The 72,089-nt window shown below is 37.2% G+C and overlaps 1 protein-coding gene and 2 pseudogenes across 1 annotated transcript; 2 read left to right on the top strand and 1 right to left on the bottom strand.

Annotated features, from left to right (window-relative positions):
• The first annotated feature begins 13,384 nt into the window (after positions 1-13,384).
• LOC121471552 lies at positions 13,385-14,353 on the top strand (annotated as a pseudogene).
• A 1,381-nt stretch (positions 14,354-15,734) lies between these two features.
• LOC121487782 lies at positions 15,735-17,323 on the top strand (annotated as a pseudogene).
• A 13,315-nt stretch (positions 17,324-30,638) lies between these two features.
• On the bottom strand, positions 30,639-65,741 carry LOC121471541 (complement factor H-like). Its single transcript, XM_041722349.1, has 10 exons — positions 65,584-65,741; positions 53,006-53,182; positions 47,453-47,629; positions 45,659-45,841; positions 45,361-45,540; positions 40,849-41,010; positions 37,228-37,410; positions 36,549-36,758; positions 31,328-31,510; positions 30,639-30,880 (listed from the first exon to the last, which is right to left on the bottom strand). The coding sequence occupies exons 2-10, from the start codon at positions 53,169-53,171 to the stop codon at positions 30,684-30,686; spliced, it is 1,641 nt and encodes a 546-aa protein (XP_041578283.1). The 5' UTR covers positions 53,172-53,182; positions 65,584-65,741; the 3' UTR covers positions 30,639-30,683.
• Positions 65,742-72,089: the final 6,348 nt, after the last annotated feature.

Here is a 72,089-nt window from a genome sequence, read left to right as displayed (position 1 = left end):
TGTGTGAGTAAATTGGGATAGCAGTTTTCACCAAATAAAACATCAATTACTTTATATAACTAAACTACTAGCTAGGACAAATACATATTCTGAACTCTAAACATAGATATTTTTATGTAAGCGATATGTATATACACATATACTTTTAAAAATTAAATACCTGGGAATCCCTGGGTGGCTCAGTGGTTTAGCGTATGCCTTTGGTCCAGGGCATGATCCTGGGGTCCCGGGATTGAGTCTCACATCAGGCTCCCTGCATGGAGCCTGCTTCTCCCTCTGCCTGTGTTTCTGCCTCTCTCTGTGTCTCTCATGAATAAATAAATAAAATCTTTAAAAAAAAGAAGAAGAAAGAATTTTTTAAAAAAGGAAAACACTTAAAAACAAAGAGTTGGTAAAATATTGTAGTTAAGGCAAGAAAATAGAAAAAATATTGGAAATTTTAACTTGAAATATAAACCAATCATAATGAAAAAAAACCCTCTAGTTCTATTTACTATTTTCCCTCAGTCCTGGAGTTTCCCAGTGCCACTTATTCAGTAAACTTGCTCTTCCTTTGTTCTTCCTACAGTTCTTCTGAGGGAGGGGCCTGCTGCACTGATTCTCAGGTGTCTGGGCGGGAGATATCCCGCCCTTGGCCAGGTGGCCAGGCTCAGTGTGAGCTGTTTATCCTCTGAGACCTTTGTTCCCTAGAGGCCCCACCTCTCCTAGGTGAAAAGTGAAAAGAAGAAAAAAAAAATTAAAAGTGGCAGGAGCCAGATCTCCAGCTCCGGAGCCAAGAGCTCCCCACGAGTACCAAACCACAGTCTCCCAGTCCACACTGGCCTAGATGCTCCTGGGGCAGGCATGGGTGCACTGATCTGCACAAATTGAAGGGCACTCAGTGGCAAGAGTTCTTGCTGTCCTATGCCCTCCCAGAGTCTGCCTCATCTGAATGGAATGGAGGATGGCCTCCTCCTTCCATTGCCAGGCTCTAGCATAAAGGGAGCTCCAGTGCTGGCCTGTGAAACTGGCCAGCTTCTCCCAATTGCCCTGAAGGGTTGTGGTGTTCCAGGCCTTTACCAAGATCCCACCAGGGTTTGTGGTAAGCTTTCTCCTGGGCCCCCCTGTTATTATTGTGTCTCCAGGAATATTGAGGCTTAGTTGCCCCTCCTGTGACTCTGCCCTATTCCCCTGCTGAGCACTTCTCAGTCAGGGAAGGCTCAGGCATTGGTTTTTAAAGTTCCCACTTGTCCAGGGCTCAGATTTCATGCCCTGACTTTCCATGGCTTCCACTGCTCAGCTTTTGGGCCAGCTTGTCACAGCTCCACTTTTGCCTGGCTTGTCATAGCTCCCCTTTCCCACCTTTTTTTTCTTTGCCTTCCTACCTTGTCAGAAGTGATCAATTTTCTCTCTGTAGTGTTCCAGCTGTTCTCTCTTTACATCTCAGGTTGAATTTGTAGATGTTCAGGATGTTTTGAAAGTTATCTAGATAAGTTTGTGGAACCAGATGAATTGAGGACCTCTACTCTTCTGCCATCTTGCCTCCTCCCCAAAAATTGATCAGCTCAGATGATGTTGAATTCATTAAGGCTAAAGAAAAAAGGCATGAAAATTGTAAGAAAAAAACCATAATTATGTAATTAAATTTTTTTAAAGTATTCCACAAAAAAGCTATTAGAACTAATGCACAAAAAAGTTTCTTTATATTAGAAACAAAAAATGGAAAATGATTTTTTTTAAAGACACCATCTTTTTTTTTAAGATTTTATTTATTTATTTATTTATTTATTTGAGAGAGAGAGCACAAGCAGGGGAAGACAGAGAGGGAGAAGCAGACTCCCCACTGAGCGGGGAACCTGATGCAACTGGATCCTAGAACCCCAGAATCATGACCTGAGCTAAAGGCAGATGCTTGACCAACTGAGCCACCAGGTGTCCCAAGACACCATCATTTATAAATATTTAAAAACTTAAACTATTAAGGCATAAATTCAAGAAAATATCTGTAAGCTCTCTATACTGAAAATTTCAAAACATTACTGAGAAAAAACTTAAGAGATCAAAAAAGGAAAAATGATGTTTATGGATTAAAAGACTTTACACCATTAAGATGTCTATTCCACCCAGTTAATTTGTGCTTTGGACAGGACCCAAGTAAACTCTCTTACTCGACCAAAAAATAATTGACAATGTGATTCAAAAATAATGTGGAAATGGACAATTAAATATTGAAAAAGAAGAACAAATTTGAATCTTATGATACCAGATTTCTAGATATACAATAAAAATATTGTTTATCACAGTGTATTAGTGTCTACACTGATGAGAGAAAAATTGATCAGTGGAAAAAAGGGAGTCCATAAATACACCCATATACAGATCATTTGTTCTATGCACCAACACAATTCAATGGAGAAAGAAAGTTTTTCCCTAGAAATGGTGGGCTAACAACTGGATTTTAGTATAGTAAACAAAATTTTAAATTGGCCTTTTCTTATACCAACTAAATCAATTAAATTTGGATCATAGAACTAAATATAAACCTCTAAAAGAAAGAATTGTGTTATACCTTCAGTCATTCATGATAGACCCATATTTATTTGCTAGAATTCAAGTTAGTTTTCAGGAATAATTTAAATTTCCAATCCAAACAAAAAATCATCATGAAAAGGAAAAAGAAAGTCATAGATTGAGAGAAGACATTTGCAATACATATATTGGACAAGAGACTCATATGTATTCTATATATAGCAGTTTCATAAACCAAGAGTAAAAATAAGCAACTCAATTTAAAAATTGCAAGTCACCTCACAAACCTAGACACAAGGTGTTCAATATCACTATCGCCAGTGAAACTCAAAAGAGAAATCTCACATTAAATATCACTCCACTCAGAGAATAGCCAGTAATTAAAACAGTATGGTACTGGCCTAAAAATAGTTCAATCAAATAGACTAGAAAACCCAGAAATAAATCCATAATTATATGGTCAATTAATCTTCAACAAAGGAGGAAGACACAATGGGAAAAAAAACCAGTCTTTTCAACAAGTGGTGTTGGGAAAACTGGAGAGCTACATGCAAAAGAATAAAACTGGACCATTCTCTTTCACCATTCATAAAAATAAACTCAAAATGGATTTAAGACCTAAATGTGAGGCCTAAAACCATAGAGTACAGGGAGTAAATCCTCTGACAGCTACAGGAATATTTTTCTAGATGGATCCTGAGGCAAAGATGTAAAAGCAAAAATAAACTATTTGCACTATATCAAAATAAAAAGTTTCTGTACAGCAAAGGAAATAATCAACAAAATTAAAAGGCAACCTACTGAATGGAAGAAGATATTAGCAAATGGGATATTTGATACATGGTTAGTATCCAAAATATATGAAGAATTTATAAAACTCAACACTCAAAAAACAAATAATCCAATTAAAAATGGACAGAAACATGAACAAACATTTCTCCAAAGAAGATGTTTAGGTGGCCAACAGACACATGAAAAGATATTTATCATAACTCATCCTCAGGGAAATGCAAATCAAAGCTACAATGAGATATCACCACACACCTGTCAGAGTGGATAAATCAAAAACACAAGCAACAAGGGCTGGTGAGGATGTGGGAAAAAAAAAGAAACACTCTTGGACTATTGGTGGGAATACAAACTGATATAATCACTCTGAAAAAGAGGATGGAGCTTTCTTTAAAAACTGGAAATAGAACTATCCTACACTCCAGTAATCACACCACTGGGTATTTGCTCTATTATGTTAATAGAGTGAATTCCACTTTTATGCATGAAAGTAAAACATTCTTCAAAGCAAATTGTTTTAGAAGCTTGTATACATTATTTGATATCATTATAGTTTTTTTAATTAATTAAAACAGTTAATTATCCAAAGTGGAAAATTTTTCTTATTTTTATGTTTTTTTAAATAAAGCTTTTTATGGAATAATTTTAGGTTTCAAGAAAAACTGCAAAGATCATTTAGATGAAGTCTTTGAAAAGTTAATGGAAAAATAAATGAAGAAACAATGATTAGATTTATCACATAAACATTGAATAAACATAATTTTTGTAAAGTTAGCATGCTTTCAACACATTTTTAGTTTCTTTGTATTAAACAGATGTGGCTTAAGTAGAAAATAGATGGCTGTTTTTTACAGAGATAGGATTTTTAAGTAGATTGTAATTACCCAGTGTTTCATTCAAACATAAAATATTACACTGAACAATTTATACATTTCAAATTGGATTAAATTGCTCAATCTTGGCAGGATGAGTTGATTGAACAAAAGATCAAATAAAATTTAATTAGTATAATCAAACAATTAATTAAGGACTCATAACCTCTGTTTCTGAGAGAAGCCAAACTCCTCATTAAAGCATTTCTAACTACATTTTTTTCTTGAAAATAGTGTTCAGGAGGAAATTCAGCTATGGCTGTGGTAATAAAGTTGGTCAGAAATCAACAACAAAATAGATTTTATACTAGGCAGAGAACCAAATATTATCCTTAATTAATTCAAATATTGTCCTGATGGAAGCATTTCTCTCTTTGGAACAAAAATTTTCAGACCAACAAAGTATAAGGCCCCAGGTTTAGGAAAAAAAAAATTTTGCCAATGGATCAGAAGGAGTAATGAGTCATGTCATTCCCATTTCCACCCCTTGATTCTTGAACCTGCTAACCCTGGACAAGAGAAAGTCAGAAACAATGCTGTGTGGATTTCCATGATAGTGGATAAATTTACAGATGGTTGTTTTGGCAGAAGCATTGTGTCTAGTGAAGACATATCCACAACCCAGATGATCTATCCCAATAAGAATAAATGGAAGTGTCCAACGTAATCACCCTGCCAGCAGATAGCTGGATAATCACCCCAGAGACTGTGCCACACCAAGAAATCAAATTGGTCTCTGTTGCTAGCAGAATGGGTATTCAACAGTGTCTGTAGCCAGGTAGTCTTGGTGAGTGGAAGTCCGTGTTTCTGACCCATGCATAACTCCATTCCTGTCACCATAGCCCCTTTATACATTAGTCCAGTGGGAAATGATAGGAGGGGCTGGGGAAAGAGTATGACTGGTATCCACCAAACGGATCACACTTTCCACCTGATTTTTTAAATCTAAATATGATGATTCAAATGCGTCCTGAACATTCACAAAGGACATAAATATCCTCACCTTTTTAGCTCATTCAGAAACATCTATTCACATACCTCTTCCCTTGACCTCACAACAAATTTTCCAGTCATGTTCCTTCTAAGTCCTGGCTCATTCAGTGAAACCATTGGGTATAGCCCATGAATCAGTACACAACTGCATGTCTGGTCATTTCTCCTTCCAAGCAAAATTAACACCCACATGCACTGCCCAGAGGACTGCCCTGTGGGAGTGTTTTTCTTCACCACTGTCATTCAGGGATGTCCCAGAACAGAGCAGTATTTTCACATCTCTCCACTTTCAGGCAGTGCCTGCATATCATGGAAAACAAGGCTAAGATTCCCCTTCCTTCTACCAACTGGTCATAGTGTACTCACCACACGGTCATAGATGCAGGCTAGAAAAGGTAATGTAACAGGGGTGGGAATTATGGTTCTTCATATAATTTACTTGTGCCTTCAGGACCTGAACAGGCCCAAGTTCATATATGCCAGTAGTGATGGACTACTACTGTGCATGCCCAATTTTATGACTTGGTGGTTCAGACACACCAGCTCATGATGAGTAGTTCAAGTCACATTGTAAGTTGGTGGTCCATGGTCAAGTGTTCAGATTCTACGAAGATCCAGTGGCAAGCCAAAAAGAGTTTCTCAAAAAAAAAAAAAAAAAGACAGTAGTTATTTACAGAGGATGACAGAACTTTGCCTCAAAATCCAAAAGGTTTGCACTGTGACTCACTATAAAAGCCTGTAAAAGACTCCAAACAGCATCCATATCTACCAGTGATATTTCAAGTGCCAGGGATAGGCCGTGTCATAAGGCCCAAGTGGCAGAGCATCTTGCACAGCAACTTGGACCTGTTGTAGAGCCTTCTCTTGCTTTCTGCCTCACTTAAAACTAGCAGCTTTTGGAGACATTTGATAAATGGGCTAGAGTAGCACACTCAAATGAGGAATATGTTACCTCTACAATCTAGAGGCCCAGTAGGTATTGTACTTAGTGAGGAGTGGGGGTTTGAGAAATGGAGTGCAGGGGTGAAGATGCTGTAATATATGTTTCATCTTAAAAGGGACACCTCAATATGCTTCACACCTTCAAATTCTAGAAACTTCACAGAGGTCCAAGGCCCCTGAATACTTGTTGGATTTATTTCTATCATCTGCTATACAAATGTCTTACCAATAAGTTTAGAGTAGTTGGTACGTCTTCCTCAATAGGTCCAATCAGCATAATATTATCAATGTAATGGACCAGTGTGATTCCTCGCAGAAAGGAAAGGTGATCAATATCCCTGAAAACTAAGTTATGGCAAAGACAACAGTGTGTGTCCAGTGGCCCACTGGAGGCACTGTGAAGACACAATTGAGCAAAAACTCCATTGTTTACCTGACATTCATAAAGCCCTATTCTGACTGGTATGGACCATGCTGATATTTTGTGTCTCTTAGGTTTGGTGCCAGTTCAGAGCCAGTATCCAGTAATCACCTAAATTTCTGATTACTTTTTTTGCTTCATGCACAGTCATCCTGGTAAAATGGCATAGGTCACTCTGGGGAAGGCTAAGAGAAAAATTAATTGTAGAAATCTTTGACAGTGTCCAACTCTTCTGCCTTTACAGATCAAGAAAGAATTTTTAGAACTCCTATTTCACCTTTAGGAACAGCATAATCAACTAAAATGTCTCTGTGAGCCAGATCATTTTGATTGAAATGTCCATCACAGTAACTGTCTCCACTTACTTTGGCCCTTAATTCCAGCCACATGACCTCTGCACACTGGATCGAATTATAGCCATCGCATTTAAGTTTCCCAATTAAGTGTCAGTAATTCCCACCGTAATTTTTCAACCTTCAGAGGTGGGTAGTCACAGAGCTCTTAAAGGATGCTGGGAATTTCACTCACAAATTTGTTTCTCATAGTTGTGGTGAAAATGGTGCCCTCCAGACCTTCCAAAGGCAGGTAAGCAGCTCTTAATTGCTAAAACCATTCTAATATTCCAATCTCTCTAAGCCTTTGGATCTCTTCCTTTAAAATGTATAGAGGCAGTCAGGACTGCCTGGCATATTTAGGCTTGATTTTGGGTAGGCTACCCTGTGATCAATGTTTCAGCCAACCAGCCCCTAAACTGCAACACTAAATCCAGAATCTCTGCTTAGTGGCCCCATATCAATATATTTGGCTGGATTCTACTTTATGTTTATCTCACCTTTATCTTACATTCATTAGTGCTGTTAAAACTATCACAATTGAGAAAGAATGCCAGAAATCTTAGAACAGCAACCCAGAAAACTCATCCTGAAGATCTTCTTCCTTTAGAATCACTCTCATTACCAAAATCTGTATTCATCAGGGTTCTCATGAGGAATAGAACCAATACCCCAAAGTATCACACACACACACACACACACACACACACAAAGAGTGACAGAGATAGGCAGGAGGATAGACAGAGAGAGGTAATTTTAATGAATTAGCTCACATGATTGTGAGGCTGGCAAGTCTGAAATCTGCAGGGCAGGTGGCAGACTGGAAATCCAGGAACGGCATAGGGTACAATCTTGATATTGAAGGCAGTCTGGAGGCAGAGTTCCTTCTTCCTTGAAGGCTTTATCTTTTTTCTTAAGGGCGTCAATGTATTGTATGAAGTACACCCACTTTATTTAAAGTCTGGGCTTCAGAGCACCTGGGTGGCTCAGTGGTTGAAAGTCTGCCTTCGGCTCAGGTCATGATCCCAGGGTCTCCCTCTGCCTATGTCTCTGCCTCTCTCTCTCTCTCTCTCTCTGAATGAATGAATAAATAAATAAATAAATACATAAATAAATAAATACATAAATACATAAATACATAAATTTAAAAAAATAAATGCACATGATGGTTTTTCAATGAATGGGTTTAGAAAAGTTTTGAGAATGAATCTCTGGACTGGTGTAGAAGATTCTACTTGAAAGTCTGAAATTCTGTGGCAAAAATTTATATAAAACAGAATGATTCATATTTTTTCTTTTTTTAACTTTCAGATCATATGTAATGAAGAAATCATGGAAAACATAACATCCAGTTAAGATGGAAGTATGAGAGAAAAATTATTCTAAAACAGAAGATAGTGATGAATTTATGTGTAAAGATGGATATTGTGAAAAGACACCATGTTATACATTTGAAGCAACCCACTAGGAAGAGACACTGATGTATCCCACTTGTGGATAGAACAATGATTAAAATACAGTCATATAATTAAGATATATACATTTGTTCAACATTTTCCATTATTAATCCAGTGCTTCTCAATTTATATTTTCAAGTGTGGGTTAACTCATTTTTATTAATAAATCAGAATTATGTTAAATATTATAAGGGATGATGCAGTTATAATCTGACACTAGTGAAAAGCACTATATTAAAACTTAGTGAATGAAAATACTATGCATCCTACTCATGAAAGATCTATGGCAAGAAGTTTGTGCAATTACTTCAAAGTCTGCTTCCTTCCCCTAACTTTCTCAAAGCTTTCTCCATAACTCCTGAGGCTTCCCGAGACTCTCCATTTCAAAGGAAATGGGAAAAAATGCTTTTTTCCATCTGCAAAATACTATCACTTCACAAACACAAAAAAACCCAATGATATCATACCTATGTTAGTAATGAGATGTAAGTAGTTCTTATTTTGGTATACAAAGATACCAAGATACCAAAGATAAACATACCAAAAAATAATGGAATGCATGATTTTTTTGTCTATCTTGCATGTGTAATAAGAAATCATAAAGGAGAATAGACTCAATTGGGAAAATAACTATCCTAACACTGACATGGAAAGTGGTTAAAAAAAACACCAAAACTCAACATCAGTAACAAAATCACACACACATACACAGATTGGCAGGAGAAATGCCAGCAGTTAGTTTTTAAATTTTGACATTGTTTGGGATTTTGTAGTTATTCTTTAATGAAAATAGATGATCTCTGTAGTTACCTAGTTACTTTAAATTACATAGAAACAATGTGACTAAGAAATATAAGGTCAGTATCTGAAAATCCAAATAGGTATACAATTTATGTGATTTCCTCCCAGGGTGCTTAGAATCCTTACATGGCAACTCACGGCTTCCAATGGCATGGACTGAAACAGAACCGCCAGAAGCCATATTCAAGCGATGAAGTGGGGTAAATTCCTCGCTTAGCAATCTCCAGCCTCTGGTTTAATGCCTTGAGTATTTTCTTCTTCGGACCTTGCCTATCCATATTCAGAAACTTAATGGGTTTGTACAGATTTCTAGAAAAAAATCCCTTAGTATCTAAACTCTAGTGACATGCTATCTGAAGCCCAGGAGATAAAGATGTGATTTCCTCTTACAATCCAAATTTAGGAAGCAAATAGATATGTATAACGAGCAGTGTGTGTTTCAATATTGGTTTGGTATACAGGAACAATTAGCTTTTTCAACCCTTTGTGTCTACATGTTGTTAGGCCTTCAGTCAATTAAAATTTTTTTATTTATTTGTTTATTTATGAGAGACACAGAGAGAGAGGCAGAGACATAGGCAGAGGGAGAAGCAGACTCCCTATGGGGAGCCTGATGTGGGACTTGATCCTAGGATTCCAGGATCATGAACTGAGCTGAAGGCAGATGCTCAACCACTGAGCCACCTAGGTGCTCCAGGCCTTCAGCCAATTTAGATTGAAGACCAAAGACAATGTTCAGCTCAATTTTCAAAGCTATATTCCTCCCCAAACAACATATAAACTGGCCATCTCTAGCCTGAGTTTCTGTCTCCCTTTTGTGTCTTTCATAAATGAAGCAAGAGGGCAGCCCGGGTGGCTCAGCGGTTTAGCGCTGCTTTCAGCCCAGGGTGTGATCCTGGAGACCTGGGATTGAGTCCCACATTGGGCTCCCTGCACGGAGCCTGGTTCTTCCTCTGCCTGTGTCTGTCTCTCTCATGAATAAATAAAATCTTTATAAATAAATAAATAAATGAAACAAGAAGCATCCAGCTCATAACCTCATTCTGCCTTTTTTCCCAATAATTTCCCCGAAAGGATTGACAGCTTTTTTAGTTTCTAAAGTAAGACAGATGGAAGTTTTATCAAATATGATGCTATGGAAGACACAGGCTGATGATGCTATAGTCCTCTTTCAAATATGACTGTCTTTCAGACAAGAGAATGGAGAGGAGCACACAATATTTCTAAATATGAACACATGTTCAACAAAATTCAAACGACTGATGAGCATTGTGTCTTTTAATTTGAGGGCAGGAGACAACAGTAGTTTATTTTTAGTGTCTATGGAATATTTCAAATGACCTTTCCCTGATTATTCCCCAACATTTTACCGTTTAAGATTAGCTCTTTGTTTCTATCTTCCAACTTCTGTTAGTCATTTTTTACTCTTATATATAATATCTTTGTGACTTATTCTTCAATTTCCAATAGTACCAACTCAACATCGATGTACATTTGAGGTCTGCATGAAGTACAAATCTCTTCAAACCAATTTATGATCTGATTCAGGTAGGTTTTTTGTTTTTTTGTTTTTTTTGTTTTTGTTTTGTTTTTTTTTTGCAACATGGTAAAGGTATTGGTATCCATGAAAAAGAATTGTGGTTAGCCCTTTTTCAAAGAGCTATTGGTATTGGAAAGAAGGTGTTTAAGGGTGAATGCTTATGTCTCTCCAAGTGTATATTTTGAAAACCTCCTAATGTGATAAAATTTGGAAGCAGAATCTTTGGAAGATAATTATAATCAGGGGAAGTCATCAGTGTGGAGCCCTAAGGAATGGGATTGGTACCAGAGCTTGCTTCTTTTTGTTTTTCCATTTGTATCATTTACATCATGCTCTGTCTCAGAATCGCTAGACTTGCTTCTTTGTAGCTTCTGGCAGTGGCCATTCATCATTGTATTCCTTGACTTACAGAGGCTTCCTTTTCACCTCTGCCTCTCTTGCCAGGTAATATTCTCCCTGTGTATCTAGGTCTTTATGTGGTATTTTCCTCTTCTTACAAGGGCACCAGTTATATTTGCTTAGAGCCCACCATAATAACATGATCTTAACTTGATTACATCTTTAAATACTCCAATTCCAAATAAGGTAACATTTTTAGGCACTTTTGGGGGACATAGTTCAACTCATAACAGTCCAATTGTGCCCAGTCATGTTCATCTTTCCCATGTGTAAAATACAATTATCCAGTTTTAACATCCTCCTACATTTTTATCCAATCCAGGATTGACTCTGGGTCCCAAATTTCATCTAGTTATCATCTAAATCAGTTATGGGTGAGGCTTGGTTTATGATCCATCCTTGAGCAAAATTCCTGCCCATCTGTGGCCCTGTGAAATCAAAAAACAAGTTATATGCTTCCAAAATAAATGTTAGAAAGGCATAATATAGATATTTCCACTCCAAAGAGGTGAAATAGGAAGGACAAAGAAGGTCCCAGGTCTCAAATCCAAAACCCAACAGGATACATCCCATTAGACTTCAAGAACTAAGGACACTCCTCTGTGACTGGATGCTCTGCCCCTGGCCTGCTGGAGTGGCAGCCCTGTGGTTTTGGCCTCCCAAGGAGGAGGCTCTCCCTGAGGAGGTCCTAGGTACAAGCCTTTGTGTCCACAGCTCTACCATGGATGACATCCTTTCTTCACTTTATATAGTCTCTGTCCCTTTCAGTTAAGGCTGGAAGCATTTCTGCTAGTATAACATTCTCAAAAGCCTTGTTAATAGGGAACAAGATTTCAGACAAGATGCTCCATTACAGATCTTTCCTGGATAATAGCATGTCTATTTCTGGCTTAGGTTGAGATGGTTTCAATTGGATCCATAAGTCACATGCTGAAATTTTTCTTTTCTTTTTTGTAAATAGATTTTATTTACTTATTTGAGAGACAATGCATGAACATGAGAGGGGTAGAGGCAGAGGGAAAAGCAGACTCCCTGCTGAGCAGGGAGCCAGACATGGGACTCAATCTGGGACTCTAGGATCATGACCTGAGCTAAAGACAAATGCTTAACTGAGCCATCCAGGTGCCTGGATGGCTAACCTCCTTAGTAAATGACTGTCTAGCATCACCTTTGGCTTTGTTAGTAAGTACACTCTCTGGATAGGCTGGGAATTTTCTTGTGCTGGTCCCATCTTGCCCAACAGTTCAATCTTCAATTTATCTCTTATCTGTTGCATTTTACTATAAGCAGAAAGAAGAAATCAGGCGAATTTTCCGTTGTTTGGTTGGGAAACTCTTCAATGAAAGATCCAAGTTCAAAATTAACCATTCTGTTTAATTTTGTGTCAACTTGGCTAGGCTACAGTACCTAGGTGTTCAGTCAAATTACCAGTCTAGATGTTTCTGTGAAAATATTTTTAAGATATCATTAGCATTTAAGCCCAGACTCTATTTTTTTAAAAGATGAACCACCTAGGCGTCCCCATCATGTGAAATAATTTTCAACAATTAATGATGTAAAATGAGATAATATGTTTAATGTATGTAATTAAATGTTATGAAAGATTTGTAATATCAATTATCATATGTAACAGATATATTAAACTTAAAACTCTACGGTCAGAAGTTTAATTCCCTTCCCCTAACAGCATGTTCATAATTAGCCTTCTTTTATTAATTATTCCTATCCTACTTGCCATAGCATTTCTTACACTAGTTGAATGAAAAGTTTTAGGTTATCTACAACTCCATAGAACGAAACATCATCAACCCTCATGGCCTGTGACAACCTATCACTGATGCTGTCACACAACTCACTCAAAAAACACTATGACTTCATATCCAGACTTATATTGCACCAATCCTAGCCCTCACGTGAGCCCTAACAATTTGAATTCCATTACTATTGGGAAAGGTCACCAGAAGGTGGACTATTGGTTGACCAGTGAGCTAGACTTCAGCACATGGAGGCTCCTCACCTCTCTGGTCCTTGGAACGTAGGTTCTACTTGCCTTTTTCATCCCCAGAGGCTGCTCCAAAGACAGTATAGCCTTAAGATAATAAGGCCTACATAGTATACATGACTGAACTCACTTTGGGACTCCTTATAAACTTCTAAGATTTGACAGGCAGATGTGGGGATCCATTCATCTTGTTGCCACCCAAGATAAGCCTCAAAGGTAAGTTTCCTTTGCTTATTAAAACTGCCACCTGCCGAGCGAAAGGCTGAGAGAGTGGGAGACGCTATCCGCTTCCATCCATCACGCAGACCCTGCCAGAGCCGCTGCCACTATGGATGATCGGGAGCATCTGGTGTACCAGGCGAAGCTGGCCCAGCAGGCTGAGCGATAGGACGAAATGGTGGAATCAATGATAAAAGTAGCAGGGATGGATGTGGAGTTGACAGTTGAAGAAAGAAACCTCCTATCTGTTGCATATAAAAATGTGATTGGAGCCAGAAGAGCTTCCTGGAGAATAATCAGCAGCGTTGAACAGAAAGAAGAAAACAAGGGAGGAGAAGACAAACTAAAAATGATTCGGGAATATCGGCAAATGGTTGAGACTGAGCTAAAGTTAATCTGTTGTGACATTCTGGATGTACTGGACAAACACCTCATTCCAGCAGCTAACACTGGCGAGTCCAAGGTTTTCTATTATAAGATGAAAGGGGACTACCACAGGTATCTGGCTGAATTTGCCACAGGAAATGACAGGAAGGAGGCTGCAGAGAACAGCCTAGTGGCTTATAAAGCTGCTAGTGATATTGCAATGACAGAACTTCCACCAACGCATCCAATTCGCTTAGGTCTTGCTCTCAAATTTTCTGTATTCTACTATGAAATTCTTTTTTTTTTTGTTTTGTTTTTTGTTTGTTTGTTTGTTTTTGTTTTTTGTTTTGTTTTGTTTTGTTTTGTTTTGTTTTTACTATGAAATTCTTAATTCCCCCCGACCATCCCTGCAGGTTGGCAAAAGCAGCTTTTGATGATACAATTGCAGAACTGGATACACTGAGTGAAGAAAGCTATAAGGACTCTACACTTACCATGCAGGTGTTACGTGATAATCTGACACTATGGACTTCAGACATGCAGGGTGATGGTGAAGAGCAGAATAAAGAAGCGCTGCAGGATGTGGAAGATGAAAATCAGTGAGACATAAAAGCCAACAAGAGAAACCATCTCTGACCACCCCATTCCTTCCCATCCCATTCCCACTGGAATTTCCCCCATTGTCACTGAGAACCACCAAATCTGACTTTTACATTTGGTCTCAGAATTTAGGTTCCTGCCCTATTGGTTTTTTTTTTTTTTTAAGTTTTCAAAAGTTCTTGAAGGCAAGAGTGAATTTCTGTGTATTTTACCCGTCCCAGCTTTTAGGTTCTTTAAGACACTAACAGGACTGTGTAGAGGCTTTTTCAGCATTACTGTATTGTCTCCTGCCAGATGTGGCAAGATCACCATTAGAAATGGAAATTACATTTGAAAGCCATTAGACTTCTAGGTGATGCAAGCATCTAAGAGAGAGGTTAATCACACTATGGAGGCATTGTGGTATCATTTTTCCTTTTTCTAATTGTTTAAATTGAATTTTATACCAATGTTAAAAGTTAATTGGATGTTAGTTTGAAGTGGTTAAAGATTGTTTGGAGAGTTGTTATAATGGTTTTGCTGTAAAAAGTGTTGCGGAAATGTTGCTGAAAAGCATGGTGCTGGTAACAGTTCAACAATCCATGGCTGCTCATTCTTGCCTACTTTTACTCTCCCTCTAAAGCAGGTTAGCATTGAAGGTGGTATGGAAAAGCCTGCATGAGTGTTCAGTTCTTTGTTTCTTCTCCTTCCCTTTCCCCTTAGGCCCCCCCTTCCCTCCTTCGCTAGCTCAACCTCTTTTGTTCTGTATGTGTAACTTGAAGCTAATTTGTACTACTGGATATCTGACTGGAGCCACAGATACAGAATCTGTATTGTTCTTACTGAAACACAGCATGGAATTAACATTAAACTTAAATAAAAGAAACCTAAATTAAAAATGCCAAAAAAAAAAAAAAAACCTGCCACCTGCCAAGCTGCAGTGACCTCTTTCTTCAGTCTCTTCCTGCCCCACCTCCCAAACTACCGGGGCCAGTTTCAGATTATACCAGGGAAGTTGATGAGGAGCCTGTCAATCAGCAATCGGTGAATCAGCCAGGACACTGAAGAAATGGGCCTTGGGAATTAGACACCCATGGGAGGAAAACGAGTTGGCCATCAACCTCTCTGTGGGGAGGGGTGACCCATCTGTTAGATGCCTGTGGATCACTGTGTAAGTAGGAGGATGCCTGAAAACTCAGCCAGTCTAATGCATTGTTGGAGGAACTGCAGAGAGCATACTGTAGCAGAGAAGGGAAGTGCATGAGAGCTGCAGTCAGCTGGCCTCTCCTGTAGGCACTTTGGCTGGAGGCTGAAGCTCAAGTTAGAAAGTGAGAGGAAGAACTGAGATTAGAGAAGCAGGTGGGATGTCCACTACTCTGCTAGCTTCAGTGCTGGCAGACAAGATGAAGGGGCAGGATCATAAGTTGAGGCCTCAGTGCACAGTTCTGCAAAGGTAGGAGGGTCCCAAATGCCTCAGATTAAGATCCAGGCACTTGCAAAAAAGCCTGATTAGAATGGCAAGAGGTAACAATCTCTGAGAAAAATGATGAGAATGAGAAAGTGACTAGATGTTGTGTTGCTTGAAATGTTCCAAGCCTTCCGATCCCTAATACAAAGGAAAATTCAATAGTTATTGTCCCAAAGCTCCTAGGAAAAAACTTGAATTCTTTCTCTGTCCTCTGAAGTTGCAAATTTTATCATGTCCTTGAAACATAAATACCCCAGGGGATAACCCAAATATTGGCCACAGAGACTGAAGAAAAGGGTATGGGTGGAGTTTTTAAAAATGCAGACTACTGGAGGATTTCCCTTGTCCCAAACCCAAACTGCAGGCTCCATAAGATCACAAATATTGGTCAAAAGCCAAGTGAATGGATAGCTGACTCATAGCTAGAGTCTGGGAATAAAAGCTGGATGGGCATAGAAAGTTGCAGAAGGTTTGTGAAAAAGGAATATTGAGAAGGGAATTTTATGTGTAATCAAGTTAAAACTGAAATGAATTTATGTAAACAGAAAAAAATTAAACAGATATTTTAATTTAATATCAAAAGTACACTGCTGTAAAATTGGAATTTGGTTTTCTTTCTTTTAAAAGAACTAAGTTTTCAGCTGGGGCGGTGCCCCACCACATCTTCCAGGACGGTATGTCAGACATCGCACAAAGCCATCAACAGACGAACGTCCAAGAAGTTCAAATGGGACAAAAGTCACCTGGTGAAATCAGAATTACAGAAACTAGCCCCTCAGAGTGACCGTGGTGCTGTGCCCAGAATACCACCCGAGAGCCCTGGTAACAGTGAGCTTCTGGGGTTTGCCAAAGAGCACCTGCCCCCAGGAAAGGGGGCTGGAGCTCCTGCACAGCTGGAGGCCACGGGGCGCCCCTCTGGCATGCTACAGCTGTGGGCGACACTTGCCCAGCAGAGACGGAGGACAGCCTGGCCCTGCCAGCACACACCTCTGGCTGGAGGGCAGCCTCATAGCAGCTGCTCAGCACAGGGCCGGTCCACACTGCACACCGAGCAGGCCGCAAGGCCTCCACTGCAGACGGAGGACAGCATCTTTCTGGACGAGGACAGCAACCAGCCCATGCCCGTGGGCTGGTTCTTCGGGAATGTGGAGCTCCACCAGCTTCCTTGTCTTGTCCTTCAATGAGCAAACAGGAATTCAGGAAAATGCATTTCAGAGCCAAAGATGATGAAGATGATGATGATGGTGCAGAAATGTAGAGAATAAAGTATACACAGTGATTTCCTTGCATATTTAATACAGTTAATAGTTCGACAGTTTAGCGAGTGATGAGATGTGTATCAAGTTTATCTCCCAAGAAAACATATTCTTTTTTTTTTGTTTTTTATTTATTTATTTTTTTTAAGAAAACATATTCTTAACCAAATGTTGAAGCTGACCCATAAAAGTCCTCATAGAGCATACCAAGTACCTGGAGTGTTTACACTCATCATCCAGAACCATCTCTGAGACTGCACAGCCGCTGCTCCCACACCCATGCATTTTCTTGTGTCTGTGTGTAAATGACACAGTTTGGGTCCCCCGGGGGGCTCAGGACTCAGTGGGAGAGATCTTTCTAAAGAAACTCCTCACTAAACTCTTTAGTTTTGATAATACAGGAGTTTATTTTCCATTATCTCAATTTGATCATTCTTGTGATTGAGTCAATGCCAGTTCTTAAAGAACTCTCCTTTATTTCTGTATATGAAGCTAATGTTTACCCTGGAAATTCTGCAAAATGCATATGAGAAAGAAATAAAATATATTTTGAAAATTTAAAAAAAAACTAAGTTTTCTTAGATTATTGGCCTGCTCTTCATAAACAATCGTATTCAAAGATTTTTTTTTCTTTACCTTTAATGTACTCTGCCTAGAAAACAAGGAGTCTGTGTTTTGTCTTTATCAGGTCTTGCTTACTTAAGAAAACCAAAAATCTTACTTAATATTTTTACAAACATGAAACTTTTTGTATGTGTTAAATTTCGCAGGATGCATTACCAAACACTAAATATTTTTTAGACTATATTCCTAGGAAATGCTTCAAATCTGTGTCCTAGAATAATGGCATCAATCAAATTAAATTTTAATTTAATCAAATTAAATTTAAAATCTGTCACGGAAACAATAAAATTCTCTTGTCTATTGCATTATAATAAACTCATATCTTTAATAATAACTATTTTAAGTCTTTTGTCACTTGCAGTTACTGTCCTACTGTTCTTGCTTTGGCAAAAATGTTTCTGCCTCTTCATGGAAAAGACTTTGACAAGTTTCTGATAACTTAGATCAATCTGCCTTCATGTGGGAGGAACAATAATAAACCTTTCAAGTGCTTCCCCAAGTCTACCTCCCTAGCCCCACCATCTATCATAGGATGGTAGCTGGAAACGTGTCCCTGTTTCCCTTTCCCTCATTAGTGGGGTAGGCCTATTACATTGGTGATATGTTAACAGGTGAAAATTTGCCTCAGCTGCTAGATGCTCTGCAGACTTTGCTGGATAAACACCTACAAGGGGAAGGTGGGCAATAAATCTGCAGAAAAATTCAAGACCCAGGTACCACCATCTGGTTTGAGGAGTCATCTGGCCAGGTAAGATGCATATTGTCCCCAAAGCTGTGATTGATAAAGTACAAGGTCATCCAACCCTTAAGAATGTGAAAAAGATGCAAGCCTTTGTAGGGATTTGGGGGCTTGAGAAGACTTTTATTCCCCAACCAGCATGGTGCCTTCATCTTTTATATGGCCTGGTAAAGAAAGGGCATATCTGGGACTGGAGATCAGAGCATTAAACCACCTTTGAGAAAGCAAAAATACTAGTGAGGCAGATTAAAGCTCTTGATATCTCCTAAGTAGGGCTAGATATGTTTAAGTTAGATGTGTCTAGAAACTCTGGAAGGTATGGGTCAGGCACTGTGGCAGAGACAACAGAAGGGAAGAGTGCCCCTAGGATTTTGGTCCTAATTCTGGAAAGGGGCAGAAACCCAATATACCCCCATAGAGCAACAGCTCCAAGCAGTGTACACAGCCCTCCTCAAGGTAGGGCCTCTCACACAGCAGCCAACACAGTGGCAAGCAGGCTGAGCTTAGAACAGTTTGGCTGGTGTTACTCATGAACCTTGACCATTAATCTGTTGCACAAACAATTGGGCTGTTCTAAAGAGATTAATCCTATGCCTTGGACAATGAGAAATTGAGGGATGGATAATCATAAATTAGTCTATGTGGGGTCAGGATATGTGGAAAGACGTTTGGGTACATCTGCAAGAACCTGAAGAAGTAACCCTCCTTGTTTTCTATGTCCCAGCTCTTGAGGCATTGACATTTCCAATCAGTAAGCTGATGTCCTATGCATGTACGAGCCTTAGCTACCAACACTTCAGTAGTTACAGCAGACTGAGTGCCTAGAAAGAATGGCCACCACAGTGCCTCAGTAAAATGACACATTGCTAAGGATGTCAGATTGCCCTTAAACTACTTGGTTAATACAGTAAAAGCACAGCACCCAAGGCAATTGCCAAAGGAATGTGGAGCCGTCCACTAGAGTTCCCAGCCAGTGAAGGATTCCCAAATTGATTATATGGGCCTCTCCCTCTGAGTGAGAGTTCTAAATTTTTTAATGATAAACACTTCCATCAATATCAATTTTATATCAAATTTCACCATCCATTCATCTAATTAAATTATTAACCATAACCACTTTATCATTCTAGGAGGATGAGGAGGAATTAATCAAACTCAATTATGAAATATTATAATTTGTTCATCAATTGCTTACATGGGATGAATAATAGCTATTATAATTTATAACCCAACTATAATAATCCTAAATTTATTAGATTACATTATAAAACACATACATTTATATTATTTATATATAACTTACCTACCACAATACTATTGCTCTCATGATATGAAATAAAATTCTCTTGATTACCATACTCATTCTTCTTATTATATTATCATTAGGAGGCCTCCCACTACTTTCAATATTCTTACTCAAGTGAATAATTATTCAAGTAAAAGCAAAAAATAATAACATTATTTTGCAAACATTAATAGTTATCATAGCATTACTTAACCTATATTTTATATACAATTAGTTTACTCTACATCACTAACTACATTTCCATCAATAAACAACATAAAAATAAAATGACAATTAGAAAACATGAAACAACTTTTTTATCACCACTAATTGTGGTTTCAATATTATTTCTTCCTTCAACACCAATATTATCAGTGCTAAACTAGGAATTAAATTAGTATAGACCAAGAGCCTTCAAAATGATAAGCAAATATAATTTAATTCCTGGGGCAAACACTTTTATTTTTGTTTAATTTTTTAAGGGTCTTATTTATTTATTCATGAAAGACAGAGAGAGAGGCGAGAGACACGCAGAGACACACAGAGACACAGGCAGAGGGAGAAGCAGGCCCCATGCAGAGAGCCTGATGTGGGACTCAATTCCGGGTCTCCAGGATCAGGCCCTGGGCTGAAGGCAGTGCTAAGCCGCTGAGCCACCGGGGCTGCCCCAGATCAAACACTTTTATTAAGCTAAGTCCTTGCTACCCTGGCAGACTTTCACCCCACAAATTTTTAGTTAATAGCTAAATACCCTAGTCAGCTGGCTTCAATCTACTCTTTCTGTTTAGAGGAGAAAGCAAGAAGACCAGCAGAATTAAAGCTGCAACTCTCCATGGAAGTAATATTATATGACACCTGCCATATTATGAGCCTTGGGTTTTGTTTTCTTAGTTACAATAGGAGGTCTAATAGGGATTGTTCTAGCTAATTAATCCTTAGATATTGTTCTCCACAATACATACTGTGAAGTAGCACATTTTTGTGATGTCTTACTGTTAGTAGTATTTGCCCCTTATAGGAGGATTTGTTCACTGATTCCCATTATTCTCAGGTTATACACTCAAGTCAACCTGAGCAAAAATCCACTTCACAATTATATTTGTAGGTGTTAACATAACTTCGCATAACATTTTCTTGGCTTTTCAGGAATACCAAGATGTTACTCTGATTACTCCAATGTATATATACAAGAAACACTATCTCATCTATAGGTCCATTTATCTCATTAACAGCAGTAAATGAATGAATTTCAGTAAATGAATGAATTTCATAATGATGAATGAATGATTTTCATAATTTGAGAAGCATTTGCCTCTAAAGGAGAAGTATCAATAGAATGAACTACTTAATCTTGCATAACGACATGGAATCCCCCCACCATGTCATCATTTAAAGAAACTAAGAACATACTTACATAAACTTAAATACGAAAAGAATCCTCCAACTGGTTTCAAGCCAATATTATAACCACTATGTCCTTGTCAAATGGGAAATTAATAAAAATTACATAACTTTGTCAAAGTTAAATTATATGTTCAAACCCTTTATATCTCTATGGCATATCTTTTCCAGCTGAGTTTTCAAGATGCAACGTGACCTGACATAGAGGAACTTTTACACCTTCATGATGATACATTAATAATTGTTTTCCTAATTAGCTCTTTAGTCCTTTATATCATTTCAGTAATATTAACAACTAAATTAATTCACACAAGCACAACAGATGCACAAGAAGTAAAAACAGTCTGAATTATCCTACCAGACATTATCTTAATCCTAATTGCCCCACCATTACTACAAATTCTTTACATCATAAATACAATCAATAACCCTTCCCTGACTATATATCGAAGCTATAAAGATTCAAATTATGAAGACTTGTACTTCAATTGCTATATAATTCTTATATCAGACCTAAAACCAGGAGAATTTTGACTACTAGAAGTTGGCAATTGAGTAGTTTTATCTACAGAAAAAAAGTAAGTATTAATTTCATCCAAAGACGTCCTACATTCATGGGCAATTCCCTCTTTAGGACCAAAAATAGATGACATCCCCAGAGAGTAAATTGAACAGCCAGCATATCTATGTGACTGGGCTTATACTATGGACAACATTCAGAATTTGTAGGTCAAACCAGAGTTTTGTACCTATTGTTCCAAAATATTTCCAAAGATGGCTGCATCTCTACTATAAAGTCCTTAAGAAGATAAATACATTAACCTTTTAAAGACATTGTTTAAACCTCTCCTTTATGATATGACACAGCTAGATACAACACAATTTATTACCATTATATCAATAATTATAGTTTTATTATATTTCAACAAAAAATTTTAAAACATTCCTATCCTTCAAACCCAAAAGTAACAAACAAAACATCAAAACATTTCACCCCTTGAAAAACAAAATGAATGCAAATGTATTCCTCTTTTTCACTACTCCAACAGACTACCATTATTCTAATTATTATATTTCCAAGCATTGTTTCCCACACCTAATCAATCAATTTCTAATTCCTATTCAACTATGATTAATTCAACTGATATTTAAACAAATAACTATATGAAATCAGAAAGGACATTTTTAAAAAGATTTCATTTATTTATTCATGAGAGACACACAGAGAGACAAGAACAGACGTAGGCAGAGGGAAAGCAGGCTCCCCATGGGGAGCCTGATGCAGGACTCCATCCCAGGACCCCAGGATTACAAACTGAGCCAAAGGCAGATGCTCAACTGCTGAGTCACCCAGGTGCCCCAGAAAGGGCAAATTTGAACCCTAGTACTTACATCATTTATTTATCAGCTTAACAAAGTTATCAGACCTTGTACCACACTCACTTACACCTACCACTCACTCTCAGTACATTTAGGAATGGCTATCTCTCCATGAACAGGAACAGTAAATACCAGCCTCTACCATAAAACAAAAGCATCTTTGGTTCATTGCCTATCCAAGGGACACCTATTGACTTATTCCTATACTAGGTATTGAAATCATTAGCCTATTTAGTCAACCAATAGTCTGGCCATATGATTAAGAGCTAACATTACTGCCAGATATCTAATTCACCTTACTGGGGAAGCAATGCTAGCATTTTTATCATATTTTTTATTCTTATCCTACCTACTGTCTTTGAATTCACAGTGGCCTTACTTCAAGCTTATGTATTAATCTACTCTACTTACACGATAATACTTAAAGGTCTATAAATACATGCATATCACATGGTAAATCCCAGTCCTGTCTGTCCTTCTCAAAAATTCTGGTTTGATAATTTTGACTCAATATTCCTATCACCCTTTGCCAATGTACTAACCATATACCAATAATGATGGGTCATCATTGGAGAAAGTACATTTCAAGGCCATCACAAACCAACTGTCCAAAAAGAACTAGGATAAGCCATAATCCTCTTTATTATTTCAGAAGTCTTCTTTTTTACTGATTTCTTTTGAGTTTTTTATCTTTCAAGGCTACCCCAAAACCTGAATTAGGTGGTTGTTGACCACTCACTTCTAAATCTCCTAGGAGTACTACTTCTTAATACTTCAGTTCTATTAGTTTCTAGAGTCTCCATTACTTGAGCTCATCACAGGCTAAAAAGAAGGAAATTGAAAATGTATATTCTAAGCCCTATTTGTTATAATTTTTCTAGGCATTTATTTTACATTACTGCAAGCCTCAGAATATGATGAAACATCATTTACAATATGAAATAGAGATTATGGCTCACCATTTTTTATAGCTACAGGCTTAGACAGATTGTACATAATTATCAGCTCCACTTGTGTCATTGTCTGCTTTATACATAAACTAAAATTCCATTTTACATCTAATTACTATTTCAGAAAAAAAATAATTACCATTTCAGATTTGAAACAGCTGCCTGGTACTACATTTCACAGACACATATGTCTCCACCTATTGATGAAGATCTTATTTTCTCAGTATTAAATATTAAAATTGACTTCCAATCAATTAGTTTCTATATAACCTGAAAAGATTAACAAATCTTATACTATTTGCCAATATACTATTAACTTCATTACTTGTATTTACTGCATTCTGATTTCCTCACCTAAATGACTATTCACTATACAGAAAAATCAAGCCTATACAAATGTAGATTTCACACCATAGGGTCAACACACCATCCTTCTCCATCAGCTTTTCTTAGTAGTCATTACATTTCTATTATTTGATCTAGAAATTGCCTTCTTCCTACCCCTACACTGAGCATCCCAAACAAGCTAAAAATTATACTTATATTAGTTCTAATTTTATTACTAGCCATAAACTTAGCTATGACTTCAAAAAGGATTAGAATGAATATGATAATTAAAGTATGTAATTTTCATTCATTAAATTATGATTAACTTCATAATTATCAAATGTTCTTAGTCTCTATTAATATTATTTTAGCATTTACAGTATCTCTTAAAAGGCTGCTAATATGTTGATCTTATTTAATATTCTCATTATTATGCATGGAAGGTATAATATTATCATTATTCATTACAGTAACTTGTAATAATGCTAAACACTCTCTCTAGCATTTACATTACACTCACTTTACATTAGCTAGCATAATGCCTATTTTCTTCTTAGCATTCACAGCCGATAAGACTGCACCACGACTGTCCTTATCAGTTACAATATCCAATATCGATGGTGCTGACTTAGCACAAAATCTTAACCTCCTCAATGCTAAATATTATTATTTAAACCATAATACTAATGCCATTAACATGACTATCAAAAAATCTGAATACTGCAATTTATAGCCTATTAATCCATTTTATCAACTTATTCTCCTGGATCAACAAAATGATAATAGCCTTAACTTTTCACTAATCTTTTCTGACTCTCCATCAGAACCTCTGCTAACATTAACAACATGACTTCTCCCATTACTACGTACAGCCAGTCAATTTCATCTATCCAAAGAATCACTAACCTGACAAAAACTGTATATCACAATACTTATTATATTACAAACATTACAAACATTCTTAACTACAGAAGTGAAAGTCCTATTTTACATTTTATTCAAAGCAACATTAGTCCCAATCCTAACATTATTACCCACTGAAGAAATCAGACAGAATGATTAAATGAAGAACTTTATTTCTTACTTTATATGCTGGTAGGGTCACCTCTACTTCTCATCGTGCTAATTTTAATCCAAAATCAAATAGGTTCATTACATTTTCCAGTACTTCAATACTGAAAACCAAATACTGAGTTCTTGATTCAATATTTTCCTATGACTAGCATACCTTTCAGCATTTATAGTAAAAATATCTCTTTATGGCCTGCACCTCTTATTACCAAGAGCACATGTAAAAGCCCCAATTTGGATGCAAAAATTCTCAACAAGATACTAGCCAATAGGATCCAACAACACATTAAGAAAATTATTCACCATGACCAAGTAGGATTTATCCCTGGGACACAAGGCTGGTTCAACACTCGTAAAACCATCAATGTGATTCATCATATCAGCAAGAGAAAAACCAAGAACCATATGATACTCTCATTAGATGCAGAGAAAGCATTTGACAAAATACAGCATCCATTCCTGATCAAAACCCTTCAGAGTGTTGGGATAGAGGGAACTTTCCTCGACATCTTAAAAGCCATTTACGAAAAGCCCACAGCAAATATCATTCTCAATGGGGAAGCACTGGGAGCCTTTCCCCTAAGATCAGGAACAAGACAGGGATGTCCACTCTCACCACTGCTGTTCAACATCGTTCTGGAAGTCCTCGCCTCAGCAATCAGACAACAAAAAGACATTAAAGGCATTCAAATTGGCAAAGAAGAAGTCAAACTCTCCCTCTTCGCCGATGACATGATACTCTACATAGAAAACCCAAAAGCCTTCACCCCAAGATTGCTAGAACTCATACAGCAATTTGGTAGCGTGGCAGGATACAAAATCAATGCCCAGAAATCAATGGCATTTCTATACACTAACAATGAGACTGAAGAAAGAGAAATTAAGGAGTCAATCCCATTTACAATTGCACCCAAAAGCATAAGATACCTAGGAATAAACCTAACCAAAGAGGTAAAAGATCTATACCCTAAAAACTATAGAACACTTCTGAAAGAAATTGAGGAAGACACAAAGAGATGGAAAAATATTCCATGCTCATGGATTGGCAGAATTAATATTGTAAAAATGTCAATGTTACCCAGGGTAATTTATACGTTTAATGCAATCCCTATCAAAATACCATGGACTTTCTTCAGAGAGTTAGAACAAATTATTTTAAGATTTGTGTGGAATCAGAAAAGACCCCGAATAGCCAGGGGAATTTTAAAAAAGAAAACCATAGCTGGGGGCATCACAATGCCAGATATCAGGTTGTACTACAAAGCTGTGGTCATCAACACAGTGTGGTACTGGCACAAAAACAGACACATAGATCAATGGAACAGAATAGAGAACCCAGAAGTGGACCCTCAACTTTATGGTCAACTAATATTCGATAAAGGAGGAAAGACTATCCACTGGAAGAAAGACAGTCTCTTCAATAAATGGTGCTGGGAAAATTGGACATCCACATGCAGAAGAATGAAACTGGACCACTCTCTTTCACCATACACAAAGATAAACTCAAAATGGATGAGAGATCTAAATGTGAGACAAGATTCCATCAAAATCCTAGAGGAGAACACAGGCAACACCCTTTTTGAACTTGGCCACAGTAACTTCTTGCAAGATACATCCACAAAGGCAAAAGAAACAAAAGCAAAATGAACTATTGGGACTTCATCAAGATAAGAAGCTTTTGCACAGCAAAGGATACAGTCAACAAAACTAAAAGACAACCTACAGAATGGGAGAAGATATTTGCAAATGACATATCAGATAAAGGGCTAGTATCCAAAATCTATAAAGAACTTATTAAACTCAACACCAAAGAAACAAACAATCCAATCATGAAATGGGCAAAAGACATGAAGAGAAATCTCACAGAGGAAGACATGGACATGGCCAACAAGCACATGAGAAAATGCTCTGCATCACTTGCCATCAGGGAAATACAAATCAAAACCACAATGAGATACCACCTCACACCAGTGAGAATGGGGAAAATTAACAAGGCAGGAAACAACAAATGTTGGAGAGGATGTGGAGAAAAGGGAACCCTCTTACACTGTTGGTGGGAATGTGAACTGGTGCAGCCACTCTGGAAAACTGTGTGGAGGTTCCTCAAAGAGTTAAAAATAGACCTGCCCTACGACCCAGCAATTGCACTGTTGGGGATTTACCCCAAAGATTCAGATGCAATGAAACGTCGGGACACCTGCACCCCGATGTTTCTATCAGCAATGGCCACAATAGCCAAACTGTGGAAGGAGCCTCGGTGTCCATCGAAAGATGAATGGATAAAGAAGATGTGGTTTATGTATACAATGGAATATTACTCAGCAATTAGAAACGACAAATACCCACCATTTGCTTCAACGTGGATGGAACTGGAGGGTATTATGCTGAGTGAAATAAGTCAATCGGAGAAGGACAAACAGTGTATGTTCTCATTCATTTGGGGAATATGAATAATAGTGAAAGGGAATATAAAGGAAGGGAAAAGAAATGTTGGGAAATATCAGGAAGGGAGACAGAACATAAAGACTCCTAACTCGGGGAAACGAACTAGGGGTGGTGGAAGGGGAGGAGGGCGGGTGTTGGAGGGGAATGGGTGACGGGCACTGAGATGGACACTTGACAGGATGAGCACTGGTTGTTTTTCTGTATGTTGGTAAATTGAACACCAATAAAAATTAATTAAAAATAAATAAATAAATAAATAAATAAATAAATAAATAAATAAAAATAAAAAATAAAAGCCCCAATTGCTGGATCCGTAGTATTTGCAGCTCTACTACTCAAACTAGGTGGCCATGGCACACTACAAATTACAACAGTACTAAACCCCTTAACAAATTACATGCCTTTCCCTTTCCTTATATTTTCCTGATGAGGAATAATTACAACCAGCTTCATCTATTTATATCAGACAGACTTAAAATTACTTATCGCATCTTCTTCTGTCAGCCATATAGCACCAGTGATTATAGCCATTCTCACCCAAACACCATGAGGTTACATAGGAGCTACAGTCCTGATAACTGCTCATGGCCTTATATCATCAATAGCCATACTATGTAAAACCTGTCATTTCATATGCCTTCATCACCAGCTTAATTCCCACAATATTCATTTACTCATGTCTAATTATTTGGAATAATTATTCCAATTGATATACATCTCCATAATATGGGTGCTACTAACGTAATGTCTTGTTCAATATACCCCTCATTCTTGTCTTGCTCATCATAAGGAGCAAAATAGGCATAAAAGAAAATTTTATCTCATGTCTACATAGGAACTCAAAGTTCTTGTCTGTGTTCATTTCACAGAAGCAGTGAAAGAATGCCGATTGATTTGTGTACCTAGATTGTAATTCACTGTTTCAAGATAAAGTGGAATATAAGAAAGTCTTCCCCTTGTTCAATTACAGAAAGCACATGGAAGTGTTAACTTCATTTGAAAGGACATCATAAAGCAGGTTATGCACTACTAACCAACAAAGCATGGTATTGACTGCCATCTTCCATCTTTGATTATGGGTGTTGGGTAGGGGAAGTATACTGTGTGCCTGGAAAATTGTATTGTTCTATAAAGAAAAGAAATGCTCAAAGATTAATAGGGATATAACAAAGCAATCAAAGCTGGTTGCAAGAAGCACTTGCTAGCCAAATTTGGGATAATTTAAGCCTCAAAGAATAATACTATAATAAACTGTAAGAAATTGAATAAAATTCATGAACCCATACTGATATATTTTTCAAAAAGAAAGAAAGGAATCTTCAATGCCATCACAAAAGGTCACCATCCTATAAAGTCCTCACTCCAAACATTGGAAGTTAGAGAGCTATTAGAGAGGGTGACAAAACATGAGAGACTCCTAACTCTAGGAAATGAACAGGGGTAGTGGAAGGGGAGGCAGACTGGAGAATGGGGTTACTGGATGATGGGCACTGAGGAGGACACTTGATGGGATGAGTACTGGGTGTTATGTTGGCAAATCCAACTTCAATAAAAAATATATTTAAATTTTTTAAAATAAAAACTATATCACAAAAAATAACAAAAATAAAGCTCTACTAAATCTTGTTAGGTGAAAGTTTTTAATAGAATTGGTAAATTAACAATCATCCTTACACAAGAATAACAATGAGTAAGGGGATCCCTGGGTGGCGCAGCCGTTTGGCGCCTGCCTTTGGCCCAGGGCGCGATCCTGGAGACGTGGGATCGAATCCCACGTCGGGCTCCCGGTGCATGGAGCCTGCTTCTCCCTCTGCCTGTCTCTCTCTCTCTCTCTCTCGCTCTCTCTCTCTCTGACTATCATAAATAAATAAAAATTAAAAAATAAAAAAAACAATGAGTAAGTGCAGAGAAATTATAAAATTGATCTTTAAAAATCACTATTTTACAACCAACAATGGAAAACTGGTTATAAGCTATACTAATTGTAGGTTAAGTGTTATAGATTCTGCAAGCATTAGGTGAAAGGTTTTGGACAAAAATATATACACCAATGTTAATATTAATAGCAAAGATAATTTGTCATTTAAACATGAGAAAATGCTGTCATTTGTGATTCAAATTTAGATAGGTTGGTTCCATTGGTGACAGACAAGTTTATCATTTTTTTTACAAATTTTAATTTAAATTTTAGTTAACGTGCTTAGAATGCCATTTGATTTTATGCAATACAAAGTAACAAGATATCACCTTAAAATATTTTGACCATGATTATATATATTCCTTTTTTCATCTTAAATTTTTGTGCTTTTGTAGAAACTTAAAATGTTTACAGTCAACTGATTTTTTTCATTTTTTATTTACAGTTTTAAATTTAAATTGAATTTGCCAACATATAGTATAACACCCAGTGCTCAACCCATCATGTCCCATCCTCAGTGCCCATCACCCAGTTACCCCATTCCCCACCCACCTTCCCTTCTGCAACCTTTTTTTCTCCAGAGTTAGGAGTCTTCCATGGTTTGTCTCGCTTTCTAATTTTTCCCACTCAGTTCCCCTCCTTTCCCTTATAGTCCGTTTCAACTAATTTTAACTAATTATGTAGTGTGAAACATATGAACATAAAAATCATATTTCAGTCTGTCATTAAATGTTTCCAAAACCCTCTATACCAGCAAAATCATGAAAATATTTTTGGATCTGCAGATCATCACCAAAGAGGTCTTCATAAGTTCTCAACACATATTATCTTAGTTTTTAATATATCTTTATTCTAAAATAATATAATCATGTGATCCAAAGGTGTTACATGCTAATGATAGAAAAAAATGGAGAATACTGTTCAGTATTAAGGAGTTAAATACCAGCTCTGACCACTAATATTTCTAATTATACTATTTTAAATACTCTATAGTACGCCTGTTGACCCTTGTTCAGTAAACATTTATTCAGTGTTCAAAGCATGGTGTGTGTGTGTGTGCATTTACATTTGATATTGAATGTTTTGCCACTTTTCATGTCATGACAGTTATGCAAGCAATTAGATTCTACTTTCTCTTTATGATTTGTTTTAATTTTTATGTGTGCTAGATAGTCATCTTGCAGGAATTCATGCATTTCATCATTTTTTGGTAAGTATATCTATTGTAGATAAGCAAAAGTAAGTGATAACTACTTATAACTCTTTTTTATTTATTCATAAGGGACATACTGAGAGAGACAGAGACATAGGCAGAGGGAAAGGAGGCTTACTGCGGGGAGCCTGATGCAGGACTGGATCCCAGGACCCCAAAATCATGACCTGAGCCAAAGGCATATGCTCAACCAACTGAGCCACTCAGGTGCCCCTAATGTGACACTTTTAAGAAGTGATTCATTTGTCTCTTATAATTATACCTTCCATATAATATTAATACATATTCTAACATGAATAAAAAATAAACTGAGAATTGGATTAATAATGAAAACTTCTGAATAAATGCACATATTTTAATTTTAGGACTGCATTTTAACCACTGTTTTATCCACAAACAGGATACACCAGGTTCCCTTCCTGACAGCTTGCTCGGAATGTATACGCTGGTGTCTTTCTATTATATCCATACATACACAGAAATTCAACAATGTCCCCTATTTTTAAATAAAGTCGTTTTTTGTCAGTCCACCGTAACTGTATTTTATGTGTTCTCATGATTTCTTCTGATGTCACACAGGGGCCTGAAAGTACAAAAATAAACATAAAACATTAAGTAGTAAATAAATGTTTTCCCCAGAATTTTGGACTTTCAAGTGGAATCTTCCACACTGGTTGAGGGCTTCATTCTCAAAATCTTTTCTATGCCAACTGATTGAAAAATCCATCATGAGATTTAAATCATTTTAAACAATTAAGAATGTAAAGATGAGGTATGTGTTTAGTCTCTGATAATTAAATGTTATAATCAAAGATCCATAATGTCAATTATCACATAAAGAGCTTTCATTAAAGACTATTTTGCTTCTTGAACAAGAATTTTTCAAATTTTATTTCCTCACATATTAATATTTGGTAGTCAAGCATTCAACAGAATGTATGTTAACCCATGAAAATTCTATTATAAATAGCAAAACCTCATATTCATTACACTTATTTTCCCAGGATCCATAAGAACATTAAATATTTACCTAAGCATTTCGGTGCTTCCGACCACTGTCCGTTACTACATATTATATTCCTGTTTCCCCGAAGTGTATACAAGTCCTGGCATTTATACTCAACTGATGATCCTGGAGCATATACTGGTAATGGCCATGAAATGATTTCTCCATTGGCAATAGGTGGAGGGGGCCCACATTTTCTTTCAGACTCTAAAAGACATGATTAGATTTATTGAAAAGTCAAAGAAAAACAGGTTAAAATGAAACAATAAAAGCATAGTACAATACTTAATATCAACAATTGTAATTTCTGCTGACATAAATGACTAATGAAATTTTAATCACTTAATCAGAATCACACTTTTAAGCCCTTTTTATCCTACATGAAAGCACACAGAAAGCATTAACAAATATATCTGCTTCGCAGCACTGTGATATTAAAAATGTTTTTCTTAGTAAATAAATGCTGGATAGATGGATAGTTATTTCAAACAAAGAAACTTTCTTGTTATATACAACATACTGCAGTGTCTATTGGATCCCTAGTCGTTGTTTATTGATTTTCATTTTTATTATAAAATAAACATCAACTTCTTTAATAAAAGTCAAAAAATTACACATCTGTATAATGTGAAAGGGAACTGCTGGCTTCCTGTTCTGGACAACTTGAGGTACAAACATTTCTGCTTATTCCTTCTGCTAAGTATAACTAAAAATCCTAAACATATTGTAAAATCCAACATAAGAGACTATGAAAGATATAGATAAGTCAATCTTTCAAGGACCTCAGAATTCAAGGAATCACACTGCAGTGAGTTATCTGGGTTTTCATTTTGCCTTCTATGGATCCTGGACTAGGCACTGAAGAAAACTGCAATCCAAAAATAATACCAAATTCAGACAAAAAAAATATATATATATATATGTCCCAAGAATTCCCTTTGTCTCTATTTCTTTTTAAGATTTTATTTATTTGAGAGAAAGAGAGCACAAGCAGGGTGAGGAGGAGGGGAGAAGCAGACTCCCTGCTGAGCAGAGAGCCTGACATGGGGCTCAATCCCAGGACTCAAAGATCATGATCTGAGCCAAAGGCAGCCACTTAACAGACTGAGTCACCTAGGCGCCCCTCCTTTTTATCTCTTTAGACAAAGACTTGGGAAAGGAGTAACCTAGGAAAACAAACATTTTTTTACAATACTTCAGTTACTTCAGAAAAACATCATAGGAGAAACCTAAAACAACTTCTCTCCCCACCTTGATCCACAGGGGCCAGATGATGAACATGGACTTGTACCCTGCATGGCAGTAATGGGGGACTGATAAATAAAAGACTTCAGTAAAATCCAAAGTCTTAAAACACAATACCCAAAATGTCCAGAATATAACTGAAAATCATTCATCATACCAAGGACCAGAAATATCTAAAAAGGGAAAGAAAATCAACAGAAGACCACACACTGAGATGACATAGATCTTGGAATTATTTGACAATGGTTTTTTAAAATCCTGTAGGAAATACAGAATTGAGAAATATAACAATAAAAAAAATTTTTAGGGGACACCTGGGTAACTCAGCCATTGATCATCTGCCTTTGGCTCAGGTGTGATCCTGGGATCCAGGATTGCGTCCCACATCAGGATCCCTGCATGGAGCCTGCTTCTCCCTCTGCCTGTGTCTCTGCCTCTCTCTCTCTCTCTCTCTCTCTCTCTCTCTCTCTCTCACTGTGTGTGTGTGTGTGTGTGTGTGTGTGTGTGTGTGTGTTTCTCATGAATAAATAAATAAAATCCTTAAAAAAATGTTTAGGGATGCCTGGGTGGCTCAGTGGTTGAGAGTCTGCCTTTGGTCAGGTCATGATCCTTAAATCCTGGGATTGAGTCCTACACTGGGTTCCCTGCAGGGAGTCTGCTTATCCCTCTGACTATGTCTCTGCCTCTCTGTCTGTGTCTCTCATGAATAAATAAATAAAATCTTTAAAAGAAAAAAGATTTAAGCTTCTATGAAAATAAGAGTTTTAAGGATTTTTCCCCATGAGTTTAGTAAAATCAATATTACAAATCATATCAATTTATAAGCCACAAGCAAATCATAATAAAAATATTATTTGACATCAAATTTTGGCTTATAGTCATATATTTATGAAGATAATTTTAGGCTCTTAAAAAAATAAACAGAGTAGATACTTCCTTAGAGAATAAATCAAGAATTAACACACTTTGAAGAATACTGTATAGTTGAAGGATGAAGATGATTTGTTGAAGATCCAAACAGGAGATATGGAAAAATAACAGAAAATCAAAAACATAATTTATAAAAATACTCTCCAATGATTTTTTTTGGCTAATGCTTAAGGACACTGTAATGAGTATTATGTAATTCATCACTGAGATTCAGGTAGATGTAAAGTGCAATTAGCTATAGCTGTGGCCCCTAAACTAGAGTGTACATCAAATCCCTTGGGAATTATTAAGTCATTTTTAGATTGCATGACCCAGGTTTTTTGCTCAATAGGTCTGAATGAACCTGAAAATTTGCATTTGCATTTCTATCAATTTCTCAAAAGATGCTGGTGCTGCCATTCCAGAGATCACTTTGAGAATCACTGGGTTATAAGATTAACCAGTGAGTATACAATCTCATTCCTTTATGCTAAGGCATAAAATGTCTTTGTTCTGGCCTAAAAAAAAATCATCTATGTCCATTTTTTAATGATGATAGAGGTAATTCTATATTTTATTCTTAAATACTTTAATAGATTTCATTAAAGTACCTCTGCATATTGTCCTTCCTATCCAGTGGTTCTTAATACACTGTACAATATTGGATCCAATCCAATTGGTAATATTGTGAAAAAATTTTTAAGATTTTATTTATTTATTTGAGAGAGACAGGGAGAGAGCACAAGCAGGGGGAGGGACAGAGGGAGAAGCAGACTCCCCACTGGGCAGTGTCCAATGTGGGCCTGGATTCCAGGGGCTTGGGATCATCACTTGAGCTGAAGGCAGATGCTTAACCAACTGAGCCACCCAGACAGCCTATTTTGGACATTTATAAATCACTTTTTCTCCTGATCTGTATGATTCCTTCTTTGGGCCTATGAGTGTAGCATCCTACTCATAGGTAAACTAGAACAATAAATTTCTGAAAGAAAAATAATAGGTACTTATTCAGTAAATCTTTAAGAACACAGAATGGCCAATAACTATAATCTAAAATAACAGGTACATATCAAACCAGTCAATACTGTACAAAGTTTTTCTTATAACTTGAAAAAAATATGTTAGAAGTCTTGACTTAATTAAATTAAGTGGTTCTTCTTGTTTTGTTTCCTCTTTAAGTTTTTAATTTAAATTCTAGTTAGTTAACATAAAGTGTAATATTGGTTTCAGGAGTAGAGTTTAGTGAAGGGTTCTATGTTTACCTAAAGTATAACAGGGTGATGGTGATATAAAAAGCCTAAAGAAATACGGCCAAGAAATACGGACACATGTAATGCTTGAGATCATACTTCTTACATTTGAATTCTTTTTTGCCCATATGAGCCATCTGCCTAATGCATGTATTTCTCATTTTGCTTCTGTCAAAATCTGCTTCCTTTAATTATGTCAAATATCTTAGAAAATCATATATGAATAAGGATGTAACTAACAGTAAATTGAGCCATGATGTGATTGAGGAGCTGTGATACAGTAACATAGAATAGAAGACTGAGAATGTGTATCAGAAGTTATCCTAAGTGCACATAAGATGACATGAAAGTGAAATAATTTGGCTCATGTTGCTAACCTTTTATTATTAGGGCTAATTCTCTACCAGAATCCAAAACTTTCCAGAGATACCAGTAAAGTCTAGTATTACTGCCTAGCTTCATATTTGTACCATTTAGGCTCTGAACTAAGAATATTCATCAGCCTAGGGTAAAACTAAAGGCACTATATTCATGCATTCTGGTGGATGGGACCATTTTTCTCCTAAGTATTTTACAAATGCAGTCCATTAATCCCAAAACCCTCAGCACAGCTGTGACTTCTTACTCCATACTGGTAACTACCTAATATGTGAGGTAGACTATCATGCATAATCAAATATGGTAGCTAACAAGGAAGTCCTCTAAAAAAAAATGAAAAAAATTACTCCATGTTTAACAAACTCTGAAATTTAATTTTATGTATCGGTTGTTATATTTTGTAGTTTTACTTAAAAAGAAATTATTGGGGTGCCTGGGTTCCTCAGTTGGTTAAGCCTCTGCTTTTGACTCAGGTCACAATTCCAGGGTCCTAGGATCAAGCCCCATATCAGGCTCCCTGCTCAGCGGGGAGCCTCCTTCTCCCTCTCCCTCTGCTGCTCCCCCTGTTTGTGTTCTCGTGCTCGCTCTCTCTGTCAAATAAACAAAATCTTTTAAAAGATAAAATAAAGGGGATCCCTGGGTGGCTCAGCGGTTTAGCACCTGCCTTTGGCCCAGGGCGCCGAACTGGAGTCCCAGGATCGAGTCCCCCGACAGGCTCCCGGCATGGAGCCTGCTTCTCCCTCCACCTGTGTCTCTGCCTCTCTCTCTCTCTCTCTCTCTCTCTCATGAATAAATAAATAAAATCTTTTTAAAAAGATAAAATAAAAAGAGATGATTACATAGGAGCTATGATCATATCACAGAAAAGACATACAAATGCTTCCTAAAACCAGTACTCTGGTTGTGTCCAGCTACCGACCTGAGCAAGAACTTGAAACTAGAAATGTCAATATTCATGAAAGAGACTTTCAATGCTTCCCAAACCAATGATGAGTAATAAAAGGAAAAGCACTGAGAATTAATTATCTTAAGAAAAATACCATACATTGTAAGAAATCAGAGGAGATATTGTAGGAAAAACAAGAATTTTTTTTAAAAAACCTCCTGGCAAACCAAGCAATACAACTCACAAGAAGAGAATGTGAAAGGTAAACTTATATGAATAGGTAGACTTAGTATACCTAATCATGTAGACTTAGTGTCACTATATTTCTAGTTTCAATTTTTTTAATACCATAATTAAAAGTGATTCTATAATGAACAATAAAATTAACAAAAATAGGACTGATTTGATAATGCAAAAAAGTGGGTTAAGTAAAATACATAAAAATGATTTTAAGTATTTAGATATAAGTGATTTTATATATTTAGAAACTTAAAGGATTCAGTCTCATGACTTTTATGACAATTGATTACATTTAATTGTATTGAAGATAGGATTTTACTTTGCATACTGTCCTCACCTACACAGCGAGGTGGAGAACTCCATTTTCCCATGTAGCATGTTATCCCATCTTCTCCAGATATCCTGAAACCATCTTTGCAAATATAACTTAATTTAGTGCCATGGACATAAAGGCTGGAATTAAAGGTTTCTTCCCTTTCTTCTGAAGAATTAGATGCTCTCATGATTCCATGTTCTATATGAGGTGGTTGAGAACATGGAATCTTTTCTATATGAAGAACAGAGATCAAAGAGTCAAGCACAAATACAATGCCTACATGGAAAAGTACAATCAAATACCACTTGAGATTTTAAAATAAGGACAATTTGAACTTATTCATTTAAAACTGAAAGTATTTGAAACCTGCAAGGATATACATCTCCATAATATGGATGCTACTAACGTAATGTCTTGTTCAATATACCCCTCATTCTTGTCTTGCTCATCATAAGGAGCAAAATAGGCATAAAAGGAAATTTTATCTCATGTCTACATAGGAACTCAAAGTTCTTGTCTGTGTTCATTTCACAGAAGCAGTGAAAGAATGCTGATTGATATCTGGACCTAGATTGTAATTCACTGTTTCAAGATAAAGTGGAATATAGAGAAAGGCTTCCTCTTGTTCAATTACAGAAAGCACATGGGAGTGTTAACTTCATTTGAAAGGACATGATAAAGCAAACACTGCATTACTGACCAACACAGCGTGGTATTGACTGCCATCTTCCACCCTTACACACAACTTCTTCTGAATCCTGAATTACATAATCTTCTTGACAGAGAATGGATATTTTTCCTCCATCCTGGTAATTCACTGTGGTTGTCATATCTTGAGCATTGGGAATCTGAGGTGGTGGTGGACATGACTGTGTCTGTAGCTCTAAAAAATTCAAATTAGATTTCTTGATTAAAAACCATAAGTTAAAAATATCAAAGGGATAATTAAACAGAAAATTCAAAGTGATGTAATCATAAATGATCAAATTATAAGGGCATGTTCTGGATTTAAATATGTGATACTCGGGCAGCCCAGGTGGCTCCAGTGGTTTATCGCCACCTTCACCCCAGGGCCTGATCCTGGAGACCTGGGATCAGGTCCCACATCGGGCTCCCTGCATGGAGCCTGCTTCTCCCTCTCTCCCTCTCTCTCTCTCTCTCTCTCTGTCTTAAATAAATAAATAAATAAAATATTTAAACAAATATGTCATACTCTTCAGCTTGTACAGTATATCATGTTTGGCTTATTCTCATGGCTTTCTTTGTACTTTCCTCCTTTTATTCTTTCTGTAATCAATCTTGAATAGTTTATATAAAATCTCTTTTAATTCTTTCTAACCATTAGGATGTTCTAGCTGAATTATGCAGTATCAGGCATTAAATAAAGATTGATATCAAGATATTTTTTACAGATATCCAGAATCAAATGGGTTGGTACTGGATTAAAGCCTGAGTGGCTCAGGGGTTAAGTGTCTGCCTTAGCTCAGGGCATGATCTTAGGACCCAGGATCGAGTCCCACACTGGGCTCCTTGCAGGGAGCCTGCTTCTCCCTCTGCCTATGTCTCTGTCTCTCTCTGTGTGTGTCTCTCATGAATAGATAAATGAAATCTTTAAAAAAAAATCTCAACTATCATAAGATAGTCTACCAAAGGAGGATCATTAAGCTGCAGGAAGAGTTACATTTAGTTAATGATCAATTGATTTGATACAAATTCTTGACCCAGATAAGAATGAAATATGTTCACTAAGTGACTTAATGCATTGCTTAAAATCCAAAGCTCCCCTGGAGGTACCATTCACTAGCTTGCCCATGCTGTTTAAAGATATTTAGACTAATGAACAGTTTAATGGATTAGACAGCCTGCCCTTAGTTACACAACCAGTGGGATATAAAAGACCTCTCTGTAAACTACTGTCTGACCTCCCATAAAACTGACACCCCAGATATATCTGGGCAGTCAATAATTAGAAGGCAAAGTGGGCGCTGTTCAACTGAGAGAAGACTCTTGATGACTAGACCTAGAAACTTTTGGATCTCTCTCTCTGATTTCTTGATTTTGCTTTCTCCTGTAACACCATATCTTTATTTCATTAAAAGCTTTCTGTGAGAGGCAACTGGGTGGCTCAGAGGTTAAGCATCTGTCTTTGGCTCAGGGTATGATCTTGGTCTGGGGATTGAGTCCCGCATCGGGCTCCCTATGAGGAGCCTGCTTCTCCCTCTATCTCTCTGTCTCTCTCTCGTCTCTCATGAATAAACAAATAAAATCTTTTTTAAAAAAAGTTTTCTGTGAGGGGTACCTGGATGGCTCAGTTGTTGAGTGTTTGCCTTTGGCTCAGGTCATGATCCTGGGGTCCTGGGATCAAGTCCCATTTCAGGCTCCCTACAGGGAGCCTGCTTCTCCCTCTGCCTATGTCTCTGTCTCTCTGTGTGTCTCTCATAAATAAACAAATCATAAAAATATTTTTTAAAAAGTTTTCTGTGAGTATACACTTGGAAATCTTTTAAATCCTTTCAGTTATCTACATTTTATATTCAATTCAGGGAAATATTTGAGTAAACTTCACTCATGCTACTATATTGCATCAAAAATATGTTTCCTTGGGATACCTGAGTGACTCAGTCAGTTAAACATCTGTCTTCGGCTTAAGTCATGACCCCAGGGTCCTGGGATCGACCCCCAAGTCAGGCTCCCTGCTCATCAGGGAGTCTGCTTCTCTCCTTCTATCCCTCCTCCTCTTTAGTCCCCCCACCCCATGCTTTCGCTCTCTCTCTCAAATAAATAAATAAAATATTTTTAAAATATTTTTTGTTATATTTAAGTATCTTGGCAGATTTTTTCAATGTATTCTCTTCTGTGTCTGATATTTAACCATTTTTTGTCCTAATAATATAAACTTGTACTTCCACTTGATAAGTCTTGCCAGAGGTTAATGTATTTACCAAATTTCTCTAAAAGTTTTATTATTCTGTAAACCAGATGTTTATGCTTTTTTTTAGCTTGTTATAACAATTTATGCTTTAATTGTTCATTCCTTCCAAGTTCTTTGGGTGCATGTTCTTTTCTCAATTCTAGATGGTAATTCCTATTGCTTTTATTATGCTCCTTGTTTAATAATGCATGGTTTAAAGCTATAGATAACTTTGCGTTTGCTGTATCCCATAGATTTCAATGTACACTATCAGTCATTTTATGGAAAGTATTTTCTGTTATTTCTAATATTAACTACCCATTTCATTTCTCTGAAATTTTTATGGAAGTGAAAAGATCAGAATAACTAAACAATTTTGAATAGCAAGAACATAATTGAAGAATACAAATCAGACTTCAAGACTTATTGTAAAGCTATGGTTACCAAGGTAATGTGGCAGGAATAGAGATAGATAAATGGATACATGGGCTGATAGTCTAGAAATAGATCAATACTTACATAGGTGACAGATTTTGATGTCAAAGTCTTTTCCACACATATTGCTAGAAGTTGTATCTATAGATATATTTTTAAATCAAACCCTCTTTTACATCAAACTCAAAAATATAAGATGGATGATATACCTAAATATAAATGCTACATCTATAAAGCTTCTAGAGTTAATATAGAGCATGTATGTATGCTTCATTGCATGCAAAGCTTCATTGCATGCAAATATTTATTTCCTTTTTTAAGAAAACTAAAAATATGTTGAATTGTTGATAGTAGATTGGGTTTTTGTACTGGTATGACACTACTTTCTACGTATTCTAGGCTTGAGAAAATTGGTTAAAATATTGAGGATGGTGATATAAGGTGTCCTACAGAGAAAGAAGAGAGATACAAAATGTGAAAAGTGGAACACTGGAATAATGCCTGTACTATTCAATTGGAATTGGTAGCGTTTAATAGGATGCAGAGCCTTCAATATAGACAAACACATAAATTAATAGATGATTAGAGAGATACATGCACACAAACACGTGTAGATACATAAGTGGATATATAGATAGATACATAAATACACACTAATTACAGGCATAAGTATAGGCATAGGCACATTTGTGTATAATAAAAGGACTTAAAAGCAATGGTGTTCCAATAGTAATGAGTACATCTACTGCCCAGATGTTAACTTAAAGCCAAGTTTCTAGGTGGTTTGTTACATAGCTGACTAATATACATGATACAATCAATATTTGGAAACAGTGTTTTGGTTATTTTTAAATTGCCTTCCAGATTGAAAATTATTTGTAATAACAAATAGCTGATTTTTTAAGACACAAAGATCATTCTTTTATAAGCTAGAAAGAAATCAAAAAAATTCTTGAACACATTATAAAAGATTACCTGGGCAGGCTACTTCAGGATCCCATCTTCCATTGATGCAGACTGAGTATTTGTACTCTAATCTTCTTCTACATTTGTAACTTATGCTGGTGTTATGATCAAATTCAACCACCTCATTGCCAGATAACTGTGATAATTTACACTTCCCACTGTGATTTGTTGCTGTAAAATTAAAACATTCCCTTGAAAAAACTAATTTTAAAAATCAAAACAGCTACTACATTAAAAATAGCTATAGACAGCTGGAACAAATAATCCCAAAACTTATATGGAACCAGAAAAGTCCCCAAATAACTAAAGGAATGTTGGAAAATAAAAGAAAGCTGGTCGCATCACAATTCCAGACTCCAAGCTCTGTTACAAGGCTGTAATCATCAAGATAGCATGGCACTAGCACAAAAACAGAAGACACATGCAGAAGGATGAAACTGGACCATTTCCTTACACCATACACGGATGCAAGACCTAATTGTGAGACAGGAATCCATCAAAATCCTAGAGGAGAACACAGGCAGCAACCTCTTTCACCTCAGCTGCAGCAACTTCTGGCTAGACACATCTCCAAAAGCAAAAGAAACAAATGCAAGAATGAACTACTGGGACTTGATCAAGATAAAAAGCTTTTGCAAAGCAAACAGTTGACAAAACCAAAGACAATGGACAGAATGGGAGAAGATATTTACAAATGTCTTGTCAGATAAAGGGCTAATATCCAAAATCTATAAAGAATTTATCAAACTCAACACCCAAAGAACAAATAATCCAATCAAGAAATGGGCAGACGACACAAACAGGCATTTCTTCAAAGAACACATACAAATGGCCAATAGACACATGAGAAAAAACCTCCATATCACTCAGCATCAGGGAAATACAAACCAAAACCACAATGAGATACCTCCCTCACACCAGTCGGAATGGCTTATTAACAAGTCAGGAAATGACTGATGTTGGTGAGGATGTGGAGAAAGGGGAACTCTTGTAAACTGCTGGTGGGAATGCAAACTTGTGCAGTCACTCTGGAAAACACTATGGAGGTTCCTCAAAAAGTTGAAAATAGAGCTACCCTATGACCCAGCAATTGCACTACTAGGGACTTACCCCAAAGACACAACTGTAATGATTCGAAGGGGCACCCGCACCCCGATGTTTATAGCAGCAATGTCCACAATAGTCAAACTATGGAAAGAGCCCAGATGTCCATCAACAGATGAATGGGTAAAGAACAGGTGTTACACACACACACACACACACACACACACACACACACACACACACTGGAATACTACTCAGCCATCAAAAAAAATGAAATCTTGCCATTTGCAACAATGTGAATGGAACTAGAAGGTATAATGCTAAGCAAAGTAAGTCAATTAGAGAGAGACAATTATCATATGATCTCACTCATGTGGAATTTAAGAAACAAAACAGAGGACCATAGAGGAAGGGAGGAAAAATAAAACAAGATGAAATCAAAGAGAAAGACAACTGTAAGAGACTCTTAATCATAGGAAACAAACTGAAGTTTGCTGGAGGAGAAGGGGCTGAGGGGATGGGGTAGCTAGAGGATCCTAAGCAAGCTCCATGCCCAGCTCATGGCCTGACGCTGGGCTCAATCTCACAACCCTGAGATCATGACCTGAGCTGAAATCAAGAGTCAGATGCTTAACCAACTGAGGCACCCAGGAGCTCTGAAGAGGCATATCTCCAAAGAAGACATACAGACAGCCAACATGAAAAGATGTTCAACATCCCTAATCATCAGGGAAATGCAAATCAAAACCACACAATGAGATAATACCTCACATCTTTGACTATTATCAAAAAAACAAGAAATAACAATGTTGATGAGGATGTGGAGAAAAGGAATCCCTTGTGCACTGCTGGTGGGAATATAAATTGGCACAGCCACTTTGGAAAACTGTATGGAGGTTCCTAAAAAATAAAAAAAAAAGATAAATACCATATCATTTACTTATATGTGAAATCTAAAAAAAAAAAAAAAAAAAAAAAAAAGCTAATGGATACAAAGAATAAATAGGTAAATACCAGAGATGGGGGTGCAGGTGAGTGAAATGGGTGAAGGGAGTCAAGATTACAAACTTCCTGTTATAAAATAAATACATCATGGGGATGTAATATACAGCATAATGACTATAGTTAACAGTACTTTGCTGTCTAATTTTAAGTTACTAAGAAAGTAGATCTTGAGGGGTGCTTGGGTAGCTCAGTTGGTTAAGTGTCTGACTCTTGATTTCTGCTCAGGTTATGATCTCAGGGTCATGAGCTCTAGCTCTGCCTTGGGCTCCATGCTGGGCATGGAGCCTGCTCAAGATTGTCTCTCTCCCTCTCCCTCAGTCCCTCCCCCCATTCCTGCTTGCATGCATGCTTTCTCTCGCTCTCTCTTTCAAAAAAAAAAAAAAGATCTTGAAAGTTAAAAAAAAAGATCTTGAAAGTTATCATCACAAGAAAATTAAATTCTGTAACTATGTATGGTAATGGATGCTAACTAGACTTACCACAATCATTTTACCGTGTATACAAATATCAAATCCTTACCTTGTACACCTAAAACTAACATAATACTGTATGTCAACTATAAATATATATATAAATTAAAATACACCCAAAAAAGAAATAGATTGTTTAAAGGCATGAACTGTTTGCTGTATATACTCTTAGAATCTTTGAGAAGCTATTTTTTACCTGATCATCTTATAATCCAATAATATTATGATGCCATAATAATAAATTTTTGCTTGTTTCAATATGTTATGCATGGACTATAGAAGCTTTTCATATAGCTACCTATTTTAATAATTCAATAAAAATGAGAGCCCTTTTAGAAGTGGATAGAATCTCTTTGTAGGTCTTTGCCAGTATTTGTTAATGGTTTAAAAAGCAGAGTCCAGTGAGGATGAACAGAGTGAAGTCAAAACAAACTAGAGGTCTAAGGCTTGGTCCTATTTTTAGAATTGTTCCAAAGTGCTGAAGAAGATAAAACAAGGTATTCTTCAACGGAAGGTAATGGAAGGAAGATCTACAGCCAGGAGGGCTGATGGTGGTGGTTGTCATGTCCAATCCTTGAAAGGATTTCTTTATTAGAAGAAAATAAACAGATGGAGAAGAATGAAAGAAAGAGTGGAGGTCAAAGTGGAGGTCAAAGTAAACATTGAGAGGGAAAAATTGAATTAAACCTAAGATAGTTGAAAAGGTTCTATTAAATTTAGTATAGGTAGAGGATTCACATTAAGAAGGCAAACTCACAGCAGGGGAAAGCAGTCACCAAAGCAGATGTTTTAGCATAAGTTATAATGAAAAGCTAAGAGTTGTCATACCTAAGACTACCTTGGGTTTTTTCCCTCCATATGAAAGAAATGAGGTGAGATCATTTGGAGGGATAGAAGAACACAAAACTGAGGTTTGGTCCTGGCAATCCCTTTGACAGGAATGTGTTTAGCAAAAATGGGTTCCTAAGCAATAAAATGTATTGATCTATTTAACAAACTTCTATCAAATATCTCCTGTGTCAGCAAGTCTTCTGAGTATTGGGTAGAAATCCCTGCTCTCATGCAGAGACTGAGTCTAAGCTCTAGCTTCTCCTGGGATTAATAAATGTCTAGAAATCAGATGAACAAATAAGACTGGACATCCAGGGCTCTCTCTGAATGTAGAACCCAGAAAAACTCTTGGAAAAAAACTCATTAAAGGGAAAAGCGAAAGAGAGTCCCCAAGGTTCTCCATGTTGGGACTTGAAGGAAGGGATGATTTTAGAGAATCAGAATTTTTTTTCCTGGGCCACCTTCAGCTGCCTCCCTCCACTACTACTGACTGCTACCCACCCACCCTCCAGCACATGGACTTCTTTTTGCTGCATTTGAAACAGGCTGAGGAATCATCATTAGAAGCTTTGAGAGAGGCAAGATTCATATGGGAGTAGAGCAAATGGGTATTTTCTCAACTTCATTTCTTTGTTTCCCAGGGCCTGAAAGAAGAAAGAGTGCCATATAAAAACAAAAATGGTATTTATGCAAAGATAGTTATAATTTCCTGGTAATTAGGACTCATGTGTTAATTACACACACACACACACACACACACACACCTGCAAGTAAAATTTAGCTTCACACTTTTTTTTAAGATTTTATTTATTTATTCATGACAGACACAGAGAGAGAGAGGCAGAGACACAGGCAGAGGGAAAAGCAGGCTCCACGCAGGGAGCCCGGTGTGGGACTTGATTCCCGGTCTCCAGGATCACACCCCAGGCTGAAGGCGGCGCCAAACCGCTGGGCCATCAGGGCTGCCCTAGCTTCACACTTATAAACGATGTTAACATCAGGGACAGAAAGATTCCTAAATTCAATTGCTAGTTTATATTTTTCCTCTGCAGATACATATTGAACTATAAACCACAAATGTTTGAATTCTTTATAAGACCTGACATCTCCACAATCTCTAAATTTCAAAAATATTGTTAGGCTTGGGTGTATCAAGAAATGCTATTCTCACCAACACACTGAGGAAGTTGGGTCCACTTTCCTCCAACACATGTAACTGATCTGTATCCAGTTAATGTAAATGTTTCTTTGCAATTGAACTCCAGCGAATCTCCATGGTGATAGGGAGGGGCAGAAGACCCAAGAGCATAGCCATAAGCAAGTCCAGGTGTATTTCCACATGTCCTGGCCTCTGTAAAAATCTCACAAAAACGTGTTTATCTTTAAAATACAATTTATGTGGTTATATGAATACAAACAAAAAGTATTGATTTAATCAAGTGTGAAGATTCATGATTTTTATACATTACCAATACATAGAGGCAAGGTTGTCCATATTCCATCCACACACTGAATTTTATTAGGACCCTTCATCAAAAATCCAGGGTTGCAAACATAGTCCACCACTTCGTCGTGTTCATATTTTTCTTTCTTTGTTTCATTAACTGCCCCATTGGTGAGTTGAGGAGGTGTACCACACGATTTTACTAGCTCTACAGTAGAAATACTGTGTAAATTATGGTAACAGTGTCTATTTTATAACTTAAAAATCCACCAAAATGGAGAGATTTTTTCTTTAATCAATTTATTATTCATTACATAATTTATTATAGCATTCTTAAGCAACAAAAAAATGATGTTTACAACAAATTCATTTCCCAGTTCTATTACTTATATTGAACTAGCCTATTAGAAGTATATTCCAGCCTTGAAAATACATTTCAATACATAAATCTGGCTAAAGATGTGCAAAACTGACAAACTGAAAATTAGAAAACATTATAAACTAAAGGCCCAAATAAAAGAAGAAATATAGATCCAAAGATTTGATACTATTAAGATATCAATTCTCCCCGATGATTTATAGATCCAGTATTACCCCAATCAAAATCACTGCAGGTTTTTTTGTAGAAATTGACAAATTGATTCTAATAGTCACACGGACATGCAAAGAACCTAGAATAGCTTAAAAAACGAAAAAGAAGAAAAGTTTGAAGGACTAACATGATGTGATTTCAATACTTATTACACAGCCACAGTAATTAAGAAACTGGGTTTGAGCATTAAGATTAATGGAAAAAAAAAAAAACCAGAATGGAGTTGAGAAATAGACTCACATCTACTATCAACAATTGATTTTTGACAAAGCTACAAAAGGCAATTCAGGAGGAAATGATTGGTTTTTTTCTACAAATGATGTAGAACAATTGGATATACATATACAAATCAAATCAGAGCTGTGTAATAAGTATTATATCTCATACTTATATCGCAATTACAAAAATTAACTAAAAACACACCTAAATGTAAAACCTAAAACTTTAGAAAACATAAGAGAACATCTTTGTGAGCCGATATTAGCAAAATGTCTTAGATGTAACACATAAAAAAATTAAACACACAAAAAATATTTTCTAACTACCTTATAATCCTATAAACATAAGAAACTTCAAGAGTGGATTAAAAACCTCAGTAAAGTCCTGAATTTAGTTTTGAAAGTGTAGTTCAGACAAATGGGAAAAGTAGCAAAAAAATATATCGAATGATCTAGATATTCTAAAGATGTATTAAAACCAATTAGTAAATATGGCTGTACAAGTATATTAATATTAATATTGCAGGCAACATTTCATCAAAAAAAATTTTAAGTATCATCATTTGAGACAAGAGACAAGCACTTGATCAACATATTTTAACTCTGATTAAGCCATACATGTGTTTGAATTGACCAAAAGTTGCTTAATATTGTTTAGACACAATCAATGAAATGAGTTTAGGTCCATGCTATTAAAGATGTCCAATACTAATGGCAGAATTATAGGCAAAAAGAAAAGTAACAAATATCTCTCCAGTGTCAGACACCCTATAAACACCTGTGGATACTTCCACCACATATTTCAGTAAACAATTGGAGGTTAATTTCTTAAATAAGGAAACCTGAAGTATCTACTACCCAGCACAGGTCCTTCATGAGGTATATCTCTGGCTTAATGCATTCGGTTAAAGATACACCGGAAGCCAACAGAAAATTAAGAGAGGGGGAAAAAAAGGTTGCTATCCAAAATTCTAATTCTTACTTCAGCAATTGTAGGATAAACACTCACCTTTACATGTTGGAAAATTAGGGGACCATCCAAAGTAGTAACACTGAACTGAATCTGGTCCAACTCTTGTTAATCCTTCTCTGCAGGAGAATTTCAACACATCTCCAACTTTATATTTTTCTTTCTTGGGCTCAACAATTAAGTATTTTTCTATTTGGGGAATCCTGCAGTTGCTTTCTAAAAAAAGAAAAAAAGTAAAATTTAATAAGAATACATAATTAATAATTGCCAAAATCAATTTTACATGTGTCATGTAGTAATGAGGGGCAAGGTATTGCATATACAGACGGGCTTCAGAATCTATCTGAAGAATTTATCTTCTTTGAAAGCTGTTACATATTAGATTTTATATACCCTCTAAATCCATACAGGATTCTGAGGAATAGTAAGGCATTGAACAGCAATAAATGTGTCCTAAAAATTTATTTGTAAAGTCAGTGTCCCTATACTGGATCTGATCTTATCACTTACATTGATAAAATTTAATGTTATATTTCTTTATTCTCTCAAAAAAGAAAATCATTGTCTTACATTAAATAAAAACTAGTGCTATAATTTTTAAACTAAACATTTAAGCAAAAATTTGGCATTTTTGTTTAATATAATTGGGGACCTAGAACTCTAAAGAGAAACATTTCTAATGTATTTTAGCTAGAGAAAAACTTAAAAAGCTTACATGATACTTTATAAGTGAAGAAATCAAACTGAAACACAAAACAAAATAAAGAAATGTGTTCAAATCCACAGTCATATTCTAGTGTCGTGAATATTTATGCAATATACAACTATCTGTTCTTATTATACTATAATTATAGTAACTATTAATAAATTGTTGATTCAAATTAGAAAGGTGTAAAACTATTCCTTAAAATTTGTGATATTTGAGAGATTGCTAAGTACCATCAAAAACTGAATTTTTCTTATTAGAAATCCTCCTATCTTGCTAATTAATTTATAAGATTAAAAATTGAAATTTAAAAATTAGAATCATACTAAAAAGAGTATTCATACTATCTAGAAGTATTAACACATAATCATAAAATTAGATGTAAGATAACCATTTTTAAAAGTAATGCCACAAAAAATAACTTTGCAAATTTGCTTTTGTTTTAATGTTGAGTTTTGTAGCTTAGATTAGAAGGTCACACTTGAGAACTTCAGGGATCTCTCCTAAAATTCTATTCCAATCTTCTATGTAGCAATTCTTTTATTTGTTTGTATCTTTGTTTATATTCTTTGTGCTTATTTCATCTCATCAGATTGTGAAAAATGCTGCCCTAATAACACCAAATAATAATAATAAATACAAATCTTAGCTATTGGCTATTTTCCAACTATTCTATTTATATAAAGATAATGACTATTTTTTTAAAGATTTTACTTATTTACTTGGGCAAGAGAGAGCACAAGCATGGGGAACAGCAGGCAGAGGGAAAAGCAGGCTCCCCACTGAGGGTGAGCTGAATGCAGGGCTTGATCCCAGGACCTAGGTTCCCTGACCTGAACTGAAGGCAGATGCTTAATCAGCTGAGCCACCCAGGCACCCCAGATAATGACTTTTAAAATGTAATATAAAGAAGAGTTTGAATGGGCATACCCTGAATTAGAGATATCTGTCTTTGTTCAAAAGTCAAAATCATAAATCCAGGCACTGATACTTGGAAATGCTAGTTCAAATTTTTTTTAAGTGTACATTTATTTAAGATTGCTGGAAACATGTTTGCTGGAAACATACTTCTTTTTTATATTTTATTTATTTATTTACTTATTTATTTGAGTGAGAGAAGCAGAGGGAGAGGTACTCTGAGCATGGAGCCCAACACAAGGTCAATCCCTACCACCCTGAGATGAGGACTTGAGCAGAAGTCAGACACTTAACCGACTAAGCCACCCAGGCACCCAACAATAATTCTTTGGAAATCTCTCCCCAAAGGAGAGAATGCCCAGGACAATAAACTCAGATATGAGCCAAACTTTGTGCAATTTTCTGCTACATGGTCAAGAGAAGTTATTTGAAACTAAACTGTCATTTGTTCATTCAACTTTTGGAGACCTTATCAGGCAGGTCAATCCCTACCAATGCGTTCACAAAGTCATAAGTTTTATCAAATCTGCAACAAAAGCCTTATTGGCCACATCAGTTTTTGCTACTATCCCTGTCACCTCAGCTCCTACTCCATCCCATTTTTCTGACATGCAATGACATTGGAAAGACTTTGGGATTTATATATTCAGGATTTTGAATTCTTTTTTAAAGAAGGCCCCTCAAAATTGTAAAAGCTTCTGATTTCATAAAACCTGACTCAGAAAAGAAATTCATGATCATCTTAAGAGCCTTCCTTTTTAATTAAAATAAAATCCAATCTCTTCATGATGCACTGCTTGCCTACACTTCCAAGATAACTTACATCTCTCTCCCCCTGACAATCCAGTCTCCAGACGTTTTGATCTTTGGATTTTTTTAAACAGCTCAAGTTTTTTTTCAGCTGTTGCTCATCATCTCTATTTTGAAGGCTTTTCAGCTTTTCTTTGTGCATATGCCATCCTATATAAAATAGAGCCCTCCATCCCCACTCTGCCATTTCCTAAGTTCTTGGCTTCTTCTGTTTCCTTGAACACAGTTGTGTATAAAGTAGACTTAAAATGTTTTTTTATCATCCAATTTATTATTTGGCTTAACTCACTGGGGTTTTTTTCAAATTGGAATGAGAGTTCCCAAAAGGTAGAGCCATGTCTGTGGGTTTCACCATTCTCTCCTGGCCTATTTCTAGCTCATAAATAGGGGGCTAATTGACAGCCTGAATTGATCACCTTTAACTAGGACCAAGACACTTGTAAGCAAGTCTATCTCATCCCAATAATAAACTCACTGTGTGCCCCTTTCTCAAAGTCTCCATTGTACACCTTTTCTATTCGGCTCCTGCTTCTCTCCAGCATGAGATTTACACATCTGTTTTCCTTCCTTCTTCCTGTTACAAAGTCAGAAGTGGCTGTGTTGCCAAGGAAACCTCCACAGAGCTCTGGTTCCCTTTCCCTCCACCCCCACAGGGAAATGTCTACCTCGCACATTCAGTCTCTATCATATCTTATTTAGCATTTGCTTGGCTATAATGTCCTCCATCTTTAAAAAAAAAAAAGAATCTTCCCTTTGGCATATGATTTCCTGTGGCAATATTATGCACCTTCTATCCCACATGTTCACATGAACATCTTGAAAGAGTTATGACCACATGCTGTACTGAAGTTCTTAGTGATCATTTTTCTTCAGGAAACTCTGTTTAAGTTCTGCACCATGTATTCCTTCCATTGTTGGCCTCTACATAGCCAAATTTGTCATATTCAGTCTTCTAGAGAGACATATTGATTTATTTTGTCTACAACCAAAGCAACCTTTTGAAATATTAGAACAATTGTATATTGTACATTTTAAAGCATTTTATGGATAAAGAGGAATCAACAAAGCTTCAACTAGGCTTGATACGTTGCCCTAAGACATGCTTAGCAAGTAGTGGAATTAGAATGAGAGCCCATCCAGGCTGACCCACAGGCTCCACCCTTAATCATTCTGGCGTATTTTCTCTTCCTTTAGTCATTTTCTTCTCTCCATATCCATGACAACATTCATTCCTACATTCTTTCCTCCCAATTTCCATATCCTCCTTTTTTTCTGTGGACTTTGCTACCTATTGCTCTTCTGTCGAACACTTAAATGTTAGAATGCTTCAGGGCTCAGTCCTGAGCTCTCTGTTCTTGTCATTCTATATACTTTTCCAACTTAATATCATTATTTTTTAAAAGATTTTATTTATTTATTCATGAGAGACAGAGAGAGAGAGAGGCAGAGACACAGGCAGAGGGAGAAGCAGGCTCCTCACAGGCAGCCTGATGGGGGACTTCATCTCTGGACCCCAACGTGACACCCTGAGCCAAAGGCAGATGCTCAACTGCTAAGCCATCCAGGTGTCCTTGATATCATTATTTATGTGGTGATAATCCCAAATGTATATCTCCTGGCTAGACCCATCTCACCAACTCTGTAGGTTACATATTCAACTTGTATTGTCTGCGACAGCTCAGCCATAATGTGTCCAAGTCAGAACTTGTGATATTCCCCCCAAAGTCCCCTCCTCCTGCCAGCATCATTTCACAGAAAGGCCCTGACATTTACCTGATTACTTGAAAAAAAAATCAAATAAAACATGAATCCTTGTCATCTTACTCTTTCTCACACACACAGTTAGTAATATTTTCTGTCCTTTCTACCACCAAAGTATACCCCAAATCTGTCCTCTGCTCTGCATCCACTCAGCCATCACCCCCATGCAATCCCCACCTCTCTCATCCTACAGACTCCTGAATTTTTTTCTTGCCAACCACAAGTATAGTGTACAAGAAGGGGGGAGGGGAATAAAACAACTTTCAGAAGTTCAAATTTCAAATCAAATTTCCTTAAAGACTCTTTCATGGTTCTTTATTAATGATAAAGTTAATCTATATGCTGATGCCCTGATATAAACTAAATAATCTTTCCTTTGCCTCTTATCTAGCCTCGGCTCATAAAGTTCCCACATGTTTGTTCATCATGACTAGAATCCATTTACCCAGATATTTCCCAAATACTATTTTGTTGTCAAAGCTTTGCACATTCGGCATCCACTCATTTTCCCATACATTCAAGCTCCTGGACAGCTGTTTGGCAAATACCAAAGAGATTCATGCAATAGTCCACAGAACTTGTCAAAGTCAGAAAATAAAGAGCTCCTCGTGGGACCTGCAAAAATGAACTCTCAAGGTAGGAGGGGGAAAGCAGAAACTTGAGAGGAAAATAGCTGAGGAAGTGGAAAGAAACTAAACTGTTGGGATGCCTGGGCAGCTCAGTAGTTGAGCCTCTTCCTTCCCTGGGTCTAGGGTTAGAGTCCCTCATTGGGCTCCCCACGGGGAGCCTGCTTCTCCCTCTGCCTATGTCTCTGCCTCTCTCTCTCTCTCTCTCTCTCTCTCTCTCTCTGTCTCTCATGAATAAATAAATAAAATCTTTTTTAAAAAAAAAAAAAAAAAGAAACGAAACTGTTATTAAGGAGAGCTAAGTTTAAAATAATTTAAAGGCATTCACTTAGTAAACCAAAAATAATTATACTTTAATCACAGATCTGTGATGTACATGGCCCATCAGAAACATCACATTAACGTACTAATTAGTAACACTAATTAATGTGTTAGAGATAGAGTATTCTCTCTGGGCTTCAGAACACCTTTTCTTCTCAGTTTACATTAAATCAGAAGCATTCACCTTGATTTTAATTATTGTGCCTTAGTATCTCCAGATAATTCAAAAATTTTTAAAAAGGAACAGATAGCATTTTTAACTCACTTTTTCTTTTACACGCCTTATTTCCAGATAACCAATAACTGCTAGTTGAGGACAAAAGATGTTTGTTTGTTTTCAATTTAAGGATAGTTGACAACGGAGGTGTACAACATAATCGTTCAACAATTACAGATTTTTTTAATTCTAAAAAAAAAAAGAAGAAGAATGCCTGATAAAACAGTACCTACCATAGCACATGGGAATATCAGACCAACCACTGTTACTGCAGACTATAGAGCCCATGCTTCGTCCATGTCTGCTTTCATATCCATCATAGCATTCAAAGTCCAGCTGGTCATTGAGCTGAAACCTAGTGCCACCGCTTTTGAGTCTGGCGTTCACAAGTACTGGCATATCACAAGTTTCTAATTCACAACAGAATTGAAGATTTTATTCATCATGTTAGTTCATAAACAACCTACCATAGTAAATCCCATCCCTAGAACAAAAAGCCTGATCAATGAATTAAACACTACACAAAATTAATCGAAAACGACCCCTGATAAATTGTTGTCTTAAAATAGTTAGTAAAATGAAAACAATGTTTCTAGACAGCTTTTTTTTTCTCATCACTAAAACCCTCTGAAAATTTATTTTAGGAACATTTTTCTCAATTGAATTATACTTACACATTACAGTATGCTAGTAATAAAAGAGGCCATTACAGTTTATAGTTCTCCTTTCTAGAACACTGGAATAGCATTTTGTGGATTAAGATCCCAGACTTCTTAGTAGTTATAATATATATATACCAGAGAAAAATAGATAATTAAATTAAAAGGATTGATGTGTTTATTATGTAAGACATTTTCTCTTCCATAACAAGAAATCTTGAAATGTAAAATTAATTACAATTAAATTAAATCACTCTACTAATACCTTTCACAAAGTTCAAATTTCAGTTCTGGAAGGAGGTAGGAGAGTTGTCAAAGCCAGAAACATGTTTATGCTTGAATATTTGTTAAAATTCAAGTGTTTCTTGAAAGCAGTACCTATGTGTCATTAGTGCTTGCCTCTTTGCTTTTTCTATTCTACAAACGTCATTTTAAATGCATGGGGAAAAAAAGAATATTCATGAGCAATTTGTACGTAAGAAAGCTTGACCCAGAATCAGGAAGATGAACAGTGTAAGGATAGGATTATTTTACAAGTGGAATGAAAATGCTCTATGGTTATTTCCAGATATGCCTAGAATCCCAATGCTAACCCCTGGCCATGATAAGCATGGGAGGTGGTACCTAGTGATTTATAATTTGCTGTACAAAATTCCCTTGGAGATACCCTGTACAAGCTTGTCTACATTTTGTAGGAATATATAGATTTGTGGCTTACACCTGGTTTAACTGGTCACACAAACTAGTTTTAAATATATAAGGACATATGAGACTTTTGTAAATTTGTCTATTAGCCTTCAAGAAAATGAGATGCCTTTCATATATCTTGGTGGTTTGGAACCAAAGGTGAAGAACGTCCTGAGGAATGATACTGGATAGCTATACCTGTAAGTGGTCAAATTTCCCTACTCTCCTGCCATGTCCTTAACCTTTACAAAGCCTAATGTAAATCTGTTAATCTTCTTAATCATCAGAAACTCTATAATTGATGTAATAACCTATAGAACCTACAAAAATACTACCAAACTAATAGTACATTAAGCAAGATCATGATAAAATGTCAATACATTAAATAAAGTTGTATTTTCATACAATAATAACGGGAAGTGGAAAATCAAAAATTTAAATTTGTAATAGTAGTAATAGAAACATCCTGTGCCACAAAAGGAAAGATTTAACAAAACATGTACATGACCTGTAGTGTGAAAATTATATAACCTTCCTGAGAAAAATTATAGGAGACCTAAGTAAATGGAGAGCTAAAACAAGTTCTTAAATTAGAGGAAAAAATATTTTTACAATCAACTATCGCTAAAGTGATACACAGATTCACTGAATTCCAGTGAAAATCCTGGCAGGCTTTCTGTAGAAATTAACAGGGTAATACTAAAACTCAAAGAAAATGGAGAACAGCTAGAAAAGCCAAAAATACATAAAAAATTACTGTATGAATTTTCTACTGCAGTTACAAAAAAATCCACATACTTACAGGCTTAAACAACACTAATCTGCTTCTTAAAATTTTGTCAGTTCAAAATCTGATTGATAGGTCACTGAATTAAATCAAGGTATTACAGGACTGTGTTCCTTTCTTGAGGCTCCAAGGAAAAATCTGTTTATCTTTTCCAGCTTCTAGAGGCTTCTTGCATTTATTGGCTCATGGTCTTTCTCCATCATTAAAGTCAGCAACTTCCTCTCTGATCCTTCTTCTACCTCATCTGTCTCTGTCTGTCTGTCTCTCTTGCTCTCTCTCTGACTCTCCCCATCCCCCTCCTCTTTTCCATATGGTATGACCCTGAGCCCATTTAGAAAGTCAAGAATAACTTCTCCATTTCAAGGCCTTTAACATTAATGATATCTGAAATGTTCCTTTCTCCATGTAAGATACCATAATCACAGGTACCAGGGATTAGACATGGGCATTGTTGGGGAGGCCATTATTCTACCTTCCACAATTAAGAACAAATTGGAGCACTCACACTACAGTAAATCAAGGCAGGGCATCATGATATATGGATAAATATATAAATTTGTGGGAAAGAATAAAAAGTACAGAAGTAGACAAAAACACATACACATCTATATTCAGGGGATTTCTGACAAATATGACAAGTCATCCAGTGAGTAGAAGGATACCATTTCCAACAAATTGTGCTAAACAACTGAAAATCCATATGAGAAAAAAGATGAACCCTATTCCATATACAAAATACCTGGAAATCAATCATAGACATGAATGTAAAAGTACATATGTAAACTTTCCAGAAAAAAAAGTATGACAAAATTTTGCAACTTTGAAGCTGGGAAAAAAATGTCCTATGTAGAGCACAAAATAAATAATTTAAAAATCTGTCAATTTGAATTTCATTGAAAGCTGAGCCCTATGTTCCTGGAAATAAAACTGTTAGAAACTTAAAAGATAAGACACAAATGTGAAAAAATATTTGCAAATCACATACTTGATAAAGGAATTGTTTCTCAAATATCAAAGTGTCTATTACAACTGAATTATAAGACAAACTACCTACTTCATTTGGGAACAAATTAAGTTTCACAGAAGGAAATATAACAATGGCAAAAAGCAGGTGAAAAGGGGTTCACCAACATTAGTCACCCAGCAAAGTAAAATTAAAGCAAAATGATATACCATAATATGTACATGATAGTGGTTAAAATTTAAAACCTGACCATCCTGTTTGTTAATAAAGATGAGAGTCAACTGGAATTCTCATACACTGCTCATGGGAAAGTAAAATATTAGTTAACTTGAAATTCAGCATGGCAGCTTCTTACAGATTTAATTATGCACATAACCCAGCAATTTTCCTTTTAGGTATTCAACTGTTTTTCCTTTAAGTATTTATCATTTAGGTAAATATATGGTCATTCAAAGACTTTAATTTGAATGTTCACAAATAACTCAATCCTAAGTGCCTAAACCTGGAAAAAAATTGCCCAAATCTGGAAATACTCCAAAAGTCCACCCATATTAGAATGGATAAACAAATTATATCCATATAATATATGATATATATATATATATATAATATAGGAGTCCATGATGGAAAGAAATGAGCTACTGATACAAGAAACAGCACAGAAGAATGTCACAGACATTATGCTAAAATAAAGCAGCCAGATTTTAGAATCCATTTCTATAAAACCATTGATACACAACTGCAGAAAAGGAAAGCTAATCTATATTAACAAGAATATCAGCTGCCTGGTGTGGTGTTAGTGGGGAAGACTGAATGACAAGAGAAGAATAGAACGGGTCAGAAGATGGAAACTGTCTCTTGCTTGACTGGGTTTCTGGTTACATAGAGATATGCGTTTGACAAATCATTGGCCTACACACCAATATGTGTGAGTTTTATTGTATGTAATTCATACTGGCATAAAGATGATTTTTTAAAATGGACATTTGGAAACTAAACATGTAGTTGTCAAAAAAAATTGTAAGTTATTAAGTCACTAGCAGGAAAAAGAAAAGCCAAAACACTCTCTGAATAAAAAATAAAACATGAAAAATATGGAATTATGAGGAAAATGTTTCCTAGAAAATCAAGCCAAATAACAAGAAACTCCAAACAAAAAGAACAAAAAATGTTAAGAAATAAAAACAAAAATAGTGAGACAGGGAACCTGAAGGCCTCTATAAAAATCTGGTTTTTGTTCCTTTTCCTGCTTCTATTCTTGCTAGGTCCTGCACCCCCATGCCAATTTATGCATATCTTGTCAAGCAAATAGCATATGTCCTCTTTGTAAGGGACAAGAAATTGATGACTTCTCTAAAGTAGATGACATCTAAGAAAGGACCAAGTGAAAATGACCCGATTGTGTTATCATATGCATATTTGAGACCACTGGGGCTAAACCTCTTGACGCCAAGGCCTCCTGGTTCCAAGGAATCATACTTGGACTCTCGTTTTTGTTCTAACCAGTTCCTGGAAGCCTGAGGAGATGCATAGTCCAGACCACCATCCTCGATTAAAAAAAAAAACCCAGACCCCCAAAAAATACAAGACTCATCTCCCAGACAATGTAACTGCTCTCTCCATATCTTCAGTAAACTCTGCTTTCACGTCCTGCCGGCTCATGTTTGACTTCCAACCTACACAATGCCAAGGATCTTAGCTGGTCCTGTGGGACTTCTTCTGGGTCCCTGGACCCAGCCTGCCAGCATCAACAGCACAAGGAATGAGTGATGTCAGCAAGATGATAGATAAAATATGCCTCACCATATGTACCCCAACAAGTTGACATCTATTTATAGACAAAAGTACCTTTGTGGGAGATGTGGGATCCAAGTAGGAGATCGTGAAACTCTAGTGCAGTCCAAGAACAAAGAGAGTTGTTTTAAGAAGGTAGGCCTGAAGCCACCTGGGTAGCTCAGTGGTTGAGCATCTGCCTTTGGCTCAGGGCATGATCTCAGAGTCCTGGGATCGAGTCCCGCATTGGGCTCCCCTGCAGGGAGCCTGCTTCTCCCTCTGCCCATGTCTCTGCCTCTCTCTCATGAATTAAAAAAATAAAATCTTTAAAAAAAAGAAGAAGACGGGCCTGCCCATGCCTGGTCCTAGACAGCCAATTTGCCAACTGTGGTCCTGGCTAGAAACACAGAGACAGCTCCATAATCTGGAGAATTGGGCTACAGCCCCATTTGGCTTTTACTCTGTAACTAGCACCATACACTAAAGGACTTGGGAATGAGTCTCACCCACCCACGTACATAGTAATAGGTACACAGACCTTGGCTCTGCTGTACAGATCCTGAAATAGCCCATGAACTAGCACCAGTTCCTCTCAATCACAGTCTAGGAGCCCCTGGAGAACACTAATTTAAACAATTACCAATGGATAAGAGAGATTTTGTAGAAGTTCAGGAGTCCAGCAGAGAAGTTCCAGCACACCACTGCAGCAAAAGATCCAAGATTGGTTGCTTTGAAGAGAGTCAATTTGGCTTTACCACTAATATTTCTCCCACAACGTGTCATAGCCCAATGCCAAGAGAGGGTTTCTCAGCACATGAAAGTGAGCGCGTTTGTGTGAACACAAGGCTTCCCAGCTGCAAAGGAGGTCCATTACTCTCTTTCTGCATCCAGAGTACTGATTCATGAATTGTGCAGTTGGGGAGCAGTGAGCAGTTGAGAGAATAGCACCAGTGCTTCAAATGAAATATATCGAACAAACCAGGGACTTTTTCCACTCCTCTACTTAGAGTCAAACCGTATCTTCAAGTTTGAAGTGAAATTCTTATAGATAGCCTATAGTTGGGTCTTGTTTATGTGCCCACCCTGCCATTATCAGCCTTTTTTTTTTTTAACATGTATTTATTTGAGGGAGAGAGAGCACACACAAGCAAAGGGAGAGGGAGATTCCACAGACTCCCCAGCTGAGTATGGAGCCCAACTCAGGGATCAATTCCAGGACCCTGAGATCATGACCTAAGCCAAAACCAAGAGTCAGCTACCCAACTGACTGAGCCAACCAGGTGCCCCTGTCAGTCTTTTAATTAAAGTATTTGTACCATTTACATTTAAAGTAATTATTATTATATTAAAGCCTATGTCAGCCATTTTATTATTTGTTGTGTGTGTGTTTTCTCTGTTTCTCATTCCCATTTCCTTTTCTTGCCTTCCCTGTGGGTTTCTCCAACATTTTAAAACAATTTTGACATATCTATATTGTTGACTATACTTATTTGTATAGTTTTAGTAGTAGTAGCCTAAGTATTAATATAGACATATATAGTTTATCACTCCCTCCTGGTATTGACACGTTATCAAGTAAAATGTAGAAACCTTACTTCACTTCCATTTGGCTTTCCACACATCTTAAACTTTGCACACAATGAATGTCTTTTCTGTTTTCACTTATTGCATTATCACATTCAGTCAGGGAACAGAAACCAATCTAGCTATCTTTACCATTGAGAATTAAATATAGGTAATTAGTTGTAAAGGTGAGAAAAGTCTGCAAGATCAAATGGGAGGGTGAAATAGTTGGAGAACATAAAGAATAATAAGTATAATATCAAAGCAAAAGATTCTATTGTTTTCAAGATGGCTCCTAAAGCTTGCACCTGTTGCTCTGTTGTTGGAAAGAGTTTTGTAGTTCTGGGTCTAGTGAAGAACAAGGACAAACTAGCAGGACTTCCAAAGGTAGTATTACCTCTGGATCACTCAATCTCCACTTGAATATATTGATTTATAACTACTGTTGGAACTGCCACACTGATAAAGCCAGAATGATCTTCCTTGTTTCTGATTTCCTACTACTGCTCCTATAGGCAAAACTCAATAAAAACCAACAAAAAAGGAATAATGAGAAATTTAGTTTATATGCTCTCAATCTTAAAAGTATACAGCAGTGTATAGAAGTTTGGGTGTGGTGCTTGATGACATCAATGAAATAACGTGATCCACCACTGTTCATCACAATAACAGGAATGATAGTCCACCTAACAAGATCAAATTTGCCTCCTTATACTGAAGATGCTTTTGTTCTCTTCCTATAAATGGGAGTCAAAACTTCCAAGAGTACATCCTCTGGATATTTGGTGATGTTGTTACCTTACTTTCTCCACAGTCCCACAGAGGTAGCCTGTATCTTAAAAGCTAAATCATTTCCTTTCACCAAAGCATAACATCAAGAAAGAAAAAAGTTGAAAATACACAAATATACCCATAAGAATCAAAACAAAAATATAATGCTATAGTCCTCATTAATTTATTGATTAGGCTGTGATTAATATTATAATTTTTCTCTACATCCCATTGTATCTTTCCTTCCTCTTCAGCCAGCATCCAAACTAGCCCAAGTCCTCTACCTGATGGGGTTAACCAAACTTCATTTCCAAATTGTCAGAGTCCATAGCAACCTTTCATTTAGTAGGTTGCTGATATTTTCTATTAAACTTTATTGATACAGAGAGAAATGGAAAAGAGAAACCCCAGAGAATTTTCTGCAATCAAATATAATTTCCCCATTCTCATAATCATGTAGTAGGAAACAATAACTCTTTGGCAATTCAGTCAATATCCCAGCTTGGGTACATAATTCACTCCTATGCCTGTTAGTTTAACAATAGGAGAGGCCCAAGATAACAGAGTTGCCATCAACTTCCAGTAAAGGGAAATATTGATTTGGTCCCAGTGAAAGCATTGTAAATTATGATCTACCTTCTAAACTAGCAAAGTACAAAGTTGTAAGCCTGGAGAAAGAATGTTATTAGTGACTAAACATCTTAACAGATGTAGATATGGTGATAATAATTCAATATATTCTAACACACATACTTGGTCAAAAAAGAAAATATGATAAACAGAATTCTTGCAAACACAAATAGAAGGAAATTTCTTTAAGCAAACAGCACAAAGCTTTTAAGATACTATGCAGCCGATATACCACAATCCCAATTTACTTGTACAATATTAATAGTGAGGCTGTGATTTATAATAATATATGTTTAGTCTTTGTCCCCACATTTGAGCTCCTAAAATGCTTGGAATTTCCTAAGTGACCAGTGTAATAAAGGTGTCTTTAGTTATGTTAATGCAGCAACCTTTAGAAGGTTCCTTTGGTTGCCAAAGGAACCAGCCCTATCTTTAGAGTTGGAACTTGCAGTCCTACCCAGCCAACATCCAGGTAGGGGAGAGAGATTAGAAATTGGATCTATTGTTAATGGCCAATGATTGAAGCCTTACAAGAAATGATGAAAGGAGTTTTCTCAAGTTTAAAGAGTATCTTTCACAATAACAAGAAAACATAAAAATAAACAACATACTGTAAGATAAGTATAGTCAGATTCAAAATACTCTAAATCTGTAATATGGTGGTGTGTTAACCACTTAATTCTAATATTAAGGCTGAAATACAAAAGAAATAAAAATAAGTATAACCACAAGAATTTAATGGAAATAGAAAATAAAAAGAAGTAAACTGTGACATGAAAAACACAATATTGGAAGGAAGTAAAGGGTAGAATTTTTATATACAATAGAAACTAAATTGTCATTAGCAAAAAAGGGTTATATCTATACGATATTTGAAACAGGCTTCATGGTAACCACAGAGCAAAAACCTAAGTAGATATACAAAAGATAAAGAAAGGGGAATTAAAAGATACCAAGATGAAAAATCATCATTCACAAAAAGAAAGACAATAAGAGAGGAAAAAGGATTAAAGGAACTGCAAAACACCCCCAATTAATAAGATAACATCAGTAAGTCCTTACCTATAATTACTTTTGATTAGAAAATTAATCCATTTATAGTTAAAGCAATATATCTTATAATATAATGTATAATATAAAGTAATCCATTTATAGTTAAAGGCATGAAGTGGCTGAAAGAAAACAAAATCAAAACCATAACTATATACTGCCTACAGAAGACCCATTTGAATTTTAAGAATACACACAGAATCAAAATGGAAAAAGATATTCTATGCAACTGTAATACAAAATAAGCAAGTGTATCTACACTTAGATAATACAGACTTTAAGTCAAAGGTACTACAAGAACAAAGCAGGTCATCATTTAACAAGAATGAGGTCAACTCATCAAGAAGATATAAAATAATAAATATACATGCACTCAACATTGTAGACCTAAATATAATAAGCATTACAAACAAATCTGAAAGGAGGTATACTCAATGCATTAATAGTAGAGAACATTAATAGTGCATTATCAATGATGGATAGATAATCCAGATGGAAAGTCAACAAGAAAACAATGGACTTAAACTACCTCTTAGACCAGATGGGATCTATAAACAAACACTGAGCATTTTATCCAACAGCAACAGATTACACATTCTTAAGCTCATATGTACATTCCACAGGAAAGGTCACAGGATAGAATGTAGGCTGTCATTTATAAGTATAGAAAACTACTTATGGCCTTTCATCCTAATCTTTTTTCTTCATTTGTCTCTTGTGGAAGGGACTGGTGTAAGGCTTTGATCTTCCAACTTTGACCTTTTAAATCAGCTTATCAAGTTCCTTTTAATAACCCTATTTTTATTTGAAATTACCTTTAAACTTAATAATTTATTAAAACATTCATAGCTTTGTGATGTTGTGCCTTCCTATTCCAGAATGGTATAAAATATAAATGTATTTAGGTCTTTTCAAATGCCTATTAATTGTTCTTCAATTGTATACTTTGAGGAAGTTTTTAGTCTTTGTGAGCTGTTTCTTGTAGATAACATGGTTATTATTTAATGTTCTTTTTTACCTTTGGTGATATGAAACTTCACAAAACAATATTATATATTAGCTTAAAATTTGGAATGAACTTTATTGATGGTCTTTGGCTTCCTTTGCACTATTTTTAAATAATTTAATATTAAGATTTTTTGAGCTTACTGAAATATAACAGACAAATAACATTGTGTAAGTTTTCTTCTGAGACATAGCTTTTCTATCAACTAACATTTCTTTTGGTTTTATAAGTTTATTGCTTTGTGTATGATATATAAACAACTCCCATAGTGCTGTTTTAAAATGTAGGTATGCCTGGGTAGCTCAGTTGGTTTAGCATCCAACTCTTGGTCTCAGCACATGAGATCTTGATCTCAGGGTCATGAGTTCGAGGCCTGCATTGGGTTCCACGGTGGGCATGGAGACCACTTAAAAAAATAAATAAATGAAATAAAATGTAGGTGATACTTTGGAATTCAATAAATATTACTTGTACAAACTGATGCCCCAAAGTGTACATACAGGATGATCCACCTTGATAAAAAAAAAATTAAAATTAAATACACCTTTTAGAAGTATATGCAGAGGCAAGCACACTGAATAGAGAGAAAGTAAGGAAATAGTGACCAGGTGTTACTGGGTGGTGGTTACTCAAAGTGCTGGGGGGGAATAAGGTGATTCATAATAATTATAAAATAATAAATATAACAATTATATAAATAATCACCATAATAATCAGCTATAGATTTTTTTTGTAGGGATTCTAACTTTCATTTTGGCTAGTTGGCTTAAGGGAGGTTTTTTTTTTGGTTGGTTGGTTGGTTGGGGTTTTTTTTAAGATTTTATTTATTTATTCATGAGACAGAGAAAGAGTGAGAGGCAGAGAACATAGGCAGAGGGAGAAACAGGCTCCTCAAGGGGAGCCCAATGTGGGATTCCATCCCAGGACTCCAGGACCACACCCTGAGCCAAAGGCAGATGCTCAACCACTGAGCCACCCAGGTGTTTCAGTTTAAGGGAGTTGACACATTATTAAAAGTTATTCACTTCATATTTTTAAAAATTGGAAATCAGCCATACAAATGACACAAACGTGAGGAAAATGGTCATAAACCATGGATGACTGTGCAATTTTAATTTAAAACTCTGAGTTTTCATTTAAAAAAAAAGATATGGTTTTCTATTGCTATCAGATGAAGAACTAGGTTTCCTAAGAAATCTGCAGTCATGAAACACCTACCAACCTGGAAAAAATAGTACTCACATCACTTTAAATGTATAGCTAGCTAGCTAGCTAGCTGAATGAATGAATGAATGAATGAATGAATAATAAATAAATAAATAAATAAATAAATAAATAAATAAATAGCTGTTCTCAGAAGACAGTGAGTGAAATCTCCAGACACCAAATATAAAAGGAATAGTGAAAACTTTGGCCTCACATAGACTTCCTCCTCATTAAGTGGTTTTCTTTTCTAAGTGAAGGGCTGTGTGAGGCATGCCTGTGGTATTCCTTCCCTTTCCAGCCTCTACTGCAACACGAAGGACAATATATTGCACAATAAAACCATGCTGTTGAATACACAAGGATTTTTCAATCTACACAGAAGAGTTCTTCTACTACATGGGTTGCTTTCTCCCTTGGCATCTAAACATAGGTATAGCATAAATGAGCAGGGCATTTAGTCTAAAGGCCACTTTTAGAAAGAGTTCACTAGTCCCTAGAAGATTCATTTTCAGCTGAAATATCAGGTCAAGGTTTGTCCATGTTTCACATTTCCCTTGCATATCTGCATATCCTCTTTCCTCTACCATTTCTCTTATCTAGAAATAGCCTTTCAATGCTAATTCTAATCCAGTGTAGGGAACTAGACCATTTAACATATATTTGGGAATTAGGAGAAAAGAACAATCAAATAACACATCCACCTAGCTCCTCCGCAAGTACACTGCCAATAGAGCCCTCCCCATTGGTGAACTGGGGTACTTTGCACTGAAACATTTAGGACTGGACAGGAGGCTTTGTTGTGTTGCTGTTCATTGTTGTTGATAATGAAGATTTCCCAGATACAGACTTAAATAACACACAAACCCAACATGTAACAAATTATGAAAGGAATAACACATAGTGATGCATATTGCATTCATACCTGGTATTTAGTGAGGTACCACAAAGTTCGTTAGAGGTTTCATTTACAGTAACTTGGAAACAGAGGACCAGAGAATAAAATAAAATGACAGATTTTTTTAAAAACTATAATGAAGAATTTATAATTTTAATAATAGAAATGATTTTAAACTTTCTTTTATTTTCAACATTTGCCAACGATCTCAGAAAAATGAATTAAACCTTGTTGGCATTCCACAAGGAATTAAGAACATATTCTACTTTTTATTAAAAGAGATGTGCCTATTACCCAAGCTCATTTTCTTAAAATATTAAATTGATGGTAACATTAATGATGGTTAGCAGCTGTATTGAGGTATAATTGCAATACCTAATATTTAAATATTTAAAATTACTATACACATTTTAAAATGTATGATTTGATGAGGTTTGACTATAAATCCATAAAACCATCATCATACATGAGATAATGAGGATATTCATCACACCCCAAAGTTTCCTTGCATTATATGAGAATCCTAGATACATTTTGGAGTTACAAGCTAGTTTTTTGTGACATATCTTCTAGTTAAGTTTTCATGAACATACTTACACACATCCATAATCAAAATTAAGTGGCCTTTCATGCTGTAGAACCCAGAAAACAGAAAACATATTTTTTATTTTAGTCTTCAGTGAATATGTAACAATTTTTACAAAAATGCATTCTTTATTACTGTCTAACAACACAGTCTATTTCTGCCAGTCAATTCAATCAAAACTATATTTAAGTAGATATATTTAAGAGGGAAGTGTTCAGATCTGCTTCACCTTACCTTGTCCATGAGAACAAGAAGCCTACAAGATGAGAATGACATTGACTAGTAACCACATATTAGATATTCTCAATGGCATATTAATGCAATCTTCCAGTTGTGTTGTTTGGGGTTGCAAATCTGCTTCATTGGCAGTTATGGGTGTAACCCTGAATTCAAGTGCATTACAACGAAGCTAGTTAATTGTTGCCATCCAGTAAATAACAAAGTTCAAAGAGTTTTGCAAAATCTCTAAATAATTCCCGTCAGTAGTTTCACAATACCTTCTTGCACTCAATGTTGGATATGTACATGCTCAACTTCCTGTAGAACCAGACATAGGTTCTGAAAAATAATGTAAAACACTAATTTTTTAGAAGACAGTTCTGAAAGGTAGGTGAGCTTCTTCCCAGTCAGCTGAATCATCTGTATGGTTTTGAGCTTAAGAAAACAATGGTTTTTGGGATCCCTGGGTGGCGCAGTGGTTTGGCGCCTGCCTTTGGCCCAGGGCGCGATCCTGGAGACCCGGGATCGAATCCCACATCAGGCTCCCGGTGCATGGAGCCTGCTTCTCCCTCCGCCTGTGTCTCTGCCTCTCTCTCTCTCTGTGACTATCATAAATAAATAAAAAATTAAAAAAAAAAAAAACAATGGTTTTTTTTTTTTTTTTTTAAGATTTTACTTATTCATGAGAGACACACACAGAGAGGGGGGGGGGCGGGGGCAGAGACAGGCAGAGGGAGAAGCAGGCCCCATGCAGGGAGCACGACGCAGGACTTGATCCCGGGACCCCAGGACCACACCCTGGGTGGAAGGCAGGCGCTAAACCATTGAGCCACCCAGGGATCCCCTGATTTTTTTTTTTTAATCTCATAAGATCTTAATATCTAGTACAAAGGTTAAAACAAATTCTTAGTATTTACATATTCAGTATGCTTTGAGCCACCTTTTATTTAGGGCCCAATTTACTCTGAAACATAATGATTTCTCCTCTTTGGAAAAATATATAAATTTCTGCCTGATTATAGTCAATTTTTAGGATATCATCCTATGCTATAAAAAATTGTTTTCAAACAGCTAATTATAATCTAAAATATAATATTACTACAAAAGAGAAAATAAATCAGAAAACAATTCCAAGAACTAACCTACCCAATATCTTCTATTCCCCTGACAACAGATCTAGAAGGAACTCAACTGACTTGCCAGGGCTGGGTAAGGTGGGCTGATCAGAATATCACCCAGTAAGAGACCACTGGAAGCCCTGGTTGCTGGAGAAGCCTGACTCTACATCGGCAGTAGTCCAAATGGGGACAGACTGTCATCAATTTATAGCTGCACCTCACGGTGATGTTCAGGGGATGGGCCCTGCCATTCTGGAGACTCTGGAGAAAGCCCTGCTGCCTAAGGCAGGATGAAAGGTTATATACTGTGTGTGTGCATGCCCTGCAGTTCAGGGAAGCCTAGGATCAGGAACAGGGCACTGATCAGTACAGGTTGGATCCTTCCTAAGATTGGGCCCCAAGGGCTGAACAGGGTATTATCTAAAAAGAGATACCAGGGAGCCCTGGTTTCTGGAGAAGACTGAGACTCTGTCAAGCTGCAAGTTCAAATGGGCACTGACTATAGCAACTTAGCAGAAGCTGCCTCGGGATGATTTCTAAGGGATGGGGACCAGCTATTACAGTACAATTGTATTGTTGGCAGTTACATAGGTGGTTGTGAGCCACCCCAGGCCTGAAGAACTAGAGGGCTGCACTGCTTAACCCCAGCCGAAGGGGTGCATACTGCACATGGGTGTTCAGAGCAGATCAGTAATAGCTGGGGATCGGAAACAGGCAACGGAACAGACCAGGGAAGGCCGGTCACAGGAGCAGGATTACAGGGACCCAAGGCATTTGTCTTGTTCAGAACCCTAACTTAGGGGATCCCTGGGTGGCACAGCGGTTTGGCGCCTGCCTTTGGCCCAGGGCGCGATCCTGGAGACCCAGGATCGAATCCCACGTCGGGCTCCCGGTGCATGGAGCCTGCTTCTCCTTCTGCCTGTGTCTCTGGCTCTGTCTCTGCCTGTGTCTTTGGCTCTGTCTCTCCTTCTATCTCTCGAGAATAAATAAATAAAATCTTTAAAAAAAAAAAAACCCTAACTTACAGAATGGGCATATGTCTTCCAAAGGCAGGGCTCAAGATTGGGGTACTGCCTTCACAGGGCTGTGTTGAGAGGGCTGGTGAGGGTACCATATAATCAGGGACACCTGGGTGACCTAATTTCTGGAGGAGACCAAAACTGACTTTTCAACTCCCACTTGAGAGACAGCCAGTCATGCAGGACAGAGTATCAGTCCATTAGGAGACATCTAGGAGTCCTGGTTGCCTGTTCAACCCAGGAGCCATCAGGCTGCAGGTCCACATGGACTCTGACTGTCTTCAATCTGGAGCTGGCCTCTCAAAATGATTTGGGGAAGGAGGTCTCCCTCCACATCTTCAGATCTGCAGTTGATTGGGGCAGGGTCAGAGCTCCACAGGCTCGAAGGGATGGGACTGCACTTTACTAGCTTTCCAGTATATTGCCTGTTACTGTGCCCGCACCAGCAGTGCAGATCAAGGTAGCCAAGGACCTGGCCAGGGAAAGGGTGTAGAGAGGCTGGGTCACAGGAATGGGTTCTTGACCCATGGGATCTACTTGATCCCAAGCCTTAACTTACACAAAAGGGCATATTCCTACTGAGAATAGGGCATATTTCTCCTACTGAGGTCCAGATTGGAGTCCCCTAAGCTGCCTCTCCAGGGCTGGGTTAAGCAAGCTGACTGTGGCAGCCTCTGGCCAGTAAGGGACATGCTGAAGCCTCACTAGCCTGCCCACTGATACCTGGGATCCTAGCCAATGGTAAGTGTACATGAGCACGGACAGTAGCCAGTTAAAGGTCGGCATTCTAGAAGGACTTTCCTAGGAAGGGTTCTCTCCACCCTGAGGTCAGTTAGGTGTTGAAGGAATTAAAGAGAACAAAAACATGCATCCCTAAAATAAGACAGCCTTGAATTCTGATGCTATAGCAGGCCAACACACACTTGCTAGTGCTATGCGATGTTCCCTTGCAGCTTTATAAAAACTATCTCTATTTAGAAATTTATTTGTCAAGGAAGTTAAATTGAGAGGTTTAAGAAGGTTAAGTTTTGGTCATTTGGTGATTGGATATGGTACCATGTTAATGAGTTCTTTGGGATGCTTATATATAAGTAATATCAGGAACACAGTGCTTTAAACTAGACATCAAACTATGGTGTAAAAGAACCAAAGGGAAAACACTCCCCAAAATTGACCAAATGTTTATGATTAAGATTAAAAGCGATGCAGAATCAAGGAGTGGATTGCAATTTTTATGAACTTAGATCTGTACTGGGCATTAGGTCTAAGGACCTAATAGCGTGGGAGTGATTTGAGATTACAGAGTTGATTGCTTTATACTGGTTTGACATGATTTCAAATAACCTCAAAAACAAAAACAAAACTGTTGTTTTTAGAATTAAAAAATGTTTTAAATTAAGCAATTACAATTGTTTTAATTTTAAAAATAAAACAATTAAAAAGTTGTTTTAATAAAAGAATGAACAAAAAAATAAGTAAGTAAGTAAAAATAAAAGAATGAACCAAGTTGAGTCAGGACATCATCAGGGTTTACCAACAAAACCATAGGAAGAGGCATCTATAGCAAGGGGCCGTTTGGTCTATATAGAGTGACAGTGCTGAGACTACCCCTATGATCCAAGGGTGCTGGGTCTGGGCAAGGCGACATTTTGCTGATCTAAGCTCTCTGAGTCCCGGCAGCAATTAGCTCCTACAGTGCTAACAGGGACTCTTTTACAGCTAGTGGAGAAAGCTATCCAACCAGCCCTTTAATAACATCTTCTGGCCATAAACACCAGCACCATCGTTCCCTTCCAGTGTGCTCTAGAACACAGGACTCTTACTTTTGCAGCCACACTTCAGCTCTCAGTTGGCTAAACCATGTCTCCCAAACACCAACTCATATAGAAGTACACATCAATTACATTTGGGGTTTACTCCTTCTCTCTTCCCTTGCCTGGACAATAGTGTGACTAATCTAACATTGTTTTGGAAGTATGTTGTTTCTTTATTGGCCAATTAAAAGACATTATCCTGTATGCTATTGGCTTGTGAAATTCTCATAGTGAGCCACTGTCAATACATCGTTGGCAAAGACAAATCAGTCTATGAACATTATTTCCTTGCGAAACACAACAGCCTTCGGACAAATATGTGCACTTACACAGGTTAGGACTGGGAGCTAGGCAGATTTCAGGAACCCCCACTAGCCTGCTCCTGTGACCTGGCCTTGCCCAACATTTGCCCTGTGTTAGGTCCCTAAGCTGTATCACCTGACATGAACAATTCATACCCTGTCAGTCACCCTTAGCCAGAGGCTTATGAACCAAGGGCCCATCCCTAACCCCCGGCATTTGCTTCAAGGGTAGAGGGAGCCCACCCCTGAACATCACTGTGAGGCAGCCAATAAATGGGTATTAGCCAGGGATGCCTGGATGGCTCAGGGGTTGAGTGTCTGCCTTCAGCTCAGGGTGTGATCCTGGGGTCCACAGATCGAGTCCCACATCGGGCTCCCAGTGGCCTGGGAGAGTGGCCTCTCCCTCTGCCTATGTCTCTGCCTCACTCTGTGTCTCTCATGAATAAGTAAATCAAATATTTTTTTAAAAAATGAGTATTAGCCAGTCCCCATGTGGATTCACCATTTGCTTGGGGTCCCAGGCTACACAGTAATGGAGGCTCCCAGGTGTCTCTTATTGGAGGGTACCAAAGCCAGCCTGCCCAATCCAAATCTGGTAAGTTAGTCCAGATTTCTCCAGCTCTGCCTTCAAAGAGAATATGCATATTTGTATAGTCAGGCCTTGGAATCAGGCAGATGCCAGGCACCTTCAATGGTGCCCCGCCATGACTGGCCTCCCTAGACATCGCCCTGCTCCAGGTCCCTGGCCACCCTGACCTACAAGTCTCATGCATGTCTAGTCTGCACTTTGTCAGCTGGTCTTTGGCTGCAGGAGCCCTGCAGGCCTGTGGAAGTTAAGGCCATTCCCAACTACCTGATAAACCTCCAGGTTAAAGAGACCACCACCACCCTCACCCCTGCCAAATATCTTTGAGGCAGCCACTTTCTTTTCTTTTCTTTTTTTTAAATATTTTATTTATTTATTTGAGAGTGAGTGAAAGTAAGAGAGCACAGGCAGGGGAAGCAGCAGAGGGAGAAGGGAGCTCCCAGCTGAGCAGGGAGCTCGATGTGGGGCTTGATTCCAGGACCCTGAGATCATGACCTGAGCCAAAGGCAGAGGCTTAACTGACTGAGCCACCCAGGGGCCCCTGAGGCAGCAGCTTTATAATGGCAACTCTCAGGCCCCACATTGGGACTGGCTGCCTGATGGGATCTGGGCTCCCAAGAGTCTATTATTGGAGGATACCTTGGCCAACATTCCAGGCTCTTCCCTTCCAAGGCCATTTGGATTTCTCCAACTCTGCTTCCACAGGAACACGTGCACTTGTGCAAATTAATGCTTGGAAGTAGAAGGACGCCCAGTTCTCCCTACAGAATGCTCCTGTAACCCAGCCTCATCCAACATTGTCCTGCTCCAGGCCCCTAGCTACCCTAACCTGTGAAGTAAACGTGGCCTGATTATTTACATAAGTGCAGTGAGGGTAGCAATTGATCATGTAGGCGTTTTAAAAGCACTGTGCACTCTGCCCCTGTCAGCTGGTCCTGGGGTGCAGGGCCACCCAAGGTCTCGGAGCTCTGGCTGAACCCCAACCTTCTTAACGGCCTCAGGAGAGCCCACCCTCTGAAAATCTAAGGAGCTGCCTTACACTAGCAACAGTCACCCCCTTTTGTGCTGGCTGCCTGATGGAGTCCAGAACTCAGCAATCCAAGTCAGGTGTCCGTTATTGGTGGCCAGCCCCTTTGGCCCTGTCCTGGTAAAGCAATCCAGAATCCTCCAGCTTTACCTTTAGGGAATATGTGTATTTGTGTGGACTGGGGTTGGAATTCAGCAGCTATGGTGAACCACCAAGAGCCCATTCCCAGGACCCACCCTCTCCCGTCACTTCTTTTTCCAAGTGTCTGCTTAAGCCTGACCTGCGTGGCCTACACATGCACATAGGCATCTGGTTTGCCAGTTTGCAGCAGCCGGGGGCCCTCAAAGCCTGTGGAGCTCAGGCCCATCTACACGCACCTGCACAAATGTCACGCTTGAAGCACCTTCATATAAGCGAGGGCAGGCACTAGTGTAGGAGAGATTTTCTTGATTTGCAGATTGAACATCTCTGCTAATTTCACAAGCGGCACATAGGGTCATAGGCACCAAATAAGTTTAGTTTAGCAAACCAGGCAACTAAAATAAAATAGTTTTAGGGCACCTGGGTGGCTCAGTGGCTGAGCATCTGCCTTCAGCTCAGGTCATGATCCCAGGGTCCTGAGAATGAGTCCCACATTGGGCTCCCAGAGGGGAGC

This window comes from Vulpes lagopus, chromosome 1 (genome assembly GCF_018345385.1).
Source record: "Vulpes lagopus strain Blue_001 chromosome 1, ASM1834538v1, whole genome shotgun sequence".
NCBI classification, from domain to species: Eukaryota; Metazoa; Chordata; class Mammalia; order Carnivora; family Canidae; genus Vulpes; species Vulpes lagopus.
The sequence above is the reverse complement of the archived record's forward strand: the minus strand, read 5'-3'. Positions and strand labels throughout refer to the sequence as shown.

What these genes read in the sequence shown, in the direction of transcription:
- LOC121471541 (XM_041722349.1), bottom strand. Translation starts at nt 53,171, where the DNA reads ATGCCAGTACTTGTGAACGCCAGACTCAAAAGCGGTGGCACTAGGTTT. An exon ending in CCAACTTCCTCAGTGTGTTG is followed by an intron (nt 41,011 to 45,360) that starts GTGAGAATAGCA and finishes TTAATTTTACAG; the next exon opens with CAACAAATCACAGTGGGAAG. An exon ending in TCCTGAAGTAGCCTGCCCAG is followed by an intron (nt 37,411 to 40,848) that starts GTAATCTTTTAT and finishes TGAATTTTTTAG; the next exon opens with AGCTACAGACACAGTCATGT.